Source organism: Solea senegalensis, linkage group LG3 (genome assembly GCF_019176455.1).
Source record: "Solea senegalensis isolate Sse05_10M linkage group LG3, IFAPA_SoseM_1, whole genome shotgun sequence".
In the NCBI taxonomy this organism is placed as follows: Eukaryota; Metazoa; Chordata; class Actinopteri; order Pleuronectiformes; family Soleidae; genus Solea; species Solea senegalensis.
Window position 1 is genome coordinate 19,452,521 of NC_058023.1, and position 72,089 is coordinate 19,524,609.

The 72,089-nt window shown below is 40.7% G+C and overlaps 4 protein-coding genes across 8 annotated transcripts; all 4 read left to right on the forward strand.

Annotated features, from left to right (window-relative positions):
- The first annotated feature begins 688 nt into the window (after positions 1 to 688).
- On the forward strand, positions 689 to 16,489 carry LOC122766397 (rab GDP dissociation inhibitor beta-like). Its single transcript, XM_044021220.1, has 10 exons — positions 689 to 855; positions 5,091 to 5,198; positions 5,461 to 5,557; positions 7,129 to 7,263; positions 8,177 to 8,375; positions 8,473 to 8,604; positions 9,518 to 9,617; positions 10,497 to 10,668; positions 13,534 to 13,733; positions 15,438 to 16,489. Exons 1-10 carry the CDS (start codon positions 811 to 813, stop codon positions 15,588 to 15,590), a joined length of 1,341 nt encoding a protein of 446 aa, XP_043877155.1. The 5' UTR covers positions 689 to 810; the 3' UTR covers positions 15,591 to 16,489.
- A 568-nt stretch (positions 16,490 to 17,057) lies between these two features.
- asb13a.1 (ankyrin repeat and SOCS box containing 13a, tandem duplicate 1) lies at positions 17,058 to 22,828 on the forward strand. Of its 3 annotated transcripts, none has more exons than XM_044021223.1 (6): positions 17,058 to 17,164; positions 19,509 to 19,696; positions 19,882 to 20,038; positions 20,112 to 20,246; positions 21,912 to 22,103; positions 22,184 to 22,828. In XM_044021223.1, exons 1-6 carry the CDS (start codon positions 17,098 to 17,100, stop codon positions 22,339 to 22,341), a joined length of 897 nt encoding a protein of 298 aa, XP_043877158.1. In that variant the 5' UTR covers positions 17,058 to 17,097; the 3' UTR covers positions 22,342 to 22,828. The 3 variants fall into 3 exon arrangements, with proteins under 3 accessions (XP_043877158.1, XP_043877160.1, XP_043877159.1); XM_044021225.1 differs by having other exon boundaries at positions 21,912 to 22,092; positions 22,184 to 22,288; XM_044021224.1 differs by lacking the exons at positions 21,912 to 22,103; positions 22,184 to 22,828 and adding an exon at positions 21,193 to 21,513.
- A 64-nt stretch (positions 22,829 to 22,892) lies between these two features.
- LOC122766551 (ankyrin repeat and SOCS box protein 13-like) lies at positions 22,893 to 43,686 on the forward strand. 3 transcript variants are annotated; one of them, XR_006360088.1, is made up of 7 exons: positions 22,893 to 23,055; positions 24,373 to 24,560; positions 25,179 to 25,335; positions 25,447 to 25,581; positions 26,228 to 26,419; positions 35,193 to 35,419; positions 43,340 to 43,686. XR_006360088.1 is itself a non-coding variant. In XM_044021505.1 (6 exons), the coding sequence occupies exons 1-6, from the start codon at positions 23,013 to 23,015 to the stop codon at positions 35,318 to 35,320; spliced, it is 843 nt and encodes a 280-aa protein (XP_043877440.1). In that variant the 5' UTR covers positions 22,893 to 23,012; the 3' UTR covers positions 35,321 to 36,154. The 3 variants fall into 3 exon arrangements, 1 of the variants encoding a protein (XP_043877440.1); XR_006360089.1 differs by lacking the exon at positions 43,340 to 43,686 and adding an exon at positions 37,951 to 41,899; XM_044021505.1 differs by lacking the exon at positions 43,340 to 43,686 and having other exon boundaries at positions 35,193 to 36,154.
- LOC122766550 lies at positions 29,913 to 34,430 on the forward strand. Its single transcript, XM_044021504.1, has 2 exons — positions 29,913 to 33,931; positions 34,305 to 34,430. The coding sequence occupies exon 1, from the start codon at positions 30,046 to 30,048 to the stop codon at positions 33,568 to 33,570; it is 3,525 nt and encodes a 1,174-aa protein (XP_043877439.1). The 5' UTR covers positions 29,913 to 30,045; the 3' UTR covers positions 33,571 to 33,931; positions 34,305 to 34,430.
- Positions 43,687 to 72,089: the final 28,403 nt, after the last annotated feature.

Below are 72,089 nucleotides of genomic sequence, written 5' to 3' on the forward strand. Positions count from 1 at the left end.
TTGTGTGCCATAATCATTGACTAAACAATACGGACAGCGGTTGAATTGATAGTGACTACACAATTCTACGCCCTTGGGGAACCCCCCAAATCAGATTCAGCTTAGGGCCCCATAAAGGTAAGGGCCGGCACTGCTTGTGAGTACATTCGCTGACAAACTAAGACCTAAGCATTAAACATTAGCAACATCCTGTGACAATTGCACTCTCTGTGTGTATGCATATGTAAAGGTGTGTGAAATGAAGACATGAGTGAATGCTTCGATCTTCAATCTCAGCAGGCCTGAATGTTAAAATGAGATGATAACAAAATGTCTTTTATTAAATAACAAAAGAACAACCACTCAATGTTTGAGATATTTCTCAATTGTCTACCTCCGACCATTTTGCTGCTGCAACAAGTGAATTCACCCACTGTGGCATCAATAAAGCCAAATCTAATCTAATCAGTCAGACTCACTAATACAATGGGGGAGGAAGGGACAGTTCCTGTGTTAAAGCCTGAGTGGTAATATTGATGCAGTACGAAGAATTGATTTGGATGTTAAAATGCCATTTCTTTTTAATATAACTATCATAATGAAGCTTTGAATTGTGGGGAGGCAGCATTGTACCTTTCAGTGTACAGCCTGCTGGAAATGATTAGAAGAAGAAGAAGATACTTGCACCTCCTCTCCACAGTGATTGACAGCGCAGAAGCCCCGCCCACCGAGTCGCCTGACGCTGAGCTGCAGCCCCCTCTCATTACTACTCCCGCAGATCTCCATTTTCTCTACAGACAATTTGGAGCGTAGGCTAAAAGATTTGAAAAAATGGATGAAGAATACGACGTCATCGTTCTGGGCACCGGGCTGACGGTGAGTAAGAGTCAAACGGTTACTTTTCGTAGCCCTTGAAGTGTTTCACAACCTGTTGACCATCACCGTTAGCACATGATACTTGCGCTTTGAGCTAACTGGGCCTAATTAGCCGACTAGCGCTAAGTAGCTAGCTTAGCTCCGCGTTTGAGCGGAAACAGCGAACGCAGAGAAGTAACTGTAACATTTTGCCATCTAGAGCTACTTTGAAAAATAATTAATGGTTCACCTTGAGGAATTTACATCGCACACGTTCAAGCGTCGTGTCTTTTTGTGTAAAGTTGGTATCCCATAGACTTTGTAGGCGGGCAACACAGTTACTTAACCGTTTGGAAGTTGAAACTTTTGTCTGCCAAGAAATGACTACAACGCGCAAGATAAGTCCGCTAATGTTAGCTGAGCTAAACGAAGCTAAGTAATTAGCTTGCAAACGTGTTACGGGTTCGTTGGATTCCCCCCCCTACACTTTCCACGTTAACCCAGTTGTTGACTTCATCTCTGACTGGCTGTCATTTTTAGTAAATAAGCGAATTCGTTTCGTTAAGCAGGCATTTCATGGAGATGAATCGATTTGGTTCAAAACCAAAACTTAGTGAATGTCATGGAACTTTGAAGTTGGCTTTTATCTTGTCGCCTCCCACTGAAACTCTTCTCCATTGCATGGGCTATTCGCGCTAATTTAAGGTTTGTTTATCCGGAAATGAACCGTGTCCGCATTAACAACGTCACTTACAGGTGTACGGCACAAGCCTGTCGTCGAAATCCCGTGACGGCTGTGGGAGTGGACCATTTCTAGCCAAGGAGCTTCCTGTCAACTATGAGGGTCTGCATTCCTCTGAATGTTCAATCCAGAGGAACCGCACTTGACATTTTAAAGTTAATATTGCTTGCAGTAACCCAACTCAGCGTCAACGTTTTTTTTTAAATCTATTTTCTAATAATAAGACAGCTGACACTGAAGAAAAGTGTTACGTGTCAGCTCTCTGCTCATGCAGAGGGAAACAGTACAAGCCATCATGCAGAAAAGGGGTTGGTAAAACTTGGTGGGCAGTGTGTCTATTTAGCTCACATTTGGGTGTGGCTCCACAAAGTCTCAGGAACTGAAAGTATTTCAAATGGTCTGTAAAGCAAGACCTACCCTCACTGTCAGGAGGCATGCACTGTGGAGTCTCATAAGTTCCCTATTGCAAATTCCTTACCTCATTTCCCATTTATATTTTACAGTACTACCAGCGGTGGTACGTGTAGTAATTAAACAGAGTACACAGAACTGTGGTAGGCCTGAATTAAAAACTAATAACAGTGCAGTCCTTTCATATCTCACTCCCTTCACTTTATATAGTTCACACATTTTGATTCACAATTTTAACCTGACTTGACATTCTTTGGTTAATTGGTTAATTTAAATTTGGTAAATTATTTCATCATCTGTAGAATTAATATGAGTCACTGGAAAAACATACTGCTTTGAAGGAAAAACGATTTCTCTTGTGTAGGGCTGTGACTAATGATTTTTTGATTTTTTTATAGTCAGTCAATCTGTCAATTATTTTCTTCATTCGAGTTCTTTGGCCCATAAAATGTAAGGACATGTTGATGGGCATTGAATGATCTTTGCAAATTATATTATATATTTATATTGAGCAAAGACACCAAACAACATTTAAGAAGATGAAAAATCAAAACGTGTTTAAATTATATAAAAAAAAAAACACTCAAACAATTATCAAAATAGTTGACATTTAATTAAGTACCGTAAATTTCGGCCTATTGAGCGCACCTGACTACTAGCCGCACCAGCTAAATTTTAAAAGAAAATAAAGTTTGTACATATATAGGCCGCACTTGAATATAAGCCACAGGTTTTCATGTTGTAACCAGTAGCAGCGCCAGGATTCAATCTCTTATCAAAAGAGTTTGTTAATGAATGCATCAACTTTATGAATGGCGAGTGAGTGCGCATGACTAGCACTGAATGATGCGTCGCGATCACAGACGCATCATTCAACGCAATGGTTGTAACATGAGATATTTACATAGGAAGACGCTACACGGAAGTTTTTCGTTTAAACACGGGGTGAACATGCCTGCATGTATAGAAAATAAAACAGCACCGACATGGCATCAACATGCCTGGTTAGAAAATAAACACTGCACCAACACGACAGTAACACGCCTGGTTAGAAAAGAAAACACTTTACCCTACCAAAAAAAGTCATTGGTCGCCATCTTCATCTTGCGCACTAAAGCCACTGAAGTCTTCATCTTCAGTGCATAATCTTTCTAATCACAGTTGTGGCACTGCAACGGTGTGAAGCAACAGATCTGTTGGTCCTGTCTATTTCACAATAAAAGCCTTGTTGAACAGAAAGATTAAAATGTGAAACAGAAATGTTTAACTAGAGTGAAATAGTAGTCACAGCTGAAGTGAGGTACAGAGAGAGATTTGTGTTGTGTCGCGCACCTTTTTAAAAACAGCTTATTTGGTGCAGATCAAAGATTTGAAAGATACACAAATTTGTCCTTCAACGATGGACAAACATCGGCCGCATAAAAACGAGCCGATGATTAGTGTGGCAATTGGGACAGTCAGCGGTGTGGTGCTGTGACAAACCCAGACTTGAGAGGATCCAGACCCTGGATTGAGACTCAGCTCCTGTGTGTAAAAAGAATAGATGTTCATTCACATAATGCCAGATTGCAGGTGCTTTTTGCCCTTCAGAAAGAAGAAACGATGTGGAGGACTATAACCTACTAGTAAACATATTCCTCTGAAGTTGGCACATTCCTTTCTCGTGTTACAAGCTAATCACATGCACAAGGAAAAGTTTAATCTGCTGCCTAACACCAGTTTTAGTTTTATACTACATAGCAGGGTACAATGTTAAAAAACAATTACTATTACAACACAGGTCTGTGAGTAAATTATATTCAAAATAAATTTTTGATAACACTTGATTTATAATATTATTTTGTTAAAGAACCTATTATATGGTGGCAAAAGTAGCAAATCCTCCCATTGAGGAATCTACAAATGTATATTTTATTTATTTTTAAATATTCGTGGTAGCTGTTGGATTCATTGACTTTTCCATGGATTTACCACCTGAGAGAACTCTCTGAGTGGGGGTATCAGAGAATTTCTTGCTCCAGTGAGTCCAATGGATTAAAGACCTGCTTATTCTCGTGACATTGAAACACTTGGAAAAAGTGCTGAGACACTCATCCAAACCTCTGCTGGACTTTGTCTCCTGTCATACTTTGCTCAGATTTTTTATGACCCTTAAGTGTTAATATTGAACTGCCTGGTCACCTTTTATAAGGGCTAATTTCTGCCTGACTATGCCTAATTGGTTTGTTTTCCCTTGTCAGCATGGTCACTACCATCTGTCTGAGGTGCTGTCAAAACCTGTATTGTATAAGCAGCAGGTCAACATTAATCTCATTTATGTCGACCTGCAACAGTGTTGCATTTAACTGGTTATGCCCTCCCAGTTAATCATCATTTGTATTATTTATTTCACATCGAAATACAATAGCAACAAGAAATGCTATTTTTTGATTTGCTAATAGGCTGCTAATTCAAGACAGCTGTATGAATGAACTACGCAGAGCAATCTGCCTTTGCATTATCGATTCGTAGATTACTCATTTTCACTTCTCAACGTGAAAAATGTCATGTGGAGCGTGAAATACGGCGTGATACTGTGCATGCGTTTGTTATTTCCACGCTTCGATGCTGGCATCATTAGATCACAGTAGCCACAAACATGACACGTTACAGCAAGAAAATCAACACTTATTGACACAGACGCGCAAAATTGAGGACCGCAAATGTATATAGTGCACGTTACACTAAAATGTGATACCCTGAGATTAAATAAAAACTTCTAAAACTTCTAGAAATTCTAATTTATTTCGAAAGTGGCCTTAAAAGTAGATTGGAAAGACGGACAGGGTTGTTCAACATATAGTTACTCAAGTAAAGGAATTTTTGTGTTGTCATTAAACAGTATTATTGATTAAGATGGAGGAAAAAAGGAATATTGACGACCGATATGGGCCAAAAAACTTTCCGTCTTTATATTGACTTACAAGGATTAGTAAAAGAAAATCCTCCAGTGACCAAAAACAAGATGAGCCTATGTGTTGATGCAAGTGAAGGTCAGGGGATCAACTACGGTTTCCAAGGCTGACTTTCACCTTTTTGATTGTTCTGTTTTTTTTCTCATCAGGAATGCATTTTATCAGGCATCATGTCTGTGAATGGGAAGAAGGTCCTGCACATGGACCGCAACTCCTACTATGGAGCAGAGAGTGCATCCATCACACCGTTGGATGATGTGAGCTGACCTTTAATACTCTGTGGTCTGACTTTGTGACACTGGGTGAGACCATTTAAGTTTAGAATTTAGACATGAAGAAATTGGGATGAATAAAGTAATCTAAATCTACTGTGTATGTTGTCGGTGAACTTCACTTTGAACATGCTTGTATTGATTATATTGCATGTATTATTTTTATATTATTATTATATATTCTTGTAGAAGTCGACATTCTTGGTTGTAGCCGGTTGGTCAAGTCTGGTTCTGTTTCTCCCCACAGCTCTACAAACGCTTTGGCGAGAGCTCACCTGAGGAGTCAATGGGAAGAGGCCGGGATTGGAATGTGGACCTCATTCCCAAATTCCTCATGGCCAATGGTATACTTGGATTACTCATGGTACCATATGCAGCTTTAGCTTGCAACACAAACCTCTGACCTTTTGATAACAAGGGCAAAGTGTCATCTAATTTTTGTTTTCTAAGTAGGGTAAATCAGCCCTCAGTAATGTACAGATGTGTGGGGCCGTAATGGTCAATAATCATAAGTATTGGAAGTAGGGGTTGACCAATTGTCAGCCTGACTGATTATAGAGAGCCAATATAAGGCATTTTGCTGATAATTGATATTGGCATGGTATGGCATTTTATTTGAATGCAAGTGTAAGTTCCTCAGTTGGTTATTATGACTTTGTTTTGATTTGTTTTTACTTTGACCCCAGGGAAGCTCATGTTATTTGTAGATTTAATTTTCCTTTGTAAAATTCTAAATTTCAGTTCCAAATATCAATTATTGGCATAATAACTAGTAATTATCGTTATCTGCCCTGAAAAAATATATATCAGTCGACCCATAATTGGAAGTAGGGCTGGGCAATATCTCGATACTTATGTCGATATATTTCTAAACGAGAGATAACACGGGACAATATCGCTTGTATTAATATAATTAATTTTGAGTTAAAATGACAATACATGGGCCGCAAGTTTGCGGCTATTTTTCCTCTCCTTCTCCCTGCGGGGGGAGGTGGGTGTTTTAACACCCTTACTTTTCGCGGTTAGAGGGTTAAACACCCACACTTTTTCTGCAGTTTTTCCTCAGTTTTGCACAACCGTCTCACGACAGTCTCTCCATTTCTCTGGCCGCCCTGTTTCTGCACTCGCTGAGATTGCCTCCTCTCCCCCTCACTCTCCTGTTGTTGCCTCAAACGTGACACCAGCTTTGAGTGTCACCAGCTGATGATTGGCTGTTCTGCCTTGGTGTGTTAGATTTATCGTTCAGCTCGTGCTGAGGAGGCGGGAACTAGCTGGTTCATAGTTAACATACTATAGAGATGAACAGCTCGTTATTAGGCTGCTGCAGAGCTTGATGACGAGCTGACCATTTGAACAGGGATGGGAAACACTGCTATAGCGTTATGACTTATTTTCCATTACTGTCAGTCACTTTTGGACATATGGAAGCCCAAAGTAGTCAATATTGATAATAAAATATAATACATTATTTAATTGTCATATCCACAAGCTGTGCTAAATATCTATATAATATTTTATTTCAGTGACCTCTGACATTTTGCTAATGGCTTAAACTTATAATGGACCGTTTGTTTATTTTTTTGAATGGTTTAACATTTTATCTTATATGGTATAATGCTTTGGCGGAAACCCCAATTACGTCACAGAAAAAATATTGAGATATATATCGAGTATCACCATTCGGGTAAAAAATATCGCCCAGCCCTAATTGGAAGGCACTCTAATTTATGTCAAACTACTGTCAAAGGTGGAAACATTTACAAAGACATATCTGCTTAGTAACAATAACAGACACAATTATAATAGATTAATTTAAAACTTAAAGGAATTTAATTAGTAATTGAAATGTCTTACTTAATGGAGTAATTTTGTTTTGTGTGTAACATATTATAACACTTGCATCTCCTCTTTCCAGGTCAGTTGGTCCGCATGTTGCTCATCACACAGGTGACTCGCTACCTGGATTTCAAAGTGATTGAGGGCAGCTATGTGTATAAGGGAACAAAAATCCACAAAGTCCCCTCCACTGAGTTTGAGGCACTGAATTCTAGTAAGTAACTGGAAAATAAAGATGATGACTGGATGATAAGCAGAATAAAAGCAGTGTCATGTTACTCTGCTAACTTCAGCAGCTTCGTCCTTATTAGGGGAATGATTTCATTATAATACTGATTTAATAATAGTACTCAATATCCTTATTAAGTCATTTTAGCACTAGCTCTAAACTAAGGCTGCATGATATTAGGAATTAAAGCGATTTGAGATTATTACATGATTTGTTTAATATTGTGATGACTTAGTACTTTTGATAAATTAAGAGATACAACTAAAAGAAAATGATAAACACTAAACTGAAGATGAAATCCAAATATGGACAAAAAAACAATTAAGATGATCAAGATGAAAAAATGAGGAATTTCATTAGTACTTAACTGTGATGTGTAATGTCCCTGCAAAGTGATAAAAATATCTCTTCGGAAACAAATTTAATTCTGAATGAGAGGGCTGGTGGCGAGTGGATGAGCAGACACGTGCAGAGTTTTTTTTACTATGGAAGCAGAAGTGAAGCTGCTTCTTCTGCTTCTACTTCTGTAGAATTATATTCAGGAAAACCACGATAAAACATAAACTGACCTGAAATAGGGGAAGCGTTGCTCCAAATGAATGACTGAGGAAACAGTGAGCCGGTTTGTATTAATGATCGTGTGTAAGTTTAGGAGCTAGGCACACTTTTTGCACATCAGGGCGTTGGTTTATAAACACCTGAATGTCAGGAAAACGTGTATTGCAGTTTTAGCGGTCGTTTGTGATATGTATATCTCACAAGTTGGTATTGCGATGGTAATAGATTGACATTTGCAGCCCTACTCTAAACATTCTTAACGTTTGTCTGCATGTATCATTTACTGGTGTCAATATATCACTTGGGCCAACTCAAAAGTCTACACCTTTTGTCCTTAAAGGTCTGATGGGGATTTTTGAGAAACGGCGTTTCAAAAAATTCCTTACCTTCATCAGCGGTTATGATGAGAAAGACCCCAAAACCATGGAAGGCGTCGACCCCCAAAAGACAACCATGAAGGCTGTTTTCCAGAAGTTTAACCTTGATCAGCAAGTCATGGACTTTACAGGCCACTCTCTTGCCCTCTACCGCACAGATGAGTCAGTGGATTTTGTTTGAGTTTTGTAATATACTTTTTTAATGTGATGCTTTGTTGAATTGTATTGTTGTTAGAATTTTGAACTTTTTTCCACACAGTTACCTGGATCAACCCTGCATCGACACAATTAACAGGATAAAGCTTTACAGTGAGTCTCTGGCCAGATATGGCAAAAGTCCATACCTTTATCCACTCTACGGCCTGGGAGAACTGCCCCAAGGCTTTGCCAGGTAGGGGTAATACATATAGCTTTGTAGAACACATTGTCATATTTGTCATATACTATGTATGGAATACTTCACGGGCGAGGCTATCCCAGAAGTCTTTGCGCTCCAGCGGCAGAGCATTTTCTTTATTTAATTATTTGTAAATCTCCATTTCAACAATATGACAATGGGTTTGGTGGAGCCTGGATATGTTGTAAACCAAACACAAATGTTAAAATAAAATAAAAAAAAATAGGGTCACACAGTTGGTGTAGTAGTGGTTAGCATTCTTGCCTTTGCAGCAAGAAGGTTTGCAACCCGTGTCAGAACAACTGGGTCGCAGCCATTCACAACCATGCAGTTTGGACTTCGGTTTCCTCCAACAGTCCAAAAACATGCAATATGGGGATTAGGTAAATTGAACATTCTAAATTGACTGTAGGTGATTAGTCTGAGAGTGAATCCCTGTGATGGACTGGCAAACTGTCCAGGGTGTACCTTGCCCATCGCCCTATGTCAGTAAACTATCTGCTGTGAATAATTAATAATTATAGAGTTGACTGCATTGGTTGAATAGTTGACTTGATGTTATTGGTAAACTATTGTTGTAGAAATAGTGTTTTTTGATTCTTCATTCTTAAACAATTCTTAAACATTTTATTTAAAATCCTCAAAACTGATCAAAATGAAGGAGTTTCATGTTACACATTTGCAGAACAAATTGGGCCTCTGCTACTCATCGGGTAGTGACAACAGCAACAGAGCGAAACATTTTCTTATGTGACTATAAGAAGTGAAAAACATGTAGGTAATTGAGAAACTGGCAGGACAAATTGCACAATGGTGGGCTGCAATAGTCCAGAGAGTTAATGACAAATGCTTATTAAGCTTATGTCTTTTGATAGTTGGTAGTAACATCACCTTGTTTCCTTTCCAGGCTGAGTGCCATCTATGGTGGGACCTACATGTTGAACAAGCCCATTGAAGAGATTGTGTATGAGAATGGGAAGGTGATTGGAGTCAGGTCTGAGGGAGAGGTAAGACTTTGATTCTTAGTGTACTGGAATCCTGACATTTAGTTATATGAATCGAAGACTGCAAACAAACCAATGCAATTCAGCTGAAAGTATATGACAGCAGTCACAGGTATGATTTCAAATGGTTAACAACCAAGTTGCAGTCAGTAGTGATGTCCCCCATAAGAATCTGAACACTGTTTTCACACCTCAATATTTGCAATTTGACTGTTGTCATATTGCGATTTTGCAACCGGAAATTTACAGATGTGACCAGGCATTTGTTGGACAATACCAGCAGTTAATCGCAGCCGTGCTGTGTTGTTTCTTTTCCTCTCATTGGGAACATTATTTACAAAATTGCCATTATGTGCTATTGAAAAAGACCAGCAACATAGGATTTGGACCATTAAGTGTACGACCATTTACTCCCCCTGTAGACTTCCATTCATAAATGTTAACACTTGCACAAGTGAACACCAAAACCTGCCATTCAGTTTAAAAGTATTTGACTTGAGCAAACATGGGCTTTGCTTTTGTGACACCACTGCTGAAAAAAACCCAACTAAGGAACATATCTATACTATCTTACATTGCAATAAACAGATTGAAACAAAACCAGTGACTGCTATTGTTCAGCGCAGCTTGTTTCATTGTCTGTAGAGGAAAAAAACATGTGGATTGTTGAAATTAATAATCATGTCCTCCTTTCTCTGCTGTGAGCTATGAACTGTGATTTGAATGAGATGGAATCGTATCATGCAGAAAGTAGACTCAGCCTACTGCCCCACCTGCTTTTTTCAGACTAGTTTGTTTTATCATGTATTCTTTCTCATGCCCTATTGTAATGGTAGATGTCTGCACAATCATCTGTGTGTTGGCTGTTTTTGTACGCTGCAGGTGGCCCGGTGCAAGCAACTGATCTGCGACCCCAGTTATGCCCCTGATCGCTGCCAAAAAGTGGGCCAGGTGGTCAGAGCCATCTGCCTCTTGGACCACACCATTCCAAATACTGATGATACCAACTCTTGTCAGATCATCATCCCCCAGAGTCAGGTCCACCGGAAGCACGGTGAGCACACAGGGGAAATGAACACATGCCATCACTAAGTACAGTTTCTATGTCTTTATATCAGTGTCTTAACAACGTTATTGCCTGAAGGTCATTACTATTGGCTGGTGTGTTGCCCGAGAATAACAAATGAGTAGAATATAGAAAATTACGCTTTTAATGTTGCCACAGTGTCTGACTTTCTGTCCCGCTCGTCAGCCAGCCAACAGCGTTGTTAACTTAGTGAATCTAGTCAAAGCTAGTGACGTTTTCTGGTGTTATTAGAGACTTTGGAGACGCTACGGTGTATCGCTGGTGCGATACACCAAAGTTATTATTCACTTAGTATCACGATTTTTAACTCACGAACACAGCGTTAAAAATAAACAGAACTAAACTCCATTGTGGAGATGGTTTAAGCATAAGAAACAAACTTGCTGTCTGTGCCATAAACCACAAATATGTAAACATTGACCACATAAACCACAGAATAAGTAAACAGATTAACAACTCTTTTCTTAAGAGAACCAAAAATGTTGCATTGCAGAGTTGATTCAAGGAAGATTAAAATTCTTCTTGAGAAACACCTTCATGTCCACATTGTCTGGTGAGAGGCTTTCTCTCTGTGTGATGTGGCTGTCGGGGCTCGAGCATACTAAGCAAATACTTCAACCCCCTCATTTTGACCACCGCAAATGGGCGCATATGCAGTGTGATGAGAAACCTAATCCCAATTAGCTGGTAACTTCATGTGAAATAATAATATAAATGATAAAACAGTGGTGGTAGGCGTTTCTTCTGTGCCCCACTTAAATTAATCCCGAGAAGGTGACATGTTGCCGTCACTTGAGGAAACACTTGGAACTATGAATGTCCGTAATTTCAGTGTCATTAGAGATGTGCAGTTGGCAGTTACAAATCGCAGAGACCGAGCATTGTGTGAAAAGAATAAAAAATTTGATGAATTGTGGGCAGGTCACAGTTGAAATAAATAAACAAATAAATAAATAGTTAGTAGGTAAACATATTGACAAGACCTGAAATGTGAATATTCTCAAAATAATAATTTTTCAACAGTCAACATTGGTTGACCTAGACGATCTGCGCAGCTCCTGTGTTCCATATGTTTAGCAGACTGCTACTACATGATGATCAGGTGGTGGACAGGTGCGGATATTAATGTATTAATTGTTGAAAAAAACATTGCTTCGGGTGGATGGTGGGTGGATTATTGATGTTTAGCAGTGGGTGTGGATGACATTACAGCTCATCCGCGCATCTCTATTAGCCATGTTTCCTCCTTTCCACACAGTGCTGATCTAGAGGTGGCAAAACTTTTGCTCATACGTCGTATGATTGGAAATCATATGAGATCTTAAAAAGACTTAAAGGGGACATATTATGCAAAATCAACTTTTTAATCATTTTAATACTTATCTTTGGGACTCTGGAGGCCCTACCAGTTGCAAGTGTGGAAAAAGAATACTCCTTTTTCGTGGTCCCCCTTAGGGTAAGTATAGGCGATAAAACGCACGATGTTGAATTCCCTGCGCATTTCACTGCGAATGTTGCCACCCCACCAGTAAGTTTACTTTGAGAGCTCCACCTTAGCTCCACCTTGTCCCTATAAAATGTGAGAGTGCTGACGAGGGAGGAAGAGCGGTATTATGTCAACGCGGAGGGACAAGTGTGCTGTTAATGGCTGCACAGTGGAACACAGTGTTTTACACAAACTTCCAGCCTCAGAGGATTTGCGTGTCCAGTGGATAAATTTTATATATGAAGCTGAAGCTAATGTGCCGGATAATGTCAGCAAACATGTGTTCGCACCACTTCGCATCAGACTGCGGCCAGCGGTCGCGGTATTTAGACAGCGACCGTATTTCACCGACGTACAAACACACACATTTTTAACAATAGGTAAACTAGAGCTCATAACTGACAAGTTATGAGTGTGTTAATTGGCAACATTTACCAAGGAAATGTCTAAAATCTCAATATTTAATTGTCTAGTGTATTCAATGACGACACTGCTGTGAGCGACAAGCCACATCACAACCCTTTCTACCTTATTTCAGATCAGTGACTGTGTCAGACGGAGTCTGTGCTCCGGTCATGCAGGAACCACTGAACGATTCTGTTAACTGAGTCTAATGATTCAGTACACCTAAAACAACTGCTTTACAAGTTAATAGTCACAAGTTTGTGTGTGTCGTGTATAAAACGCAGTTTCATGCAGCCGTGCTATGATGACGCCACCCTGGAAAATAGTAGAGCCGTGCCGGGATTGTAAAGTAGAAAAACGACGTAATAGAGATATCTTCATGTCATTTTGTGTCCAACTCTGGTCTTTTTGTCACAAGGCAACAACGCTAACCACCATGTGGCTGTGTGGCCCACCTCTTATGATAACCACGCATTTCAAAAACATAATTCTCAAGCTGCATGGACGAATTTTGCAGCTCACATTTCCATCATGATCACATGACAGTGGTCTTTTTTCTCTTTACAGCATGTTCCCTGTGCTTACTGAAGCCTCTTGATGTCCTATTTTGGGTTTATGGATAGTATTGGTTTTTACAATTTTCCGGTACTGGTTCTGGTGATTTTGGCCTGCACTAGACTGATATTGATACTAAATGTTTTATTGATGCATATTTCTGACTACTTATTTGATGTAGCCATGGAAATTTGTAGATATGTGGTAGCTGCTAATGTGGATAATGCGACATCATTGTTTTTAATTATTCTAAATTTAGATAAGTGAGTGTAAATAAGTTTAATCCACTGCTTGTAACTGAATTTGTTAATCTTTTCAATGTCTTTCTTGAGCTATGACTGAATAGATCTAGACACACATTTACTCTCCTCTTTTCTTCTTTCCAGACATCTACGTGTGTATGGTCTCCTTTGCTCACAATGTGGCCTCACAGGGGAAATACATCGCCATTGTCAACACCACAGTGGAAACCAAAAATCCTGAGGCTGAACTCAAGCCAGGCCTGGACCTGCTCGGGCCAATTAAGAAGAAGTTTGTCACTGTTAGTGACCTGTATGAACCCACTGACAGAGGCACTGAAAGCCAGGTATGGAGGAAACATAATGTGTCATCCATGTTGTGTTAATGATCAAATGTTATAAGATAAATTGCTTTTAAAAAGTTTTACTTATACTGATTCAAATTTACTAATTGAGTTGGAACTTTTAGTGCAGTAAGAAATTCTACACGACCGTACTACCGTGGATTACTATACTACCCCCGCCCTCCCGGCTTTTCTCTGCATGCTACTCCCTTGTAAACAAACCCACATTGCAACTACTGCAACCGAACTACACAGCTGCTGAATGATTGGTTGTTTGCCTGTTACTGGTGACGTTTGGGGGTGAAGTGGCTCAGTGGTTAAAACCGGTACCCTGGATAAAAGCGTCTGCTAAATGACATGTAATGTAATGTAATGTAATGATAGGCTGTTTCCACACGCTGGGTCCGCTGATTGGCTGTTCATGTGTTTATAACGGCAAGAGCGAACTCCATGAAGATTGAAATTCTTTTCAAAACAAACATCAAGCTAAAGTTATGTCTTGCCCAGACGTGTGCAAGGCTTAGTGTCACAAACACGTGACAACACACTCACCATGGCAGAAGCACCGGGCCCGAGCGGCGAGTCTGCCGCGTCGTCAGTGGCACCACTAACTTTGCTAAAAAAAAAATACAAAAGTCACATTTGGAACTGTTTTGGCTTTAAACGAGGCACAGACGGTAAAGCAATAGACGATGGCCATCCACTGTGCAGGCGCTGCCACCAAAAAACACATGCAGTGTTGTCACCCAGATTTATATGTCGGAATATCAGGTTAGTATTGGCTAATATTAGGCTATATGCCTAATATGTACAGGCTGAGGAATGAAGAGTTAAAGGACGTCAAAGTATAAAGCACATAGAAAAGGCATAAAAATATAGTTTTCACAGGGAATCACTTCCTGTTTATTGTATTTTGTTTGTATGGTTTATTAAGATGGAAAATAAGCATTATTGTCAAATACATTTTTTAAAAGACAGTGGATTTGTTATCCTAAGTTGATTATTTATATAAGTTAAACATAAATTAATGTACAGTATGTAGGGTAGTGACAAAGATATGTTTGAGACGGACAAACGGACATGAAACGGATGGAAATGCAGTATAAATGGGCCTTAAGATTGACCAGGGCTCTGGTTAGTGCTGCCTATGTTGTGTTCACCCCATGCAAGAACCAGCCAGACATACATTACCACAGTCAACCGCCACTTAAAAACCTTTTATTGTGAAAGGTACTTAGGTTTTAGCTGTTATGCTGCCTTCATTTGCACTCAAAAGTCTTTGTTGCTCCAGTTCTACCGTCTTCCAAGTATAATTAAACCCTAAACCACCTTTTTCAATGGTGTCTAGTAATGTTATTTGCTGATCCAGGTGCAGTTCTTTACATTGTCATGTAATGTAAAGTATTGAAGTTATACGTTTGACAAAAAACAGTATCTACTGCCTCTCTCTGGTCAAACACCAGCTACTGCTTCTGTGTCAGATATGCAGACTACCAGACCAAACTCCCTGCACTTATCTCCACTCTCCCTTAATCAGCTCTCAGTCCATTTTTCAAAATCAAGCATTGAGCTGAGTTAGCTACCAAAAGAGGGGTTAAGTTACACGTTAAGTGTGCGCTTTAAAAAAAGAAAATCCGTCTTTGTCACCTCCAGGGCTCCGTAGGTTTTAATGTAGCATGAATAACAACTTCTTTTGCTCCCCACTAGATTTTCATCTCCCGCTCATATGATGCCACGACTCACTTTGAGACCACCTGTGATGACATCAAGGACATCTACAGCAGGATGACGGGCTCAGACTTTGACTTTGGAGAGATGGAGCGCAAGAAAAACGACATCTTCGGTGACGCTGCGCAATAGAGATGAAGCAACACAGCACAACAATTCTGATTATCAAAAACGCCGCAGACAATGGAAATCCCACAGGAAATCGAAATCTTAAACAAAATGTACTCATCCATGTATTGGCTGATTATTCAAGTACATGATTAGCCCCTTTTTGAGGAAATCGATATAGAAGCGATATGAGATAGTGTTGTTGAATTAGGTCCAGGTCAAATCAAAATTTTTAACTTGACGTATTTACGGCTTCATCATGTTAAGATGATGTTTAGTCCAAAGATGCCAAATGAAATAACTTAGAATTACTAGTATATTTCAAAGTGGGTATGTATGTGGGAGGGGAAACCCAATATTTGTATCACTGTGTAAAAGGTGTTTGGAAGAACCCACACTATCTGCATTTAAGTTATTTGTTTTCCTCATCAGGGTGTGAAAGAAAGTGGCTTGGTGCGTCTGAATAAAATCCTGTATCTTACAGATACTATGATGTGAACACATCCAGGCCTCTGACGTGACACCACAGTCATTAACTTTGATGGAGAAATTTTGTAAAAATCAATTGGGTTTATGAATGTGTGAGAGCTTGGTATCGTATTGTCTTGACCCTCTATTTTGTCTCATCCACAGCACAGCCTGACATTTTACTGTAAACTACCCGAAACTTCAGTTGTTATAATGCAGAAGTGGATATGTATTAGTTATTGTATTATGCAAAAATTATGGAAGTACCCGGTGCATTGAGAGCGGAGTGATGGGCAGTGAAGTTGTTAGACTGTAATTTGCTTCAGAAGGACCAAAATGTGCACTGCAGTAGTATTGAATTGATGAGAGTCCAGTGATGTCTAACTTTTCAGCTTGTGGCTCAAATGATTTCTGTACTGCAAAGTAAAAAAAGTCAAAAAAAAAATGCTGTTTGATTTCTTTTCCTTTCACATTTGTTGGTATGTTTTGCTGGAATTTGAGAACAGGGACTTGATCTTCTTAACAATCCTCACAATGATTAATTATATGCTTAATGCAAATTCTATGGGGGTAATTGTACTCACAGTATACCTTTTTTTATATTTGTCATTGATATATATCACAATATAAGTTGTGTCAATATTTCTGTAAGGCTGTAGATTCTACCATATACCCAAGGTTTCTTATGAAATATTTATTTTAAACATTGCTTATAAATATTGTAAAATGTTGCTTAATTGTTAGGTGACTTTTAGATTTACTTTTGTCCATTCCATGTATTTCCTTTAGTCAGTATGTAATATTCAATTGATAATAGTGTATTTCAGTAATTTATTCAATATAATAAATATGAGTATCAATGCAAGAGCCTTTAAAACCAGGAAAATTCGTAAACATGCTATATTTGACACCACAGTATGACGTGTGGTTAAGTCTCTGACAAACGGCACTGACCATGTTCTCGGATTAACTACAGCTCCCACAATCCCCTACGGTCTTTCCACCGTCACACACCTAAGGCATTCAGTGCTCGTCCTCTCCGGGTCGCGCCCTCTGCCGACGTATGGTGGCATTACAGCAGTCAAACATGGAGGTGACTGCGGCTCGCCGTTCGTTTCTTTGCGACATTGGTGAGTCAGCAAAAGTTGCAGCTGCCTGCTTACAGTGCTGTTGTGTCATAATGTCACATTAGTAAACGTATTTATAAACACACTCATGCAAACCCATACGATATACGCATTTAACGCGACACAGTACACGACATTATAGCAACACTGTTTAGTTCCTATTGTAGTATTTGCACATGTTTTGCGCGTGTGTAATGTGTTGTAATTGTTTATGTGGCCACGCATGGGCAAAAATACATGTATGTTAAAATAAAATACCGAAATACCCAACCGATAATTGTATCAAAATAAACTAGAGAATACATCAAAATTCAATTCTGTATTGTTGTATTCAAAATACTAAAAATATTTTCCCACCCCAGGGCAGTTGTATAATTTAGTCTGAAACTGTGATCAGTGTGTGCTCAACCTCTATTAATGTAAGTACAATGATAGTAATACACAGATAGTTGATTAGGTGTACAAATATTTTCCTAATCAGTTAAGATACTCAGAAGCCAATAATTATGACATGATCAATAAGTTCTCATTTGAAATGTGCTACAAACACTTTGAGGAAGGAAGTGACCTTGTCAAGTTGTTGACACCAGAGCACTAAACCATTTGAAACAATAGAAAACAGACACAAATTCAAAGTCTGGACAAGATCAATTACTGTAAGTCAAAGGTGTGTTGATGAAAGCTTGTGACTTGCTCAGTGTGTTGATATGAGTGATCTTTAAGTCCAGGCAAATTGAAGTGGGCGCCAAGCACCACGTCATCCACTCTGTGTTGTTTCAAAGACAGTATTTTAAAAATAGAAAAATACACAACACATGTATTTTGATACAAAATATGAAGGCCTTTTCATCAGTGAACTACATTACAAATCTCTAAATAATAGTTTGTATGTGAAATACATATATACAAATAATGTATGGCATAATCTCTCTCTCTCTCTGTGTCACACACACAGAGGACATTACATTACACTGATTATAACACTGATACCGAAAAATATCTACAGATACTGATATTATTCCGATACAGTCATTTTAGACCATTAATGAACTATGAAGCTGTTAACACACTTGTGCTGAGTCATTTCAAAGACATACTAATTCTCCAACTGTGTAACAAATATTGTTCTCCCAAAAAGAAGAAATAAACAGCCCAAACGTGACTCAGCGAAAAGGGTTTTGCTGATTTTTGTTTACATTTTTACAGTCTGTGCATAGTGAACATATATATAGAATTTTTGGTTTGTATCTGATTCTTAATTTTTATCTATCCGATAACCGATCCATTTAATTTGACCAGTATTGGACCGATACAGATACTGGCCGATAGCGATTCCCATCCCTACTGGGGACTTGCTCTAACCTTGAGCTTCTACTGCTGTCAAAACCCGAACCCTAACCTTAACCTAACCTCATCCAACCATACAACATGTCTCCACTTAAAAATGTTACATTATGGGGACTTGATTTTTGTCCCCATATGGAAGATATGTCCTGATAATGTGACTGTGTAAACAGATTTAGGTCCCCACAACATGCATAATACCTAATACAACACACACAGGTCTGTGTGTGTTGTTCTTATTCTTATTAGTTCCTTCATTTGCACTGCCTAACCAAAGCATTATCTCTAACCTTAACCATAACAAGTGTACAACGCACAGAAACAGAGAAATGCACTGACAGAAAGACACACACATTTACAGACTCTGTATTGACTTCCATTCATTTAGACATCCTAAACACGCACGGTACTGTACACACAGAGGACTCAGCATTCCCAATTGTATTTTGTAGTGAGTTAATATAAATATAAAACTACATCACTTCTAAATTAAGAAATAGTATAATATAGCAACAACAGACTATAGGCATATTAAAGACAGTAGTAAATAAAGTCAGAATGTCCACGACAAAGACCTGGGACAGACACTGCACAAAACTTGGTGTTCATACACTCGTGTTTATATACAGTATAATATATTGTATCATAATCTTGGCTAAACCCATCAGATTTGATACAAATACAGTTGAAAATCCTTTGTATTCCTTCGCCACAGGCACATGTGCTATGTTTCCATTGAGGGGAACAGTTCATTCATGTTGTTCAATTAAGCAGTGATAGTTCTACTCACAAATGACTCTGCATCGTGTTTTTTTAATTGTATCATTTTGCATGCATGTCTGCTTATGACATAACAACATGTTCATATTTGTTTCTTTAAATTATCCAAAATGTCCAGTTAATTCTCATTAATTCCCATGGAAAGTTTCCAATTTGGAATAATTTGATACCAGGGATTTTCCACCCCTTTGCAACCCTAAACTTTAGCTTTGTTTGTGAGAAGGTTTCTGGGCAGACCACACTGCCCTGCACATGGCCGCCTCTCAGGGCAGAGTGCTACAGCTGAAGCAGCTGATTGAGGGCGGAGCCTCAGTCAACATGGTAACGGTGGACAACATCACTCCTCTCCATGAGGCCTGTCTGCGGGGTCACCTGACGTGTGCGCGGCTGCTGCTGGAGGCCGGCGCTCAGGTGGGGATTAAACCTACACCTGGTGGTAGACTGTTTCTGTTCAAGACTGCCAAATAAAGGCAGAATGATAATATCAGCACCTAATATCAGAATCTTTAGAGCTGATGCTAATTCTTATGTGGTCTCTCTGGTCTTGGTCTCAGTTAGTCTTGACTATAACACTAAATGACAGTATTTCCTTTAAGGTGGATGTACGCACCATCCACGGCAGCACCCCTCTCTGTCACGCCTGCAGCTCCGGCAGCCTGGAGTGTGCCGAGCTGCTGCTGGAACATGGAGCCAACGTTAACCCGTCCCTCACAGCTCTGACCGCCTCACCACTGCATGAAGCCTGCATCCACGGTAACACACACGTGAGCGGCAGTCCAGCCAGTTCTATATCACTGTGAATAACAACTTCTTTCACTTCCCTCAGGTAATGTCGAGGTGGCAAGGTTGATGATAGCCAGCGGTGCCCAGCTGGAGGCGTACGATGTCCACTTTGGTCCACCGCTCCACATCGCATGTGCTAAAGGACACGTGGGCTGTGTCAGGGAGCTGCTTATTGCAGGTCAGAGGATTTTCAGCAGAGCCAGCCCAACTCTGAAAAACTAAACAATTGCTGAGGAACTCTGTGTCCACAAAGGGCCCCCCAATTTTAATTCTCTCACATGAGAACATTTTATCAATGTCAATTGTACATGTATGGAATATTTCAACAGCATAAATAGAAATGCTGTCCCGTCCTTTATAAACATGAACTTGAAAAACACAAAAAACTACTATTCTACTCCATCTATTATTATAACTAATGTTGTGGGGACCTAAAACTGTTTACACAGTCACATTATGGGGACTTGTCTCCCTTGTGGGGACAAAAATCACGTCCCCGCAACGTAAATGATTAAATTTTAAGGTGAAGATATGTTTTAAGGTTATTTTCCATATTTATTGTATGCCATTATGTCAAAATGTCACTGAACTTTTGCTGTGTAATAGCAACAATTAGCACTCAACACACACCAAACCAACAATTATGAAAAACACACACAAAAACAGATTTTGCAAGGGCACCTCCCTAGTTACTCAAATCACACGATTTGGCTGCATTGCATTCTGGTCTATTAGCGTGTAGAAATGAGTCCTTGTGTGTCTTTAATTATGTATTTCTTAACTGTGGGAGTGGTGAACGTCCGCACAGACTGACGGCTGTAAAAGCAGCCCTTTGTTCTTTGTATCCAAGAGAAGAAAAGAACTACAGCACTCTAGCATGTGAGCAAAATGGCTCAAAGAATACAGACCATTAGACCAGGGGTGTCAAACTGGTGGCCCGGGGGCCACATGTGGCCCTCCAATCGATTACATGCGGCCTAAATGTGTTTTTATTGTGAAGTATATGTCATTTTATAACATAACAAACACTTTTACTTTGCAATTCTGTCTAATATTATAATGAATATCGTATATATTGCCCACCCACTACTAAATAGTTGATATTTTCCACTTTTTTTCTCTAGACCGGCCCCCTCTTGACCAGACTAGATGCTCATTGGCCCCCAGGTCATTTGAGTTTGACACCCCTGTGACCATAAGAAGATTTGTGATTTGGCTGTTGAGGTTTTGCAAACAGAAACTCACAGATGCAACCAGGCTCCTGTTGGATGATACTGTTATGTCAATGGAACTGGTGTCCATTCACATGTGTTGTACTATGTTGTCTATTTTCCTGTGAATTAAGACTCAAACTAGCAATTGAGGCCATTAAATCCTCAGGGAATGTTTACTGATGTTATAAATCAAGTGGGAAGTGGAAGTAAAAAGCTAATTTTCCAATTTTCTTCTATTCAAACAGCTTTTTGAAACCAGCTGAGTTGCCTATGTATTACATTCTTATTTCCAATTTAGCTTAAAAAAATATGTCCCCTTTTTATATATGATCTATGGAAATAACACTGTGTTAGGGTGGATCTACAAAAAACATGGAGATGCTGTCTGGGAATCTACAGTTTCACCATTAGATATCACTAATTCTTACACACTAAACCTTCCAAATTCTAAACGCAACAGGTGGCCAAGATCTGTGTTTTTCTAGTGAGGTTCTAACTCCAGGCAGCAGAGTTCTAGTCAATCCGGAGGACAGAGAACTTTATATTTGAACACGAATCTACACAGGAAGTGATGAGAGAGTGAAGAACTGCATCCAGGTAATTTCATATACTTCTTACAATTCTCGCAGGTGCAAATGTGAATTCAGTGAAGTTCCACGAGACAGCGTTACACCACGCGGCACAAATCGACAGCGTGGACATGATCGAGCTGCTGATAGAGTTTGGAGCCAACGTGCAAGCCAGCGACAACGTGGATAGAAAACCTGTGGACTACACCACGCCTGAGACCCCTTCACACTCCTGCCTTCTGTATTACCAAAGTAAATTCTCAAGTTTATGTCTGAATGACAGTTAGAGAAGACGACATTGTTCATCATCACATCCTCTGTCCACTCCTCAGGTCACCCTCTGAGTCTTCAGCAGCTGTGTAGGATCACAGTGAGGAAGACGCTGGGCACCAGAGCCTCAGAGGCCATAGGTCAGCTGACCGTATCCCGCCGCCTCCACAGCTACCTGCAGTACTGTGACCATCCCATATCACCACGGAGCAACACATGAGTGGATTCCTTCACTGGCATTAGAGACTGGTGTTATAACATTTTATTTATTTATTTTATTTTATTTTTTTAAAGCACCATGTCGGTTGATACTTTAAAGTGATAGTTCAGGTTTTTTGAAGTGTAGTCGTTTGAGGTACTTTACTGAGGTGAACTATCAAATATGGAATGTAACAATATGAAAACATGCAAACAAGCACTTATTCAAATCACAGTGTACAAAGGGGGTATAGGTGAAATGATAAATATTATGATATGGGACAAATTGAACATAAAGAAGTTTATGGCAAGGAGACGTTGGACAGACTGCTCAAAATGATTGTGGGTCAAATGTTCTAAATTTAGTCCAACAAAAAAAAACTGAACTATTCCTTTAAATTATATTAATCAAAACGATATCAGTTTAATTATATAAAGTGGTTATTCTGATATTATAATGTTAAACAATAACATGTTTTATTCTGACAAAGAATAAATGTTGCATTTCTTTCAAGGGAGTCCAGTTTCCCTTTTCATTGTAAATCCTACAAATCCCAAGATCCTCTTTGGCTGTCAGGTGTACCACGTGACTCCGGCTGCACGTGGTGTAAACGCTGTCAGGACGTGGTTGTTTACCAACGTCAGTGTGCTTTAGCACGGCTAATATACGACGTGTTTAAGACACAGCGGAGGATGGAAATTGAAAACAGTCACGCATATTTCATAGGGGACATTGGTAAGTACGTGAAATAGGAACAACATGGCAGCTTTTTCTTTTTGTTTTTAACATTTTGACCCAGTTTGCCAGCGAGCTAATGTGTCAGTGAGCGGCAGTGTAAATAGTTGTCAGTTATTATTCCGTGTGTTATTCTCAATTTTCTGCTGCTAAAGAGGATTTTCACTCATATCTTTTGTTGTAAGACTTTTCTAATAGACTGTTTTGACAACGCAGACTGTAGAAAGCAAAACGCTATTTTTGCTTTTTGAAAATTAATTCTGGTTCGCTTATTTTATTAGATATTTTTAAACCTACAACCTCTTGGCATTTATGTTGTAAACATTATACAGAGTGGCCCTCTTTTTGCACCGCAGACATTTTGACAAAAATCACAGGCGTATTTAATCAAAGGAATGATGGCCAAGTTTCAGGGTGCACGCTGTCACACTGCCCTGATATAATGTCTATATATATATGTATATATATATATATATATATATCATTAGCATTAATTTGTGGTCCACTTTTCTCTCTTTCTAAAACAATAGACATATTTTATATTACGTTTAATGAAAAAAGTGGTGAGTGGCGTGCAAGGTTTAAATGAGTTATTATACATCCACTGAACTCTTTGCCTGGTACACCTGCTTTATAATTCAAATTTCTAATATGTCAATCACATGACAGAAGCTGGAGTATTTCAGACTGCTGCTGATCTAGTGGAATGTTCACACACACAACTGTCTGTAGTGTTTACAGACAAGAGGTCAGGGGAGAATGATCGAACTGGTTTGAAATGATAGACAGGCAACAGTAACTAAAAAAAAAAAAAAAATCTTTACAACCACCAAGATATGATGAAGACTATCTTTAAATAGAAACCACACAAAGCAGCAGGAGACCACTCCTGAGTGAGTGTAGAACAATCAAAACACAAGAACAAGGTGAATATATTAAAAAAGGAAAGAGAGAAAATAATTTCTATTACCCAAAAAAACCCAAAAACTGGAGAAGGTGCAAGAAGTGCATACCTCTGCCAGGGTTGCTCATGTGTCTTGGAGTGTCATCATACTCAAAAGGTGAATCCAGATCATGACAAAAACTCATAATCATTTAATCATTGCATTATAATAACCTCTATTCATAGAAACATCTGTCAACTTAACTTTAAACCGTGTAACTATTTGGTTACGGTGTTTAAAGACGGACAAATACTGGCAAACACATAACCACCTGTTTTGATTAGGAAATGTTAAATTGTTTGTAGTTTCAGTCATATTGCTCATTTTTTGTTTTAAATACATGTATAGTATATGTATGAGTGTTCTGCTGCAGGCAGCTGGTCGGAGAGAACAGAGGTGCACAAAGCGGCCTACCTCGGCCAGGTCTCCCAGCTGCAGCACCTCATTCAAAGCGGCGCTTCAGTCAATGTGGTGGCAGTGGATTCCATCACACCCCTGCACGAGGCCTGCGTCCGTGGCCAGGCCCAGTGTGTGAGGCTGCTTCTGGAGGCGGGAGCCCAGGTAAATTTTACCTGATGTAACATTTGTCTGGAAAAAAAGATAGATTCAAGGCAGGTTTGATTAAAAATCAAACAAACCTAACACAGGAAATGCTTTTTTACACATGAGGTAGTGAAAAGTTAGTGGATCGATAAAAGATAAATGTGCAATTGAAACAAATTCAAGGATGATGTGACTGAAACATGACCCACTGCCCTGGAGAAATGGTAGAAATGGTAGACGAGAGGAGAAATGTGTGTATTATTACTATGATAATAGTTTGGAAGCAACAATGTGTCAACATTTTCAGGTGTAAAGAATCAGATGAGCGATGGCTGAGTTCCGTATTGTTGTATTGTCTGAAATTCGCTAAAATGTGCATTTTCTTTCATGGAATCTTTAAAAATTCATATAGAATTATCCCTCAAAAATCTTAAGATGCATTTATTAAAATTATCCAGCTTACATTAAGAGTCCGTGAATAGATAAATAAGAAACCTAAACAATTTGAGACAATGGAAGGACATTAAAGTGATTTTGTTTTTAGGTTTAAGTGACAAATAAAGGGAATGAGTAGTGTGTCTGTGATGTTAAATCAAGTGGCCGCAGTTCTTGTGTTTATGTGTGTGTGTGTATCAGGTGGATGCGAGGAATGTGGACGGCAGCACTCCGCTGTGTGAAGCGAGTTCAGCTGGAAGTCTGGAGTGCGTGAAAATCTTGCTGGATCACGGTGCCAAGGCCAACCCCGCTCTCACCTCACGCACAGCCTCACCTCTCCACGAGGCCTGCATGGGAGGTGAGTGTGTGCCTCAGTTCACCTCAAGAGCGTTGAAGTGTCCAATGGAATCATGTTCACTATTTCTCTTGTCTGATGTTAATTCTCATGAGCCACAAAACTTCATTCCAGGTAACTCGGACTGTGTTAAGCTCCTGGTTGCCACAGGAGCTTCTTTGGAGGCGTACGACCTTTACTATGGCACCCCGCTACATGTAGCTTGTGTGAACAAGAAGACAGACTGTGTTAAAGTGCTGCTTAATGCAGGTGAGTGAAGTTTGATCAGTCACTTGCTTGTACTCAGATGTTTTTCTAGGTTTTATTATATTTTATATATTAAAATAGTGCTGTATATTTTTTTTATTTATTTATTGATTTTTTATGATTCTGTAAAGTTTACTGCCTTTTGTTATTTGACCATCTGTAACCCTAAAAGAGATTTTTATTCTCACTGACACAGAAAAATGTAATAAACTAAAAAATGGATGTGCGACATGAAATGAACGACAGTTCCTATCTTTAAGATGTAATTGTTTCATTAGTGTATAGTGATTCATATTTTAGTACCACGCCAAAGCTATAATATAGTGAATATTTACTTACCAATCTTAAAATGACAAGTTCCTCAAATATCTTGTTCTGTCCACAAACATATTTATCCTCGAAGCTGAAATCAAAGAACTAATTTGTAATTAATAAAACACCCAAATAAATTAAGTGATCATTTAAATCGTTGATGATTAATTTAGTAGGTGGTTAATTATGAATAAATGTCTTTATTTGTTGTAGCCTTACTTACAAGGGAACCAAGACAACACTGATGGTGTTACTTTTCTTTTACCATTATACTGTGTATTAAGACTAAAACCTTTACATTTCAGCTTGAATTACTGACATATCCTTCAACATGCAGGTGCTAAAGTGAATTCTGCCAGGTTCCATGAAACTCCACTGCACCACGCTGCTAAAAACATGCAGCTGGAGATGATTGAGACGCTGGTGGTGTTCGGGGCCAACATCCACGCCAGAGATCAGCAGGACAGGAAACCAGTGGACTACACAACACCAGGATCTCCCTCCGCCACCTGCCTCAAGTTCTATGAGAGTAGGTGATTCTTAAAAGTCAGCACTGCATGTTAAACACAGGTTATTCTTCTTAAAGCAGCCAGGTTTTTTGTAGTTGGTTTTGCACTCTAGTTCAGTGCCAATATAGCACCAGCAGGTGGCAAGCAAGGCTAATGTTTCACCTCCAAAAAATATATAGAGCAGTTTCCCATTGTAATTCATGATGTAAAATGTGACCAAATGTGTGTATAATATAATTATCCTGACTATTTCTACTGCCAGTTTTGTAACACCTAATGTTTCGCCGATCTGCCGGGTATTGCCTACGAGCGGGTGCATGTGACGACGGGCTCGCAACTGCATGCGCGCAACAGCGAGCGCACGGCTCCGCAACGCATCAACAGGTGATCACAATCACAATCATTAGGAACGCACGGCAGAAACCCCGGAGACAAAAATAAGAAGTGAGCATTCAGTCAGTAGCTCGCAACGCAACAAACGGCAGCACAAACAACGAAAGCTGAATAACCACAGGAGTAAAACACGCATGGAAGCGGAAAGGATCAAGGAGGCTACCGGTAAGCTCGCAGCTCTTTTTTCGGACAGAGATGGACTGACGTTAATGCGCTGTGCGCTTATTGTTTGGACAAAAAAGAAATAATTATGTTTATATTAAAATCGCCTGGATTGTTTTAATTTCGGTTAATGGTAATTGAAGATGTCTTGATAAATATGTAAAATAATCTTGGTTAAAATATAAAATGTCAAGTTGATTAAGGGCAATGGTTCTAAAAAGTGGAACTAGTTTATTTAATTTATTTATACAGTATTTGCCTAATTTAAATGTATGAATTAAATGTGGGAATATTCATTTGAATTGTTTATTTAAATACTGTACTTAAATAGAACTTTATTTATTTAATGAAATTGTTTTATTTTGTATGTTTAAAGGTTTTTCACCTACAACGACCACCACTCTGTTACTGGTCAATAAACTCAAGAGAGAGAGTGAAATCCTGAGTCTGGTCCATTTTCTTCCCTTTTCAAGTGTGGGAAACCATGATGTTGAAATACACTTGCCAGTGAAAAACCGCCTGTGACCAGTGACCAGTGAAGACTCCACCTGCGGCCACAACCGAGAGGGAAAATACTCCACCTAGGGGCCTGGAGGATCGAGCCTGCTGTCTGTCAGCTGAAGGAAACAAAATGGCAAAGTCACTAGATGATCTGAAAGTGGAAAGGACCACAGCTAAGAGACTTTTCTCCCGTCTTGCTAACAGCATTACGAGGACCCACACAGAGATGTCCATGGAGGAGTTAAAAGAAAACTTCAAGAAGCTCACATTGGAGAGCTCCAGAGTCATGGAGGCGAATGAAGAAATGGAGGCGGCCTACATAGCAGAGTCCGATGTAACTACTGCACAGGAGCTGAGCGACCCATTGAAAGCCGACCTGAAACAAACGGAGCAGCTTTGTGAGCAGAAGACGAAGGAAGTTAAACTCCTCATTCAAAAGACACTCTGGGATGTTTATGGAGAAAAAGAACTGTCCTTAGCTCTACATATTGCTGAAGTTGAGTGCAAGAATGTCTCCTCCACCCAGCTAGATGTGACTTTGGAAGCATATGAGTTCATGCTGACTCACTTTGAAAAGTTGGTGCAGAAGGCAAAAGAAGCGCACCAAAACTGGAACCGCTGGGCTCCATCTGCAGAGCAAAGAGACTTCAATGCCCGTCTAAGAGAGCTTGAGGTGCACCTTCCCCAGCTGGTGTCACGGAAGGCTGCCTTCATCAAAGCAGCAAAGATAAAAGTGGACACTGAAGAGGAGCCCCCAGGCCGCCGTGCAGTTGCAGCAATAAAGCTAAAAGCCACAGCCCTACCAAAGTTTGCTGGCAACCAGCGAAGCTACTACAGATGGAGGCAAGAATGGGAGGCTCTACAGAAGCAAGGTGAACCGACTGGCTCCAAAGAAGTGAAGAAATTTCAACTGCTTGATAGCCTCGATGAGAAGATGACCAAAGATCTATGCCTGTCAACATACAACTCATCAGACGATATCTTCCAAATCCTGGAGAACCGGTTTGGGAATCAAGCCAACATCGCTCTCGAGATTGTTGAAGAGCTTCAAGCAACCCCGTCAGTCAGGAGTGGTCAGCCAAGGAAGGTCATAGAGCTCATCCAAACAGTGGAAAAAGCCCTTTATGATCTAAGTGAACTGGACAATGCAGATGCCATAAAGAACCCGATGGTGACCAAATCCATTGAGGGCAAGCTCCCAGAGACTTTAAAAAAAGACTGGCTCACCTATGCTGCTGATGAAGGAAATGGTGTTAACCGCCACAACCGCTTTGACAAGCTTATCACGTATCTGAAATCACAGAAGTCCATATATGAACAATTAGATCAGTTAAAAGATGTCGTCGAACCCGCCAAGGAGAAGACCAAGTTCCTAAAGCACGCCAGAACAAAAGCTACCAAGTCCAGCTATGAAACAGTAGGCTGCATCATTTGTGGTGACCCAAAGCACAGAAAGAAGTTATACTTCTGCAGAAAGTTTAGGACCAACCTCAAGCCATCGGAGAAGAGGGACGCAGCACAACAACTTGGTGCTTGCAAGCGATGCCTTGAAGTCCACAACGACGACTACTGCAAGAAAACAACTTACCTGTGTGGGAATTCTGAGTGCAAAGACCAACACCATTACCTTCTCTGTCCAGTTGCCAGATCCCAGCTCCAACGAACACCCAAATCAAGTCCAGTAAGAGCCGAGGGCAAAAGATACACAGAGACTCAAGAAAAGTTCCTCTCCAAACTTACACCAGAGCTGGCGCAGCAGTGTCAAGACGCCTTCTGCAATATAGCGTCCAGGGCATACAACTCCCCTGCAGCAGAGCGAGGCCTTCTGGAGGAGAACTTCTTAAGCGAGTACCCAGTAATCCTAATGCTCCTCAACGTCACTGCCAACGATGGACAAAAGATCGGGACCCTCATTGACCTGGCATCAGACACAAACTATATAACACACAAAGCTGCGAGCAAGCTGAACCTGAGAAACGAAGACGTGACGCTGGTGGTTTACGGTGTTGGAGGGATGAAGGTGTCGGTCGCAACAAAGCGCTACCTCCTCAGGATACGTGTCAGCACACCAAGAGGGACTCTCAAGTCACATCAACTAATCTGCTATGGACTTGATACAATTGCTGAAGTTCACAGACATGTTCCAGCTGCCAAGTTGCAGAAAATCTTCCCAGATGTTGCTCTCCAAGACCTTGCAAGACCGAGAGAAATACAACTTCTGATCAGCCACAAAGAAGGGCAGCTGGTACCCCAGAAAGTTTGGTCCGTCGGTGACCTGGTGCTCTGGGACGGCCCGCTTGGCAAGACCGTTGGAGGCACGCACCCGGACCTCTTTGAAAAAGTCACCCTAATGGCCCATACGTCAAAGACGCACTTTGCAAGATCCATGAGAACTGCAGCAGTCAAATATACTGAATTCACCTTTAAGGATCCAGTCTCCTGTCAGTCTTCCAAACATCTGACCCAGTCCAATACAGCCACTAGCAGCAGAGACTTCCTGAAGTGGTGGAAATGGGAAAGCATTGGAGCCGCTTGTGAGCCGAGATGCGGAGGATGTCGTTGCGGAAATTGCCAACCCGGAGGGAAAGAAATGACGCTGGCGGAAGAAAGAGAGATGGAGATGGTGAGAGATGGCTTGACATACGTGAACGGAGACCATCACAGCTCTGAACCACACTGGCACACTAAGTATCCATGGACTGAAGATCCAGCATCTATACCGAACAATAAGAGAGCGGTTGAAGCCACATTCTACAGAATGGAGAAGCAGCTGGCGAAGGAACCAGAATGGAAGATGGCCTACGCTTCACAAGTCCATGAAATGCTGAATCGCAAAGCAGCAGTGAAGCTGTCCCAAGAAGTTCTGCAAAGTTGGACTGGGCCAGTGTGGTACATAAGTCACCTGGTCGCACCAAATCCACATTCAGTCTCCACCCCAGTGAGGCTAGTATGGAACAGCAGCCAGAGGTACAGAGGCCTGAGCTTGAACGATATGCTGATCAAAGGTCCTGACGTCCTGAATCCGATCAGAGGTGTCCTGCTGAGGTTCCGAACTGGTATCTTTGCTGCCCTTGGTGACATCCGCAAGATGTACAACTCTGTCTGGCTGGAGGAAAGAGAGGTCCACCTGCACCGGTTTCTGTGGCGTGACACTGAAGATGCTGAGATCGAAGATTTTGCCATAACAAGAGTCAACATTGGAGACAAGCCTGCTGGTTGTATAGCCCAAGTCGCCATGCGAGAGACCGCCAACTTGCCTTCGTTCAGCCATTTCAAAGAGGAGAAACGTGTGCTGGAGGAAGACGCCTATGTCGATGATCTTCTGACTTCTCACAATGACCTCAACCACCTGAAGCGTCTCACGTCCAACATTGAGCAGATCCTTAAAGCAGGGGGATTTTTCATGAAGCCCTGGGTCTACTCGGATCAAAGTGGGAGGAAAGGGAGAAGAGGTGAGAAAATGGAGTCAAAGACCATGATTCTGCCGAACCAGCTCACCGAAGAGGACAACAAAGCCCTAGGCCTCGGTTATACCATTGAAGACGACAAGCTACATGTCATGGTTGCAGTGAACTTCTCCAAGAGGAGGAGAAAAATGCGCCTGGGCCAGGACTTACTGAGAGAAGAAGTGAGAGAACAAACCCCAGACCCACTCACTAGAAGAGAACTGTTAAGCCAAGTCTCTGGTCTTTATGATCCACTCGGCCTTGTGGCTCCAGTGAAACAGAAGGGAGCCATCCTGATCCGAAGAGCTTTTCAAGAAGCAAAAGTGCTGTACAACATAGAAGACACCTGGGATGCTGCCTTGTCCAAAGAACTCAGAGAAGATGCCATAAAGCTCCTCCAAGAGTATGCTGATCTGAGCCTACTCCGATTCACCAGAGCTCTCACGCCACCAGATCCAGGAGGAAGACCATGTGCCATCACATTCTCTGACGGCAGTGAGCATGCTTATGGCGCCGTGCTGTACCTAAGATGGAGTCGCAACCATGATGTCGTCGTGAGGCTAGTTGAGTCAAAAGCCAAGCTGACTCCTCTTGACCACAAGGGTGACGCTGTGAAGGCAGAGATGTGTGGAGCTGTCTTTGCAGCTCGGCTGAAGAACTACTTCCAGAAACACTGCCGAATCGATGTGGAGAGGTGGTACCATCTTGTCGACAGCCAAACCATCTTGGGCGCAATACAGCGAGAAAGTTATGGCTACCAGACCTTCTTCGCAAACCGAGTTGGCGAAATCCAGAGCAGCACTGACGTTCGAGATTGGTGGTGGATCCCAGGGCCGGTGAACATTGCAGACATCATCACCAGAGGGGCCAGTCCTGATGACCTAACTGAGGAATCCGACTGGCAGTCGGGTCCGAAGTTCCTTCAGCTTCCTGAGAGTGAGTGGCCGAAAAAATCAGCAAAAGATGTTGCCGCACAAGCAAGAGACAATATCACAAAAATACAGAAGAAAACTTTTGTCGCAGCACTCACCCGAAGTCAACTGAAAGCACAAGATCAAATCACAATCCAGGAGACAGAGTCCAAGTCCAGAAGACCAACGGCAGTAGCAGCAGTCCAAAAGCTATTGGATGAAAAGCGCTTCAGCAGTCTAAGGCAGCTGGTCGGGGCAATAGCGTGGACTTGGAGAGCAGTGGAGAGGTTCCTGTGTGCAAAGGTTGGAGATCAAGAAAAGTGGGAGGCAGAACATTCATCTGGCGTCATCACGGCCAAGGAAAGAGAAGATGTCTTCCGGACTCTATGCCTTGCAGCACAAGAGGGCGTACACTTTCCAAACACAACAACTGACAGACTGGTCGTTTACAAGGACCAATCAAGCGGACTCCTGATGTGTGGTGGCAGGATCCAGACATTCAAAGAGGACGATAGAGCTGTTCCTCTGTTACCTTTCCAGGCCTGGATCTCCACTCTCCTAGCCCGAGAAGCACACAGTGAGGGGCATGAAGGAGTGGCAGGAACTTTGCTGCGGATGCGAAACAAAGCATGGGTCATCAGAGGAAGAATTATTGCCCAAAAAGTCGTTGACAAGTGTATCGTTTGCAAGAAAGCTAAAGCAAGAACCTGTCAGCAAATAATGGGAGACTTACCTGAAGAGAGGACGAATCCGGCTGCACCATTTCAATTCACGTCTGTCGACCTGTTCGGACCATACCTAGTAAAAGATGATGTCAAGAGGAGAGTGAGCATGAAAGTATGGGGCGTACTCTTCTGCTGTATGTCGAGTCGAGCTATCCATGTCGAACTGGCAAACACGCTATCAACAGAGAGCTTTCTTCTTGCTTACCAGAGGTTCACTTCTGTCCGAGGGCATCCTCAAAAGATCTGGTCCGATCCAGGCACGAACTTTATTGGAGCAAAACCTGTCCTGGAAGAGATGTATACTTACCTGAGACAACAAAACAACGACTCACTTGAAGGATATGCTGGCAAGAATGGTACCGACTGGACGTGGAGAATCCTTCCAGCCGATTCACCTCACCGAAATGGCGCTGCTGAAGCTGCTGTAAAGATCACTAAACGAGCTCTCCAAAGTCTTGGTAAAGGAGAAGGCCTTACCTTCAGTGAATTCCTGACAGTGCTCAAGCTAGCTGCCAACCTTGCCAACGAAAGGCCCATCGATGCCAGAGTCCAGAGCCGTGAAGACCGTGTACGATACATCACTCCGAACACCCTGTTGCTTGGTCGAGCCACACAGAGTGGAGATTTCAAGGCATTTGACTACACCACTTACCCGTTCAAAAGGCTACAAGAAATGCAAATGCAAGTGAGCCACTTTTGGAAGTCCTGGAGCCAACTTGCAGGTCCCAACCTGTTCATCCGCAACAAGTGGCATACTGAAAAAAGGAACGTTGCCATTGGAGACATCGTCTGGCTCTGCGACCAGAATGCACTGAGAGGGCAATTCAAGCTAGCAAGAGTCATCAGTGTGAATGCAGATCCCAAAGGCATCGTCCGGGATGTCCACGTGAAGGTCTCTCCGAGTGGGTGTGTCCAGGTAAAGACTCCGAAACCTGTGTCCGGATCGAAGGAAAAGGATTGCCAGGGTACCATACTGCATCGGGACGTGCGGCGTCTCATCGTCCTCATCCCAACAGAGGATCAAGTCAACTAGCACCAGCTCGCCTGAGAAGTGCGATCTTTCCATGTCATGCCATGACGCAAAGATCGAGTGGGAGGTGTTTCGCCGATCTGCCGGGTATTGCCTACGAGCGGGTGCATGTGACGACGGGCTCGCAACTGCATGCGCGCAACAGCGAGCGCACGGCTCCGCAGCGCACGGCTCCGCAACGCATCAACAGGTGATCACAATCACAATCATTAGGAACGCACGGCAGAAACCCCGGAGACAAAAATAAGAAGTGAGCATTCAGTCAGTAGCTTGCAACGCAACAAACGGCAGCAGAAGCAACGAAAGCTGAATAACCACAGGAGTAAAACACGCATGGAAGCAGAAAGGATCAAGGAGGCTACCGGTAAGCTCGCAGCTCTTTTTTCGGACAGAGATGGACTGACGTTAATGCGCTGTGCGCTTATTGTTTGGACAAAAAAGAAATAATTATGTTTATATTAAAATCGCCTGGATTGTTTTAATTTCGGTTAATGGTAATTGAAGATGTCTTGATAAATATGTAAAATAATCTTGGTTAAAATATAAAATGTCAAGTTGATTAAGGGCAATGGTTCTAAAAAGTGGAACTAGTTTATTTAATTTATTTATACAGTATTTGCCTAATTTAAATGTATGAATTAAATGTGGGAATATTCATTTGAATTGTTTATTTAAATACTGTACTTAAATAGAACTTTATTTATTTAATGAAATTGTTTTATTTTGTATGTTTAAAGGTTTTTCACCTACAACGACCACCACTCTGTTACTGGTCAATAAACTCAAGAGAGAGAGTGAAATCCTGAGTCTGGTCCATTTTCTTCCCTTTTCAAGTGTGGGAAACCATGATGTTGAAATACACTTGCCACCTAATATTGGTTTGACTATATAAACCAGCGTTGAATTGATCATTGTTAATCTTAAATGTATGCATGTGTAAAAAGAAAATCTACAAACTTCTTAGGTAACGCAGTCTCATGATGACATGATACAGACAAAGTGATGACATACCAGTAACTGAACTTTTTATAGAAAATGGAATGTATGCGGGTCACGTGGTGGTCTAGTGGCTAGTATTGTTGCCTCACAGCAAGGAGGTGTTTGAATCAAGGGTTTGCTTGAGGGCCTTTCTGTGTGGTGTTTATATCTTTTCCCCGTGTGTGTGTGTGTATGTATGTGTGTTTCCTCCCCAAAGTCCACAAACATGCAGAGGTTAATTTGACTCTCTAAATTGATTGTATTTGTAAATGTGGGAGTGAATGGTTGTTCGTCTCTGTGTGTTTACAGAGACGAACAACATTATCATTATCTACCACTATTCTCCATGGCAGGGTTGGGGGGGGGTTTGTGCCAATCTCAGCTGACCCAGGGCGATAGGCGGGGTACACCCTGAACAGTTCCCCAGTCCATCACAGGGCCACATATAAACTTAAAGATGTGAACTGTGTCTAACATTTATATTCTCTTTTTTTTTTAAACAAGCACAGAACACTGAAAAATCGATCAATCAGCGTTTGCAATTTGCTAATTGTGTCGTATCAAATTGCAATTTTGACTATTTGTTCAGCGCTAATCAATTACTGTACTGTAATCAATATCAACAATGTGTTGTTTCCCATCTTCAGCCACTCCCATGAGTCTGCAGCAGCTCAGCAGGCTGGCAGTGAGGAAGAGGCTGGGCACCAGTGCACTGAAGGTCATAGGTCAGCTGGACATACCAAAACTCATCATCAGCTTCCTCTGCTATCAGTGAGAGCTTCCTGGAGGAGGAGGATCGACGCTCAAAGAAAGACTGCAGGTTGACAGAGCTGCCACTCCTGCTGCAAAACTCTGTCGTTACGAATAACAATAGGTTAGTGTCAAACACTGTGTTCTGACAAGCTTCTTATTTAAAACTCAGATTTTATTTGAAAGACTTGAAAGCAACATTTCAAAGACAGAGCACAAGTCATAAACTTTCTGCACTATATCTGCCTGTAAGAACTTTATACATTTGATTCACATGCACACTAACAAATGTGATACTAATTAGGTTCAAGAATCTACTTTCATGCCAACACGAAGCATTTATTAGCCTGTGCAGTTTTCAATTACCTGGACTGGAACACTTCTTCAGTTCTGTGCCCAGATCAGTCCAATAATGCACCGATTCCCACGATTCTCATTTTAAAATGATTTCTGCATGACTCACCAGAATATATTATATGTTTCCTTTGGCTCTAACAGTAACATGCTGGATGCTTTTCCCATTCTCGTAAAAAGCCACACCACATGCTTTCAGCCATTATCTCTCACAACCTGATTCTTCCTGTTTGCTGTATTGTCTGTGTGAATTGGAAAATATGATACAGGGTCTCTTCAGGTTGTAAAACCACTGAATCACTGGGTTGTTTTTTTGTTTTGTTTTTTAAAACATATAAATTGTACAGCTACAGTGCAGCTAATGACATCATCAACCTGCGCAGCTCATGCGGATTCAGAATGATGTTCACCACGAGCAGACGAGTTTTCAACATAGTCTGAGGAATCCGATGTGACCTAAGGAATGAAGTTGAATATACTTTGGCAATAAAAAGCCTTAAAGCTTTGTTGAGTGACAGAGATTACATATTTTTTAACAGATGAAAGTATTGCTTGACACTTTACTCTCTTATGGCACACCTGTACAATTTTTCTATTATTATTATTATTATAATATTAATGATAACAATAATAATAATAATAATAATAATAATGAAAATAATAATACATTTATATTTATATAGCACTTTTACAGGTTACTCAAAGACACTTTACATACTGTATGTTTAAAAGTCATAAAATCCAACACAGGAAAAAAACACAGCACAATATCACACACAGATAAAATGTCCTTAGATTACAAAGGATACAAATTGAAGGCAGTTAGGTTTTGTTGAGAGTTTTGAATGTGGGAAGGTCAGTGCAGTCCCTGATATGTGTGAGAGATCGTCAGAGAGAGAGGGTGCGGGGGCCGTAGAGAAAAAGCTTTGTCTCATGGACATACAGTATGTCATATTCTGTTGGTGGTCGTCACCATCACAGTCAGTAAGTTTAAATTAGTTTAGAAAAAGCTTGTATGCTGTCAGTCTTCCTAAAAGCAAACCTGTCAGTGAGACTGAAAATCAAAGTTGGACTAAAACACCAAAATATGATGCCAGTAAGAGTTCAAGCATGTAACGTTCAACTAGATCCAAAGTCCCAAGTAGTCAAATTCGTAGCTCAATTAAACCCTCCATCCATTTTCTACCACTTTATCCTCCACAGGAGGGTCGTGGGGGGTGCTGTGCCAATCTCAGCTGACATAGGGCAGGGTACACCCTGGACAAATCGCCAGTCCATCGCAGGGCCACATATAGAGACAAATAACCATTCACTCTCACTCCTACGGTCAATTTAGAGTCTCCAATTTATCTAGTCCCCATATTGCATGTTTTTGGACTGTGAGAGGAAGCCGGAGAACTTGGAGAAAACCTGCGCACACATGGGGAGAACATTCAAACTCCACGCAGTTCCGACCAGCTCTCAACTAAACCAATGAAAGTAAATTCAAAAACTCTTCTTTAATCATATCCAGAGAAAGAGAGAGAGAGAGAGAGATATAATAGTTAAAAATCAAGCAAGAAGATGTGGTGTGAGTGGCTACAATAGAGATGGCTGAAAAGCCTTCAACAGAGCATAAATTGTTATATTGCGTGACTCTGTTAAGCAAAAGACTGTGCAATAATAGAAGATAACTGACTGTTAACTGTTTGCTCTCACCACTGCTCCGGTTCGTCAGCAGCAGTCTTTTTTTTTGGGCTAACCTGATTTTGTTGGCAAACAATCAACCAGCGTATAATGTTAACTAATAAATTACATCTGTAAAAGTCTTAAAACAGTATTTATTAATGTCTGACATTCAGATGAATATAAACAGGAGAGAACAGCGTGCTTCTAATATTAGAGTGCGTGAGCTCAGTTTGAGAAATCGCAGAGCTTTTTTGGGCACTTTGGAACGCAAACAAAGAGAGACACTTAAAAAAAGCATAGTTAACCGGAGTCATGTCATTGTTTAAAGGAGTGGTCATATTCCACGCTGCTGTAGTGTACACACTGAAGAACAAGCTGTAGATGTGGATTGACATGATATAGATGACGTATGATGAGGTCAGTGGAACCAACTCATGATGTTCAAATAAAAAAAGAAAACAAAAAAGACTGTGTGTGCGCATGTGCCTGTGTCCTTATACGGTGCTGAGGACAGATTTTGGCTCAAAATCATGGTGAGGACATTTTAGTAGGTCCACAGCAAGAAGATCACAGATTAGAATCCCTTTTCAACTGTGGAACTTTGTGTGAAATTTACATGCTCTTCTTCTACAGGTAAAGCAGCTTCCTCCCACTGTCCAAACACATCCTGGTTGGTGTTCGATAAATTGAAGGCTTTAACTTGACCGTCGGGGTGAATGTGGGTGTGTAAGTTGTATCCCACCTCTCTCACTCAATATCAGCTCCTTATGCACCATGTAAAAATGGATCCTCTTGTTGCAAAAGCATCTCCTGTTTTAAAGCAATATGAAATATGGTCAACATACTGCCCTGGGGCCAAATCCGGCCCGCAAAACCATTTTTTTCAACCCGTAACATCTTCATAGTTAACCTCAAGTAATAGAAGTAACAAGATCAACGATTGTCTTGTGAACGGCCCATTTGAACGCAGCATATTAATATACAGGGTCCAGCGGTTTCGGAGTCTACTCAAATCAACCACACACAGAGAAGGGGTGTTACCAGTACTCGTCTGTATATACCTGCTGAATGTATTAATTGTTTTCTGACATCTTATGAAGCAGAATGTTGTACCTTTTTTAAATACCAAGAGCAATGCCAGTCAGTGAAGTTGTCACAGCATCACTGGGGGGTGAAGTTCTCCAGATGCTACTTGGCTTCATGTCACATTCCTGCCTGGTGTTTTTATACAGACACTGAAGCTCAGAGCAGACAGTTTCCTGGCTATTTATACCTTTTGTCTTCTTTAAATCTGATTACATTGTCGCTGCTGCCCAGGGAGTTTAGTGAGCTACTGGTGTTTGCAGGAAGATATGCACGAAGTAATTTACAGTATGGGTAGTTCATACAGGGTTCCCACGGGTCCTTGAAATCCTTGAGAGGATGGAATAAAAAAATCCAAGGCCCTTGAACGTTTTTGAATATCACCCTAAATAGACATGGGTCATTGAAAGTGCTTGAATGTTGTGCAAGAAAAAAGTTAAGATTATATTTAGGTAAATGTGTCCCGCCACTGATGTGCCCTTGTTTGTTACGACGCCACCTACTGTTTCATGCGCCCTGCATTGTTTGATGTATGTATGAACCAACAGGGTTGTGGGCACTGTGCATTGTCTCTCTCTCTCTCTCTCTCTCTCTCTCTGCTGTTGAAATGTATCTGTCAGCACATTAGCTTCTTTAAATTTGAGGGAATTTGTTCTGGAAAGTCCATGAAAAATCCACCAAGGTGTGGGAACCCTGTTCAAAGTTATTCCTTAGCTCCTACTCATTTTAAGGTTTCATAACTTTAATATACCCATGGATGTTCAATAAGGCCAACTCAGGATTGCACTTTTCCAAGAAGTCTTTCCCTGTTTCTCCTCAGACCAAACACATACAGTAAATTTAAGCCGTTTTAGCCCAGTGATCTTCAACAATAATACATCATCTTTCCTTCACCGCAAAGTTTAATTTCAGCTGTGCTCCATTTGGCCTGGATGGTATGTGAAGTAATAATATTCTTTGTAGGCCACTGTTGGTCAAGATAGACCATGAATAATGTGCCCTAGTTTGTGTCTGGAGCAGGGTCATGTGTAGCTGAAGGCCAGTGCAGGGCGGACCTCCTCTGTCCCTGTTGCAGTGGTCGTAGTGGTGTCCTGTCTCTGGCCGACTGGTGGAGGCCTCTCTTTCCTCAATGATGTATATCATCAGAAAACCTCAGTGTCTTGTATCTTGTGTTGCGCTTCGATCCCAAGAATGTGATGAAGACAGCTTCTTCTATTTGGCATATTTTATCAATGCCTTATAACAGCAGAAAGGAGTGTCTAAGCATTGTTCACTGCAGCCTTCATCTTTTTAATAAGCCTGGCTAAGGTTGATGTAGTCTTCCTGCTGTGTAGTTGATTTCATCATCCAGATGAATATGTCAGTGATGATAGAGTGGGCATCACCAAATCGTTTACCATGATTATAGCGTCACTCTAATGAGCCCATCGAATCGATTGTTCACCGGAAGAGAGAGGTGGGAATGAGAAGACATGGCTTAATTCAAAGTAAGGAAAGTTGATACGGAAAACGTAGCGTGTAAAAGTGAATGGACGGACCAATACCATCGCCCTTCCAATGAGCTTTTCTTTGTGCAAAGTATGCTGGATTGTGGAACGATGAACAACTACACCATCAGTAGCCAGATGTTCTTTTGGCCTTCCATTTCTGCACTACATTTCTGACTCCTAACTGTTTTGATAGTTTCTTGTACCCCTAATTCATGATAATGAATTATCTTAGTTTTCCCCATGTTGCCACACTCTAAAAAAGAACCTAGGACAAGCACAGTCAGCAATTACCTCTGTTAAACTGCCTTTTTCATGATTGGTTCCACCTGCCTTTGTAACTGAAGGTCTCACGAGCTAATCAAAGTAATTTTGTGCTGCAACCTGTCAGCTATAAATCCCTACAGGTCTTGAGATTAATGTGATTAAAAGGGTGCCCAAACTGATGCACATACTATTTTTTACATTTAATTTTATCATAATAAAACTATGTAATGTTACTCTAAGAATTTTTATTCACTCAAATGTCTACATCTCTGTAGGAAATCAAATCTTGCTGCTGTGATCTTCCCTAAATTTAGAGCTGAGAGCACAGTATAACAGATATACCCGACTCCTCACACGCCCCAACAACGTGCACATTTTTTATATTGTTAATAACTGTTTATTTTGCCGTGATGTTGCAAATGTCATTGATTATTATTTGTGCTTGTGTTTTATTCAATGTCAGTATATAGAATAATCTAACATGCACTTAAATTCAAATAATAAATTAAAATCACTTGTACAAAAATGAGGTCTGTTGTATACCAGCAAATCAGTCAGTTATGGTCAAATACAATGATTATGCATGTTTATTGCAGTATTGTGAGGGTTATAAGCACAGACAACCGGTCACTGATGCCTATCAGTAGGACAGGAAGAGGATTTCAACAAAGATAACTTGAGAAAACTTTTTCATGCCTGACACCGAGGCCTATATCACAAATTTAAACATCCGCCAATATGACACATGTCCTGCTCCAGTGATACAGATGATACTGTAGGCAGGGCGACATATACAGCTTTAACATGGCAGGGATTATGAGAGCTCAGCATCAGCATCTTAAGCCTCTGGCAACAGGCACTTTGGAAAATAAAAAATTACCAAACGTTGTAGCACCTCATCAAAATGATGTGCAAGAAAGAGACTGTTGTGTTTTAGACATGTGCAAAATCTAATTTGGTCGTTTCAGAGCACACTGTAAACTGTAGATTGAGATTAGAGGTGAGTGTGTCCTGGACTTAAACCCTTGTCCATGTGCAGTTTACTGACGTCAGGCTCCAGGATTCTTATCTAACTTGTCTCTTGCCTGAATGTGCAGCTGCCAGCAGGCAGTCACAGTCTGTAGCCTCCTGTCAGCTCTGTGTTTACTGACAAATCCTAACAAAGCCTTCAAAAGCATTGTTTCCTCCACATCTCTCTCCTCACTCCCCACATCTGGCTCTCTCTCCCTCTTCTCTGAGATGAACGTGCTCAGGCTGCTCCTCCACCGCACGCTCTAATCATGCCAGTACATTCTTATCAACAAACATCCATCAATACACGTTTGATGTTTTTTAGACCAGTTTTAAGACCAAACAAAAATGCTGTGTAGTTAATTTTAGTCCGTAAACAACAAGCTTGGAGCACGGGTTTGACCTCTTTCCTTTTACGACCTTTTTTAAATAAAACGTTTGACCCTGATACAGTCGGTGTGGCTGAAAATAACCTCTGCCAAACATGACTGGTTTCAAGAGAGTGGAAAAAAGCAGCGAGGAGGGCAAGCATGCAGGGTATGTCCACTTATCTAAGATGAAAAATGGCTTGTGCTGCAAGAAAAAGGGATGCTGAGCTTCAGAGTGGCTGCTGTGTTGGCAGTGTTTTTCTGAAAGTGAATAAAGTCAGGGTTAATGCACTGATTTATCTGTTGTTAATATTTATCTGTACAGAAATGTTGATTTATTGAATAAAATGTAACTGTTACTACTGAGCTACTAGAGTGGCGAAAGCCAATGTGTGCTTCTTTTAGGGATATAGCTAACGATATCTTTTGCATTACTTATCCCAACTTATCCGAGCACTTACTCGTGCCCATAGCAAGACACCTGTCAAGTTTCAAATCGAGAGCTGTGCGAATAACACACAGGCACAGAGACACACAGACAGACAGACAGACGTTGCTTGAATGAATCATGAATGTTAATCCAAAGATCTGTCCTTGAAAATACTTGTTTATATTGTGTTTTCAATGTTTGAAAATGAATTACTGTAGACAATAAGAAAGAAACAAACAAACAAAGAAAGAGAACTGTTATAAAATATGATTTTGGTTGTTTACAGCCAAATTCCATCTCTTTTAATGTGATAGAAAGTGTGAAATAACCTTTTTAAATATGTGTATATTCATATTAATTCATAGTAAGGTGCTGGAAAAGCATGAAAATAACCTTGTCTTGGAAAAGCTACTAGGCTACTACCATACCATCGTGTGTTAGTTTCATCACAGGGACATTTGTGTGAAATAAAATGTGGATTTTATCAATGGCATCGTAAATTCAGGCTGAGGAAACTGTAAAATCAGTTGCTCCTATGAGCCACTAGGCTGTGCCGTAGATAAAGGAATGACTTGCTTGTAGCATCAGTGTTTTCACTCTCAGCTGCTCTTATGTGTTCAGACTCAGAGGACAAAGAGAAAAGCAGCTCCTGTCACTGTGGTCACTCTCCAGTCGTGGCTCATACATTTGTCCACGCTGATTTACTCTCATGTGTCGTGAGAAACATCTCCATCATAACAACAACTATGAATCTAAAGAGGGTGAGAGGAAAAGAGGAGAGTAGATTGAGAGAGTGGATTTGAAGGGAACCCTCAGAACACTGAGCACATTGACGTACTGCATGTGTTATTGTAAAAATGAGTGACTGTGATGTGTCATTGACTCACACTGTTATTATCCTGTATAATAATGTAAAGTAAGTGAATTATATAACCACTAAAAGTTCATCAATTGTCTCTATTAATGCAGTCTGTTAGTTTACTATGCAGTGTATCGGACCCAGGGTTTTAAAATAGATTACTGTCAATGGTTTTACAAGTTTATGTACTGAAGGAAGTAGTTTTAATCTTTAAGTCATCATCTTTACAATAAAATATGCTGTTGAGTGGTTGCAGGTTTGATGGTATCTCATGTAATACTGTCGCATCATGTCATTGTCTTTTGATTTAAGTACTTAAGTAATCGCAATAAGTTTTTTAACCATAACAATACATCTTTGTTCTGGTGTTGCCATGGCCACGCAGTGGCGTGGTGGTTGGCACAGTCACCAAATAGCAGGAAGGTGCACTGTTTTAATCCCAGTTGGACCAGACATTTCTGTGTGTTTATCTCTGTATTAGGACTTGATTACAGAATTTGTTGCCTTTTCTTCTCAGGTGTGAATCCTGGCTGAACCTGTACGCCAGGAGTTAGTTTTGCAGAGTGAATGAAGTGATACTTTGAACACGGAAAGCTGATTTCCACAGACGTTAAGTGCCTGACACGACAGCTGTTCCGCTCCCGTCATAAAGTCATGGCAGAAGTGAAACCATGTGGAGAAGGAAAAGATGAAAGCCATTTGCTGCCTCTGGCGTTTCACTGGAGCTTGAGAATAGAAATTCACCTGTGAAGCAGACATCGCTGTTTTTTTTTATTGTGTGTGTTCAAGTTCTTGTTAGTTTTCAGAACATTAAACGTGCAGGAGGCGAGAATTCGGAACAAGGGCCTTTCTTCATGGAGTTTGCATGTTCTCCCCGTATGAGCGTGGGGTTCCTCCAACAGTCCAAAAACATGCAGATTTGGGGATTGTTTGTCTCTCTGTGGCCCTGTGGTTGTCCTGCGCGTACCCTGCCTTTCACCCTATGTTAGCAGGGATTGGCACCATCATCCCCTGTGAACCTCATGTGGAGGATCACATCACTGAGTAATATCAACGTCCATTGTTGTGGACCTCCTCCAGTGATACAATTTTTTTGTGGTCAATATTATTTATTGGTTCAATCACATTGCACTTGGTGTAAATAGAGATGGTGCATCAAAATTATTTGCATTATTTGCACTTACTGTGCCATTTATTCACATTTCACTTGAAGCGTAACTGTGCATGTCCTTTATGACATGCACAGTAAACATCCATTCATCTACCGCTTTATTCTCAGTGTTGTAAAAACTCACTGCTGACCTCCTGCAATGCTGTTTTTTTCCACCAACAGACAGTAGTGACTGTGGAAACAGCTCGCAATCTCCCCACAACAAGACCTTCAACCATCACAATGACTGAAGCTGTTAAATTAGGGTAAAAATCCTGCATAGTTCTGCTTCAGTGTAAAAAAAAACAACAAAAAACCTGTAGTGTAACAGGCTTCCTCACCCTGCTGCTATCTTAAACTGTGTGTTATGCTAGTGTGTGGTCATAAACTTATGTTTATGGATGACCTGTTTGTATTATGCTTATTTAGTGGCTGCAAATGCACATATTTTGTGGCCACAACATGTCTAGAGGGGACTACGCGATGGCATGTGGAGAATAAATTGGTAGACAATGAATGATTGAACATGTCTGGGGCTCTGGATAACAAAGTGGCCCTCTAAGGGATAACATCTAGACACATCATTTCCCTCTACATTCAGTTATGGGGGCCTCAAGAGAAAGAAAACAATCCCTTAGGCTACAGGACAGGCGAGGACATGGAGTTCCCTGCTCAAGGATACGGGACAAGCTTATTATTCATTCAGTTTTACCATAATGGTAATCCCACAGAAGAGCAGAATGGACGTCCAAACTGTCTCGGACGGACGTCCCTGAAAAACAAGAGCAAGCGGTCCAGTGGGCGACCACTGAGGAGACGTGCGTCACTGCAGCAGAGACAAAGACAGGGGAAAGGGAGAGCGTCTGGGAAGGAGCGTCTGCTGAGTTCATTCACACTGGAGCGACTGCAGCTCTGCGACAGGGGAATCCCTTCACTAAATACAACCAGATGTCTCCATTATCGAGCTACCTTTGAAGTGTCCGTGCACTCTCTCTGTGTGTGTGTGTGTAACTCTGGGTGCTGCCCTGAGACACGTGAATAAAACTCTCTCAGAGCAGCACAGCAGTTTGACTGTAAGCGTGGGAGCAGACATGAGGGTGGATACCAGACAGACTGACTGGGATCCTCGAGCTGGACTCCTGCTGTAAACAATTAAGAAACCGCACACAGAAGTCTTTAATTTACTGCAGTAATCAATACATTATTACAGTTACAGTGTTTATCGTCCACATCTGTCTTTCACCATCATCTCCGATGTGTTTTCTGCAAGTTACCATTCACAAAATGTGCCTTTTGTGGGTTCACAGACGTCTGTTTTCCTCATTTCTTTAACTTCTCCCTTCATATTGTAAGAAAGCGGCAATAATACACCGTCTTTCACATGTTATGATTATCAGTTGTATTTTAATGTCAGTGGAATATCCAGTGCCATTATTTAGATATTTTGAGATATGACATTGAACAAAGTACTTTATTTTCTAGCGTACTTATTTTTACAGTATGTCAATCAAATGATGCCGTATTTGTGTTAAAGCTGCAGTAGGCAGGATTGCAGGAAAATGAGTTGCATTTATAACTGTTAGACCCAAAGCAAAGCTGAAACCCTCTGCTGACACTGTCACATGCTTTGTTTCATTGATTGTGGGACTTTATTTTACAGTGTGGGCAAGTAGTGACTTGTCCACCAAATGGATTTTAATGCAGTGCAGTGAAAGTCAAATGTGTGTAAACAGAGTGTGTGGAGGTGCAGAAGTGTTGTTCTATCTCACGTCAAACGAGAACGAGAACAGTGAAGTGATTTATAACGCCAAAAAAATCCTGCATACTGTACCTTTAAGATGCAAAATGGTCCCAAGTCTCCTTAAATACAAAGTTCCATTACTGTATACAATGTTTTTGATGTTAGGATAATAAAACATTTCATGTCATTATTTTCACATCTGGTGGATGAAATTGTACCTCTTGTTGGGCCACCTGTGGCCTGCAGCTCACAGTTTGTGCCGCTCGGGTCTAGAACGTGTTCAGACCTTGCTCTTATGCTAAGTCTCATTAATGCTTTAATGACGTCACATACTGTGTGTTTGATTATAATGGCAGATGTGAATAGCTCTACTTAGAATATATATACAAATGCAAACAATAAAAAAAAACAATACTACAATAAATAATACTATGGACACTGGAACAGGGATGATCAGGTTAAGTCTAAGGTACTAAGTTAAGGGGTTTCCGCATGTGATCAGATGACTGAGGACAGAAGTTAATACCAGGTCTGAACAGGGCCATAGACATTGCATTTAGATGTTTCATCATTGCCTTGCTTTTAAACAGTGAGGCTGATATTCTCCTCAACTTCCAACTGTTTTTTTTACTGATGATAAGAAAAGTTGTTTCAATGACTGTTGCTGCTTCCTGCAACTGGCAATAAAAAAACCCTAGTTTAAGGCAAATGAAGGCTTGGTTCTGGGTCTGGTGACACAGACCAACAGAGCAATTTAGGTACTAAAGTCTCAAAGTCTAACTCTAACCCTTAGTGATGCATCAATGACGTAATTATTCCTTTCCAGGACTTCCATCCACATTTACCCTGCCATTTTTCTCAATCTGATTAAATAAATCTGATCAGATATTACAACATCCCTTTTTACGTGCATGTAAAAAAAACAAGTATGAAAAAAACATGTTATGATGTAAATACATGCATAAAGCATTTCACTAATGTAAAACGTTTTAGTAACATTCTTGTGAAGCTTCACTTCTGCCTGTCTTGTAAACAAACGCTGTTGTTGCTGCTTAACCTCATATATTTCTCCTCTGCTCGTCCTGTCACTGTCACTTCATTGTGTAGGCTTATGGTAAACAACACCAGGGGACATCATGTCCTGTCATTCTGTCAAACCAGCCATGACAGATCACATTCAACAGTGAAGGACCTGAAGCATCTGAACACTGCAGAACGCCTGTCTGCTCGCACTTTACGTTCTCCTGTGCATTTGTAGAATATCACATACCAAATAGTTAAGTGGCAGTTCAAAGTGTAGTTGTATAACTTAAGTGTTATACAACCTATGGAGTATAAAAGATAAGTCTCTGGGAGTCAAAAATGCACACACTATAAATAAAACATTCTCGTTTATTGTGAGACTTTTACAAATCCAGCAGTGACGAGCATGAACAGCTTGTACTCGTCTATTTTGAAGCCAGACGCACAAATCAACATCAGTTCACAATGTTGTTTCTCCATCGAATCCTTCAGCCCACGCAGATGAATGTCAGGTTCCAAATATGCTGCTTAATAACATTTATTAATAGGGCTTCATGGGAATGTGGGCCAATGCGTGCAAAGAACAGAACAGCTCCCAGAACAGATTTTTATAAAGAAATCATTATATTTATTATTATCATCATACTTTCAGCTTAGGGCATGGAGTTTGCAAGTTCTCCCCGTGTGTGCGTGGGTTCTCTCCGGGTTCTCCGGCTTCCTCCCACAGTCCAAAAACATGCAATGTGGGGATTAGGTAAATAGGACACTCTAAATTGACCATAGGAGTGAGTGTGAGAGTGAATGGTTGTTTGTCTCCAGCTGTGTGTGGCCCTGCGATGGACTGGCGAACTGTCCAGGGTGTACCCCGCCTATCGCCCGATGTAGCTGAGATTGGCACAGCACCCCCCGCGACCCTCTGGTGGAGGATAAAGCGGTTAGATGATGACTGACTGACTTTCAGTTTAACTCTGTCACAGCCTTTCTGTGTTTTTGAGTGATTTTGGCATTAATCCCATGAGCACCCTATACAGTTAGTTAAATGTAGAAGGTCCCCCAGTTCAAAACCAGGTGGAAACATTATTGTGAGGTAGCCCATTGTCAAGAGGAAAGGAACTGGACTTGTAACCAGAAAGTCCCTGGTTCAAATCCAATGGCGGGTTGAGGCCTTAAGCAAGGCACCCAATCCCCATTGCTGTCCACACACAGATGAGTGCTGCTCCTGCGCTTGGCTTGTGTGTGTTTTGTCCACTAATGTGTTAACAATGGGTTCCATGCAGCAGTCACTATCACTAATTGGCGTGTGTGCAAAAATAACTAATTCATTCTAAAAGCGTTATTACATTACTTTTACCGAACTGAATTTAACTATTCAACAATTTGACATTGGTCTGAATATAAACCTTTTTTCCCCAATATTTAGGTTGCTCATACCTTTGGCTAACTAGCTTATTTACTATCAGTTTATGAGTTTTGACTGAATATTTGAACTAACCATTACTTTCTTTTATGATAACCATTTATCAATTTTAGCTAAATATTTATACTAGGCTATTTGTAAAGCTTATTAGTTAACTAACTAACAATAAGCAATTTATTCATTGAATTTTAGCTATAGAGAACCGAGTGAAATACATTTAATTATCTAATTATAGCTAATTATAGCCTAAATATTCACACCATTTGCTAATTTAGCTTAAAATTTAAGCTAGGCTCTTTATCCATTGTGAGCTAAGAAAACTGTAAACCAATTTCACAATTCACTGTTAGTTAAATGTTTAGAAATGACTTGAAATGAACTGAAATTGAAATTGACTTAATCCCTAATATTTTTAGTCACGAGTGTGTCAACAGCAGCATTGTACTCCCTGTCTATGCTAAAGTTCAGAACAGCAGGTAGCATTATGTTTTTAACCAGTTTCTGTCTTTAAGTATTATTCAGATATTTATAACCTGAGCAAAGACATGCAGTTACTGTCGGAGACAAAGTAGTATGTTGTCACTTTGCACTATATCACAGGAGAGAAGTATGTAAGTCCTGTGAGAGTCCGGGAGGAGGAAGAATGTTCCAATTGTAAATGCCTTGGTTGAGTCAGAATGTGCTCTTTAACTTGCATAAGGCCTGAGTTGCTGAACTGCATTCCATACATCAAACATGATACCTCATTATTTTTACATAACTGAGACTAAGATTGTTTTTGGCAAACACAAGGTAAGGATTTCTAGATTATTTGTGCCCATACAAAGCCTCCTTTTTCAAAGGTCCAGTGTGTAAAATTGAACTGAAATGATTGTAAATTGGCAGAAATTGAAGGTAAAGTAATTGTGCTTCATCACCTGATTTTAATGATTTGTTTTTCATTTCATTACCCCAGATCAAACCTTTTATATTTATATTTATATTCATATCAGGAGCAGGGTCGGCTCTACGAAGGTGGACATTTTGCACCATGTTTTTTACAGTAACCCATAAAGGACAAATTAAACATGCAAACTGAAGGCTACACACAGGTGGGGGATATTTAGCTGCAACATAAAACTTAACCAATGAATGTTGCTAAATTGTACCCACTGCACCTTTAAGTCTGCATGCACCACAAATATGGTTCTATTTCAATGTAAATACTAGAAAAGAAAGTGGAAAATGATATGATACTTGCATTGTCTGTGAACTGACTCTTCATATCCAGTGTGGTTTCTGCATGAATTGTGAGCACAACAAAGAATCCAAAGCATGGATAAAACCACACGACATAATACAGTATATGTGTTGTGTTGTCCTCTGTTTTGTAATAAGTTGCAAAAACCATCATTGTCAGTGAAGCAGAATGTGAGTGAATAATCATGGATTTGAATAATATTGCATTCAGGACATTGTTATAAATGGTAAACATGTAAGAGTGTGTGTGTGTGTGTGCGTGGACACAGACCTTGTCGGGGTCAGTAGTCCTTATGGAGACCAGAACCTCATTTCTGAGGAACAGGTTAAGTTTAGCGCTAACATTTTACATGATGAAGAAATTCTCAAAAGAGGCTCATGTTTCCATGAAAATGTCTGAAAAGTGGGTTCAACCAAACAACAACACAGTGCAACACATTTGCTAGGATCCTGTATTATTATTAAGTGGCACATAGCGGATCCTAATCCTAACCAAACCCGGTTTGAACACAGATGAGCAGATCATCTTTTGTGTAGTAAACGTTGGCTGGTTTGTCGATCTGTAGATACAAAGGGGCGGCATCCTCAAAGCATGACCCTTACCTACACTACATATAAAAGGCTTATTCTAACAAATACGTTTTATTTTAAAGCAGTTATACACTTGCGTATATATCATATATATGTATGTATTTATGTTATACGGTATATGTACATGTATAATATGTCATTATCTATTTTCTTTGTCGTATTTTCTTATTATTTCTATTTATATATAGATTTATATATTTATATGAATTTTATGGAACATATAAAAGTAAACAAATTTAATATTCACTTTGGCTCGCCCCCAAAATTTAAAATGCAGCATTTACACCAGGAGTGTTTGCATGTGTGTGTGTGTGTGTGTGTGTGTGTGTGTAGGAATATGAGATAAAAAGCAGATACCCCCCACAGACACACACACTGCTGATGTCAGGACCAGCTGCTAACCCACTTACTGTGTCCACCTCACACTACTGACCTCATGTACCTCAGAAGAATTGTACATTAAATGGACTTGTGAAGGGAAGCACTGGTGATGGTGATGGTGTGGACAGTCTCCAGGACCCACACTTGTCCCCTTCCCTGCCCTCTTCTCCCTCACTGATTATTCCAGTTTTCACAGCCAGCCTGGAAAAGTGTGAGTAAGCGTTTCCTGTGGAAAGTTGTATTTTTGGCTCCACTGTTAACAGACAGAGGAAGAAGACAAGGACAGAGGGGAGAGATGGTGTCAACTGTGAGATGACAGATCTGAATTGAACCCTCCTCAGTGTGTTCAAATATAGAGGGGCAGAGGAAGATGGACGGTTGAGGGTCAAATTCCAATCAGCTCAGGGTCAGGGGTTAAAGGTCAATGTTTGGGGGACCCTGCACAATGCTTGAGCTGTAAAACAGATAATTATACAGCTATTCATCAGAGTAAGGCATTAGCTTACAGCTCAAAGACACAATTAGCACAAATTGATATGTACGTGTGTGAGCAGCAGTGTTGCTCCATGTTTGCTCACACCTGTGTCTGAAGCATGTGTGAGGAAGAGGAGGGTAAGGGAGCACCTGCACACTCTCATTACAGACCACACCCATTCTTTCCTTTATTTGTTTCTTATTAACACATGATTTTTTTTTTTGAATGGTTAAAATCTTATTTCATGTGATCACCCTAACCTTAACGTAATCATACAACAACTTTAAATCAGCTTAAAGTGTAATCATTTACATAATGGGGACTTTTTTGTTCCCATAAGGGAGACAAGTCCCCATAATGGGACTGTGTAAACACATTTAGGTCCCCACAACAAGATTAATTGTGATTAATTAATAAATTGGACACTCTAAATTGACCCTGAGTGTGAGAGTGAATGGTTGTTTGTCTCTAAGTATGTGGTACTGTGATGCCCAAGGTGTACCCCACCTGTCGCCCTATGTCAGCTGAGATTGGCACAGCACCCCCCCTGCGACCCTCATGTGGAGGATAAAGCGGTAGAAGATGGATGGATGATTACCTAACCCAAAGCAAACTATTGGGGATGATCATTAAAAGGTTAATTGCCATTAAGAAGATGCCAGAAATGACCCGCCGCACTGTTAATGAACACTTGAAATGAAAATAAGAAAAGAAATAAAAATAAATGAAAACTGGCCATGTCTGGAACAGTGTTACTATGACACTGTGTGGCCCAGTTTTACAAATTAAATAATATATTTTTTTAAAAAACAACCTATTTTCTATTTCTAATCTATTTTTGAGTGAATCTAATCTGACAACTGGGTGAACTTGATGACAGTGACATCATTTTTCTTTTACTTACTCCAGCTGAAAATGTGTATAACCTGTCAGGAGTAATCCTGCCCATGGAAGATGCATGAAGGAGCCTAACCAGATTACATATGATGTCAACCTCAACCTTTAACACTTGCCCTTTACCCTAAGGCTGAACCATTTGTCTACCCTAACTAATATGAGTTTTTCTTGTTCAGTACTGATATCACAACCTTGGGTATCAACCAATGCCAATATTATTCTGTTACAATCGTTCTTACATATGTTTTAACAAATAAATGAGTTTAAACCACATTTTTGCTGATGCAGTTACCACCTAAACATAACCAGATGTTTTAAAGATATTAAATTCCAACAATTACTAGATACTTTATAGGCCCACCACATTCAGAAGAGACAATCCTGAAAAACACTTTTTTACAGGTATTTTCATCACTTAAATTATAAAAAAATTTTTTTACCTTTGAATATCTCCAATCCTGTACATTTTTTGTCTCCTGTTAAGATTTTTAATTAATATTTTACTGTGGGAAATTGTGGACATTTTATTGAACACTGAGCAGAATCACTGAGCTTTCATTTTCTCCACATGTCGACAGTAAAAACAAAATGACAGCGGGGGAAGCCACTTTGAGAGTTTGTTTTGTCACAAATAAGGATTTCTTTAAAGGAACATTCTACAGTGGGAACGTTATGTTTACCATTATTGACGGAGTTCATGAGGTCAGGATCAAGAATCCATCGTATGAATTTCCTCTCACGCTGGATCAAACCTTTTCTTAGATTGTTTTTGTCCAAGATATTCCACTCCTGCATGAGACGGGCCCTCGCTGTCTTATAAAGTCACATTCTCGTTCTGGCTGGAGTAAGTTTGTCGCCCCTGAAAACTAAATTCTAACCACAAAAAACAAGCTCCAGACATGCAGTGACTTCCACAGACAAACATATGTGACCGTGTAAACGTCTGCCAGTGGATTTTTCCCCTTTAAATTACTCCTACAGAGCATAAAGTGGTGTGTTCCAAATGTGTCATTCATAACTGTCTTAATGAATCTCCCATGTGACCTCCAACCGCAGACCTGCCGACCGGTCACACGGTGGATTTGGGATGTGTGTAAATGAGCGGCATGTACCCCCCTTGAGCCCTCTCAGGATATTGGGTAATGTCTGGATTGTGCATTGAGACCCTGCAGCGTGTTAGTGCATGGCCGTCTGCTAAGGTAATCGACGCAGTGGTGAAAGATATTGGGATCGTTGCAGCCAAACTATAAAAGAAATAAGAGGAAAGTACGGTGGGAATGGACTACATTTTCCATCAGAGGGGCTGAAGGCTCAGAAAACAGACACAACAAATGAGATGGAGTGAGAGCGGGTGGGCGTGTTTTACTATATTCATAGTGTCCAACGTCTAGGAATTCAGTGTAGTTGTGGGGTTCAACAGCGTTGAGGATCAAACTGGACAGAGGATGTTACACTCTGTTAAGCTCTATATGAGGCATGTTGTGGTTTGTGAGTGTTGGACAAAAATAATAAAACTGGTCCAATTTGCTGGACTTTACTAGAGTAACCAAGGAAAATTGGAGCCGGATTAGGAAACCTACACCAGCCAGCATGTCCACATGGGCCCCATAAGGGTTACATTTGGGCTGATAATCACTCATATTATCCATGTCCATAGTTTCCAACCATGTTTGCCCACTTCAACCCCATGCCCACTTAATACCGTTTCCAGGCTACCTGGGTGACAAAGTAATAAACAAGCAAAACAGCACTGGCTATGAGAAAAAAAAAACAAATAGCCCACATTTGTTCCAAACAAATATTTATAGCAAAAGATGCAATACCTGGCAACCCAGGTTTAGCTCTACTAATAGTAGTAGCTCTATAGATAGGTAGAAACTGAGTGATTGCCCTAATGTTTCTGTTTAGAACTGGGGTTTGTTATTATTACAGGACATTGAACGCAACAAAATCAAAGGCATCCGTGATGGATGTTCATCCTTTTCCTCCACAACAACTCAAAATAAATCACGATGCTTGGATTATGGGAATAATTATCGGCGGTTACATTTCAACAAGAGTTAATTAAGGAAGAACCGATGGTCGTTGATGGTGAGTCTGACATTTTATTGCCCTCATTAGTGCTGCTGATAACTCATAAAGGGTGTGGCTTGTGTGTATCTGTGTGTGCTCATGGGTCTAGTAGTTGCTTCCTCTTGGATGTAATGATAACGTTTGTTATCGACAGTAAAATGCAGCCCAAGCCACACTCCAGTCTGAATGTGTTAAATCGGCATTGGATACTCCACGATCAAATTTCTCCTTCATCTGCTTCATGAGTATTATTTTTGCCATATGCGAAATAACTGTGTGTTTGTAGTGAATTGTGGGTTCTTTCTGGCAGGTTCATGACATCGCAAACCACCACAGGGCAGAACAAACAACCTTTAAATGACCTTTTTAGCAGGTTCACCTGAGCTCAAAAATCTTGGTTATACACACCCAAGTCCATTTTCCTTGCACCTGGTTTATACACATTTTCGTGAGAGTTTAATGTACAGTTGAAGGACATTTCATCAGCTGGAAGCATTAAACATTGCTCAGCTCTCTATGAATATTTTACAAGACTGTTAAAGTTCTTCAGGCTCCTTCAAGCAGATCGCTTTCCGCAGAAATACGTTTGCACGCCATGGAACTGCTGAGCGACTTATATTCTGGCGGTGGCGCGAGTTTGTCTCCTGTGAGTGGAGCTGAGTGTCACAGGTGGCGGGGCAGGTCTGCTGTCCTCAGGCTGTGCAGCAAAAGGGTCAAAGGACAAATTCTTAAAAAGGCAAGCCAGGATTGAGGCGGGGAGGTTTGGGGGAGGAAGGTCACAGTGTCAACAGCTTGTCAGAAAGTTGCAAACGTGGTGCAGCTGACATCCGCTGCCAACCTAAATAGACTGAGGATGTCAAGTGAAGGGGGGGCGGGGGGGTGTGTGATCTACCTGGAAACACTTCAAAAGCAGTGGGAGGAAAATAGCTCATGACCTATGTGGCTCCTTTTCTGTTGTTTTTGTACAAATGTAGACCATAAGGTCTGAAGTACATGTCAATATAAGATACTATTATTGAATGAAGCTGAGAGAGTATATGAGGAGTGTATAGAGGGGTGTTACGTACAGTATTCCTTAGGGTACCAGAGTAAAATGGTACGGTACAGTAGGATGATTGGGCAACAGACACATTTAACTCACTTGTGACCCGCGTTTCTTCAATGCTCGCTGTCTCTTCTCATACAGAGCTTGACATCTTAAATTTAAAATCAATAATAGAATGCGCTGTATATCCTATAGACTGTATAGGTTTAAGCTTAAGACGTCCTGCATGCTGGAAGTGACGTGGACACTATAACTCATGTTCTGTGGTATCCACCCAATGTGAAGGACTTTTGAAGGTCAGTTCATAACTAAATTTAAATAATGACTTACATTTGTTTTAGGCCTGTTGGCATTAATGATTTAATCACAATAAATTCAGAGCCAATCTGTTTTTTCTTTCTTTTGTTTTAATCACATTTTGATGAACAGCTCATGCTCATTGTGTGACTGAATACTGCATGTATAGTAAATAGATGTGGACTATAATCTGACTTCAGGAAAACATTGTGGGGCACAGAATCACTCTGCCTGTTATCAGTTAAGACTGTTTGCATAAGTTAAAGCTGCAGCCTGGTTTATTAATACACAGCCTGTATATAAACAGAGAATGCAAATGCTGTTGCGTTTTCTAAAGCAAACATTGTGTTATGTTCATAACTTCCTTTTTCTATTATTAGGGCATCACTTTCTGTTACAAGCAAACAGCAACTGAAAAATATTATAACCCAACCATCCCTGCACCCCATGTTGGTCCACCCTTATCAATCAATTTATGTTTTTTTTCCCTGTAAGTAATAGGAGTTGTAGCTACTTTATCAAAACATATCTTCATGAGAATTTGATGTTTTCTGGCTTAAGAAATGACTTTAGACCTGATAAGAACGATGTGCTTGGGGTATGGGTGACATACAATTTAACTTTCTTTGCATTCATTTGACATAGAATCACCAGAATCAAGATACACGGGTAAGAGTTGCTTTCCTTTGTTACTTAAACACTTTAATGAATCCAGATTTCCCACTGAACTTCAGCAATCGCAGTTCATTTGTTTATTTCTGTTGGGAGACCCATCTTCCCTTAAGATTCCCTCTATTTACATTGAATTCTGTCTTCTCATAACAGCTATTCACTGACAACACTGACAGCCCATGACTGTTTCTATTCTGAAGTCACGTTAAATCATGCCAGTGCCTGGAATCTCCGCCCTGAAATAGTTTAAATAAAAGTGTTTGGTCCTGCGTCTGACTGGATCGTCTTGTCTCTGTTTTAAAACACTGAAAATCGGTTACAAAGTCCGTGGTCTGCCCCGTTTTTAAAATCAAGTCAGATTGGAAAGTAGGGAGGAGAAAAGGCTGGATTACACCTCTCTTCTGAAATGTTTTTTATCATCCACCTTTGGTTGCTCTTGTTGTTATATAATCCCTCTGCAGAACAAAGGTCTGCTCGCCTGGCTCACACTGCTGTGTTTGTCCATATGCGTTACGTAAACACATATGTGAATTCACCTTCACAGACCAACGGCTTTGTGTTAAATCACCATGAATGCTGTATGTTGATGTGATCAAAGTTTACACTTGAGACATAAACCAACCTGTATGATAACCTTACCAGATTAAATAGAATTAAAGCAAAACATGGATAATTATAAAACAATTTGACACCTTAATCCAAGTGTCCTAGTGTAGATACATGTACTGTCTCTGTTGTACCTGTGTTTGAACCTGTGCTTAAAGTTGCAAAATTCAAAATTATGCCCCAGCATGTCAAACCAAAACAAAGGCCAAAAAATACTCAAATACTGACATGACATTACATAATAAGCTTTGAACTACTTTCTGCCAATATTGAGCTGTTTGTTACTTGCGTTATTATTGCTGCATACATTTGGAACTCGGGGGAACTATTTGCGAAGTAACTGCAAAGTTGTTTACAGGACATCCTAAACTTAGAGATTACAGGTCGTGAATATGACGAGGGATTTTGTCTTGTAAACATTATTAACAACACCATTTGAACGTAGCAGTATATACAGGGTCCAGTTAAAAAAATGCCTAAATACCTCTGCTTCTGCTCCAGACTTACACCCACTCTACAAAAATATTGACTATATTTACATTTTTAATATTAGTTTCTTAGAATTTAGAGGCCACATGGTTGGTGCAGTGGTTGGCACTCTTGCCTGGGTTTGAGCCCCAGTTAGAATAAGAGCCTTTCTGCATGGAGTTTGCATGTTCTCCCCATCTGTGCGTGGGTTTTCTTCGGGTTCTCTGGCTTCCTCCCACAGACCAAAAACATGCATTATGGAGATTAACGTAAAATACCTAGGTTGTCCATTGTGGGCTATTGTAAAGACATGGCAACCTCTGTCGAGCTGCTGATAAAAAGAAGAAGTACACTTACATACATTATCTTACGTACATTATTAAGTATAATTCATTTAGCTTTAATTTCTGCCAAATAAAACTAATACAATTTAAACAAAAATGTAAGTAGGTCTAGTTTTCATTAGTGTTGAGCACCATCATTTCTAGCCACATGTCTGGGTGTGACCAGCCCTGAAAATGATGGTGATATGATTTTGGCTGCATTTGTTTGTCTGTGTGTTGTGACCAGCATGGGAGGGGCGGATGTCGGTTATGGCCCAAGGAAGGAATAATTAGATTTTGGTGATGGACTTTAACTTTGTGAAATAGGGGAGTGTGTTGACACTGTGAGAAACTGAGGAGGTTTTAATATGTGTTTTTTTCCCAACTATAACTAGTAAAATTATGCACCCAAGGTCCCATGCTGCTTATTTCATGAGCCAGCTCTGAGTTTGTGGTGCAAATGAATGTAATAATCACAGCCCACTGATATGGTGAGTGAAGTTCCACCATGAATATGCCACTGCACATCATAACTTGTCACTTAGTAACCATTAGAGGTATTAATCAGTACACATATTCTCTATAAATTAGTCCTCATCATTAATGGAAGCCATGCAAATCTTCATGCACAGTGTGGCTGTACACATAATTACTTTTTGATTTATGAAGCAGCGGCTCGGCTCAGTTTCACAGCATCTATCTTTCTTTGACCATGTTGACGTTTTATGCTCCTCAGGATGACGAACATCCCTCCAGATTTTTGAGCACCATGCAAATCGCATATAATCTCTGGTCGCACCATCTGTGTAACAACCAAAATGTTCCACATGCACATTTGCGTCACTAAATAGTCACTAAAACCTTCACTATCGACTATACACACACTGAAGTTAAAGAAAGTTGCCTGGCATACAAAATAGTGCTAGAGATTAAACAATAACTGCCACACCTCACAATTTGTATTACTCTCACGTTATGTTTTCTCAAAGATCAACGACTCTCCACAGTTCTCCACATTCAAACACACTTATTTTATTCCCCCTTAATTCTCGTGGTCACATGTTGCACCTTCGTGTGAGTCGTGTTGTTATAACTCTGCTGTTAACCTGAGGTCAGAGGTCAGAAGCTGGAGATGTGAAAGGGCCCAGTCGTGCTGTGAAAAGCCTCCTTTGTCTCACTGCCTCGGTCCATGTCCTGCATCAGGTTTCAAATGGCTCCTCCTGGAAGTCAGAGTGTGGGGCTGATGTAACCAGTGACATTTAACATCTCGCCAAATCACATGGTTGGATTTTCTTTTCTACAATTATTCAATTATGGAGTTCTAAAATGACCCACTCAAGTGCAGGTGAGTTAGTAATTGTATGGTGCATTGTCACCTTATGGCATTGTATTTTTAGTGTTTTGAATCAAAGTATATTGTTGTACATTTTTAACTAATTTGAATAAGTTTGTCCAATAATAATATGTGTGGATAAAAATGTATATATAGCACATGGGTATATTATTTAAGCCAATTTATGTAGGTTGTGATACGTTTTTTGATTATTATAACCTTAATGTCTTTATTGTTGCATTACTCTTACTTTCTCTCTTATTTTCTTACCAATACTTCAGTTTTTCTTTGCGACTTAACACCAACACTAATGAAGAAGAATTGGAGAAGAGAGAGGAAAGACAAGAAGTAATGAATTATTAAATACAGAGGAGAGCAACTGTCAACCACCAACCTGCTACTTCCCACGGGTGTCAAAGGAAAGAACAAAAATAAGTAATTCATAAACATACAGTGTTTATAATGTTTTTATTTGTAAAAGATTGGCCTTAAAGCTTATAGTAATCTAAACTAAATCAAATAAAAGTGTTCTCGGAGGCTGGTATCTACTGCAGTACAGTAGTCGTACCTCTGAGTTAGCACTGTTGCCTTTACAGCAAAAAGACCTGGTTTCAAGGAACAAGGGTCTTTCTGCAAGGAGATTGCATGTTCTCCCCGTGTGTGCTTGGGTTTCATCAAAGTTCAGGATCCCAAGATGGCAGCTATTTTTACTGTTCTCCAGGTTCTCCGGCTTCCTTCCCCAGTCCAAAGACATGCAGAAGTTAAATTGACCATAGGTGTGAATGTGAGAGTAAATTTAGTTTTTTTAAAGGTAAATTTTAAAGGTTGTTTGTCTCTGTGTGGCCCTGCGATGGACTGGCGACCTGTCCAGGGTGTACTCTGCTTTTCGCCCTATGTCAGCTGGGATTGGCTCCAGTGACTCACGACCCTCATACGGAGGATAAAGCGGTAGATGATGAATGAATAGACCTTTCACGGCCCATCTGCAGTACTGGCACCGTTCGTGAGGGGGGGCCACAGCCCACACTTTGGCAATCGCTGAGGTAGAGTGCAATTATCGACTGGTATTGCTAACAAGTATCACCATTTTGTAGTGTGAGAAAACATTTTGGAGTGAACATAATCCAGCCAGCTAGTTTGACGTTTTTTAAATAGTCTGGATACTACTGCCTTGCACTCACTTAATCAAATTATGCAACAAGTCCCTGGAAACACTACGCCGCTGTGCAACAAGTCCCTGGAAACACAGTGGTCTTTTCAGAGCTTTATGTGAACCTATTGATGTTGGTGCATCATCTAAGAGAAATGAGGCCAGACCTTCTCAGTCACTGAAACAGTCATCTTACTTCTCAGTCATCTTACTGTAACAAATGAGACTCATAAAAGGCATTAGTATGTATGCGTATGTGTGTGTGTGTCAGGCATTAGGTGCTAAACCTCAGATCAAAGGCTCTGGTCAGCAGTGGATCTGTCTGCGTTCTGTCATTGTTTCCTCCCATACGGCAAAGTGTGTAAATCTGCAGGTGAGGCCTGTCAGACAGTGGAGTCTTCCAAAAGAAAGGAGAAAAAAACTTGGAATGCTGGGAAATCCAAGCAGTCGGCAGCTGTTTTCCATCTTTAACATTTGAACAGTTGGGGCAGACGGAGGGAAAAAAGAAGTGTGAGGGCAGGAAGGAAATTTAGACAAGTTTCCTAACTTTGATGGAAAGTGATGGATTTATCGTACACAAGCACAAGGGACATTAAGAAAGAATTGAATTGCTACAAGTCCAATGTTAGCCTAAACAGCAGAGAAAACATTGTGAGTTCAGCCTAAGACTTTATTTCTTCACTCACCAAGTATAGACTTTCCAAACTAAAAGGGCTCTACATTCATTTTAAAAAATTGCTCAACAACAGAACTTCACTTACTACTGTCTCTCCCCTACCTAAAGCAAGTGTGCTTCATGTTTCAAAGATTCCCATGTAGAAACTATAACGCTTTTACCAACAAGCTAGTAGTATGGAGTGTTAGTCACACTCATGGTTTTCCTATCACAGTTATGCTGACGATACCCAACTCATTCTCTCTTTTCCCCGGTCCGAAACACACGTAGCAGAACGGATCTCTCAATGGACCATCAGGTCTGACCACCACCTGAAACTCAATCTCGACAAGACCAAGTTTATTTTTATTCCTCTTATACTGCAAGGAACCTGGGTGTGACACTTGATGACCATCTCTCCCTCACTGCCAACATTACTGCAACATCTCGATCTTGCAGATACATGTTGCACAACATCAGTAGGATACAACCTCTTCTACCCCAGAAGGCGGCACAGGTTCTGGTCCAGGCTCTTGTTATCTCACACTTGGACTATTGGAACTCCCTCCTGGCCGGTCTCCCTGCGTGTGCCATATGACCACTGCAGCTCATCCAGAATGCAGGAGCTCGACTGGTCTTCAACTTACCAAGATTCTCTCACACTTCACCGCTCCTCCGTTCCCTTCACTGGCTTAATGTAGCTGCTCGCATCCGCTTCAAGACTCTAGTGCTTGCGTTCCATGCAACAAATGGATCCGGTCCAGCCTACATCCAGGACATGATCAAAACCTACACCCAGCCCGCTCACTCCGCTCTGCATCGGCAAACCGGCTTGCTGACCCCTCACTGAGAGGATCGCTGAGGCATTCGCAGAACTCGAGACCGCTCACTGTCCTCGCTCCCAAATGGTGGAACAAGAACCCCATCGACATCTGGACAGCAGAAAGCCTCCACATCTTCTGCCGCCAACTAAAAACACATCTCTTTCGACTCTACCTCGACTAAGACGATGACGACGAGACACACACACACAAAAAAAGCACTTGCTTGTACATTGCACATATGAGTAGCACTTTATAGTTTGGCTTACTTGAAGCACTTACTGTAAGTCGCTTTGGATAAAAGTGTCAGCTAATGACATGTAATGAGAAGAACAAAGCATAAACTGGGCCCTGTTACAAATACATGTTTTTATAGATGCTCCACAAGAACTGTTACCAAAAGGCCATGATAACATATGAAAAACACAAAAAAAGACAAGCTATGTTCTCTTGATATTGGATGCATTATCTACTTCAACATTTTTTTAAAAAAGTACCTTACAAATAATAAAACCTTAGCTTGAACTCTTCTTTCCACAACCCTTCTCTGTTCTTTCCTCTTCACACTCCTTCTCTTGCGCCTCCTCCTTCGTGTTGTGCAACCCAGTTGCCTTATTCATCTCAGTAATAAACAAAACACAAATTCTCATTTGGAGAGATGAGCTCAACTACTCTCCCACTGTTAAGGCATCCAGATGGTTATTTTTTGCCTCGAATACTGGACAGAGCAGTCAAAAGAAGTACCATTAAATCAAGTAGGTCAAAAAATTACCTACTTCACTGAAACATGACGCAAAACATTCTCACGTCTCTTCTTCCCCTCATCTGTTTTTTACTAATATGCTGTGTTGGTGTTACCTTTCTCTGCTCTTGCACTGAGTGTCAGTTTTTCTGTCAGAGCTGTTAGGAGCTGCTGGGAGTCTTTTCATTCCAGATTAGGAATAATGCATCACAAACAGAGTAGGACATTTAAAAAGAATACATTTTCTGATATTTTGATATTTATAGTATTCAATATAGTGGGTGCAGTGGGAAATGCTTGGTGTTTAGCAGACACTCTCTACTCCTCGTGAACATCCAAGCTTTCATATCAGAATCAGAATCAGAATCATCCCTCTTAAACTTAGTTTGTATTTGCACACGGAACTGTGGTGCAGAGCCTCCTCACATGTGGGCATTATGATGTTGTGGCCACTATACTCCAAACCACTATGCAGTGTACAAATTAACTCATACACTGTCTAGAGAAGCAGCAAGTGATTGAAATCATGGCTGCAGATGTATATACAGTATGTAGGGTTACATTAAAACTGCATCACTGAACAACTTTTCATTTACACACTTCAGTTCTGTTTTCACACCTCCTCTACATTAAAGCATTTATACAGATCTTTGATGGATGTGAGAAGTTTCTGTGACTTAAACAATATTTGATACAGTTTACATTTAACTTGTACAAGCAACCTTGTGTTGCTTTGTTAATTATGCCAAAAACCTCCTCACAAAGTCTTCCCCTGCAGGATTAGCTTTGCATCAAGGTATGTATACAGAGGGAGCGCAGGGGTGGTTGGAGGCAAGAAGCATTTATCCCATAAGATCGCTGAATGACACACAGTTGAATTTTTTGGTGTTTTTAGTGATACTCCAACCTGCTTGCAACCATCTCACTTAACTAGTACCATGTTGTTGTCGCCTCTGCCTGAGGCAAATCATTTCCAGTGTGCGGCGTGGGAATGTCACCGGGTGACACAAGATTTAGACACCACTATTCTGAGAATTGCGTGAACTCATTTGACACCTAAAAGTATCTAAAAGTATCTTGTATCTAAAAGTTAGACAATTGCATTCAAGAACATTGTTGTTCTCTATACTCATGAGTTAGATGACAATCATGGTAAATGGTCACTTTTTTACTCTACTTTACACATCTATGTGCAGAGAATTTATTGCTACCACACATCTTTCATACCCACTCAACATTCGTAAGGCGCAAACCCACAACCTTCTTGTTGAAAGACGATCCGCTCTACCACTGAACCACCGCAGCCCAATGAGATCACGGTAATGACAAATTTAATACTCGCTCGATCCAAATACAGTTCATTGCCAACAGGAACCTGTCTGTAGAGCAGCTAGAGCAAAATAAATTGAACTCCCCTGGTGAGGCTTTTGAAGGATTTGTGAAACATGTTGCTTATCCACAACCAGAGCGCCGGCTGTCTGCCCTCCACCCCGGGCCACCAGGGATCACTTTAACAAACTATCAGCTGGAGATTTCAGTTTGCTGTTATTGCTGGCTACTGTGAGACGGAGCCACGAGCTGCAGGGGGAAAATATAACAACATGGGATGGAGTTAAAACACGTGTTAGCGCGCACACAGTAGCCTAAAAGCAGCTGCTTATGCACACACACACAGAATGCCTGTTGGGATCACTCTTTTCCGTGATTACAGCTCCACAGCCTGTCGGACGCCAGTCATTGTTCAGTGTTGCATGAGCCCCGTCTGTCAGAGTGCCAAGCTACACTAACTAAGGACCTGATGGAAGGGGAGGGTGAGGGTGTGTGTTGGGTGGAGTATGATAGGGTGTAGTAGTTCTGTCTCATGTGAGTGGAAATCAAACCAATAGCCCTTTTCCACTATGGCCCCGGCTCGCCTCGGCACGGCATGGTTTAGGTTGCGTTTCCACTACTAAAAAAGTACCTACTCAGTGTGGCTGGAGTAATCACTGCACGACTACATGAAACTGCGGTGACTTTGTTTTACATGTGACACACGCACACACTAGTGACTTGTAAAGCAGTTGTTTTCAGTGCAACTGAATCATTAGAATCAGTTAATTCAAACTATTTGTTCAGTAATTCCTCCATGACCGGAGCACAGACTCCGCCTGACACAGTCACTGGAAACTAGAGATTATGAACATTAACTCCTCAGGAAAATGTTTATTGATGTTATAAATGAAGAAGAACATTCCCATAGACTTCCACTCAAGTAGAGTTCTTTATGCAACCATCAGTCACCTCCTGGAGGCTAATTACTACTTCTTATAGGCTTAATTTCTCAAACCAGAAAGTTAAATGGTCTGTATTTATATGGCACTTTTGTAGTCTTGCACATCACCCCAAAGTTATTTCCAGTTTTTTTGGATACATACGTATACTGTGGTCATTTTAAGGGTAAATAAGTAGTTACCATGGTAACAGTTAAGTGCCAGGGACAGGTAACAGAAACTCAGTGAAGCAGGTTGCATCAGGCTCAGGTTGGTTTTGGACAAACTCTGTCTTGCCCGGACAGAAAAATGCAAAAGCCATTCATTAAAATAATGTTTTGCTTGATTACAGTTATGTTCTTATGCAACATTTAAAAATAGTCCAAAAGACATGATGCGAAAACAAAGGAAGCTGTACCTTCCACGAAGAGGTTTGCATGACCTGACCTGTAGAAGGTAAAAAAAAAAGAAAAGGAAAAAACATGCAGCTTTCCTAGGAGTGCAACAAAAACATAAAATGAAAGCTGTAATGCCATAGAAGTTAAGTAGCCTTCATTTTGGTAAAAAAAAAAACAGAAAGAAAAAGGCTCTTTCAGCCAAAATGTGCTTGTTTAAAACACACAGCTTTGTCCAGAGTTGAGCTGTAACCTGCCTTCTCTCCTCACCTCTCCAAGCTTCCTGTGAAGGAGGCCATTGTTGCCCAGGCATTTTTGACAGATTGCAATCTGAGCAACGACAGACAAATGGTACCACTGGCTCACCTGCATCAGCTGCTCACAAAGGGAGGATTTAGTGTGAGGAGTTAAGCTCCCTGCATGGTTCTCAGTTTCCAGTGGGAGTGAGGAGAGTGTAGCAAGAGAGGGAGACACGTGGTACCAGGTAATGAAGCTCATCAGATAAAGCAGTGTTTTTACCCCCCTGGCATGTGACATCATCTCTCTCTCTCTCCCACACACACACACACACACACACACACACACACACACAGACACACACAGTGTTTTGTTTCTATGACTTGAGAAGACACTACGTTAGTCAATGTAATGTCAATGTAGACATTCATATCCTAGAGACTTGCCAAACCTTAACCATCACTATACTGGTCTAATCCTAACACGCTATGGAAACTATAGATTTGATTGACTTGTTTGAAGTCCCCATAATGTGACTGTGTAAACAGATTTGTGTCCCCACAACATGAGTAATACCTGAAACACGTCTTTCTATAGACGTGAGGACTTACCCTTACCTAACACAACTACACTAACTAAAATCTCATTCTAATACCAAGCCTTAAACCTGCAGTGTGTACATTTTAGTGGGTTTTGTTGTTGTTGCTGATGATGTTATTATTCCTCCTCAAGAAACAGTGTAACATTATTAGTATGATGCGTCCTTTATCTGCCTTTGAGTGTGAGATGCAGGTGTGCATGCTTGAGTGAATAACGTGTGTGAGAGTCTAGGTGGATCCTGGCAGGTTCCAGTACAAGAGGCCTGATCCTCCCAGCTGCAGAGGACTTCCTTCCACATTCACTTTAGGCAAGGGTCTTACTTTATGGAGGCTGTCATCTTGTGCAGCCATGTTTATATGAACACTCTGAGCAGTCAAACCAAAGACTTTGGCTTTCTTCCTGCTATGCAAACCAAAATCAACAACTTTCTTTCCGGTATGTGAAGGCCACCATATTTCCCTGTTGTAATAGGGAAGGGGCGTGGTAAGCAATCTGCACTCTCACCATTCGATGTCACTAATTCTTAAACACTGGACCTTTAAGTACAAATTTAATTTTAATTTTAATTTAAGGCAAATTTTAATGTACTTTCAACTTCAAACCATCACAGTTGAAAGCTCCGTCAAGATGAGATGGCAAAGTGTTATGTGTTTACCATGTCAGGTTCTTGTCGTCCTGGTGACACCACACAACAACATGAAATAACAAAACACACTTTGGAAAATTCTCTTTGACTTTTCCCAAACACTTATGACAACAAACACGTGCCAAACTAGGCCCGACATGTAATTTTATTGTTTCATTTGGAACACTACCAGTAAAATAAAAGTACTTTGAGCCCTGCCTCTGCCGTATCTTGTTATTATCCTCAAGTCTCATTTGGCAGGTGTTACCCTTTCATGTTAAGGCTACATCAGAAGTAATTGGCCTTCATTATATTCCTGTGAATCAGTGGAGCAAATGCAGGCAGACGGGGAGAGGGTTAAATTTGGGGCAAAGGCCTCTCCTGAACCCTGGCTGGATAAAAGGAGCAGCCAGATCCAAAAATACCTGCACATTTATGTGTGTGGTCACTGAGGAGAGGGGGAGGCCACGTGTCCAGGTCGGAGCAGAGGTCACATTGACCTACTGATCTCACAGCAAGGACGCTCACACTTACTGCAAGCTGCAGAGGAAAGGAACCTCACCCCCACCCCTTGCTCCTGCTGCGATGCAAGAAAGGACACAGAGAGAGAATCCCAGAAAACACACATCTCATGCTGAGCTTAGCCAGATTAGAACTGCCAAACACATGACAGGCAGCAACAAAGTAGAGATCAAAACAACACAGAGCGTGAGGATCTGGAGAAGCTCACTGCAGACAGGAGAGCAACACACCGTTCTGCAAAGAGCAGGCGTTGAGAGTGTAAACATGTCACTGGGGTTTCAGCAAAACTTCGTCTTTGATGAATAATTTGGTTATAACATAGTTACATCCCTTGCCTAATTGTAGAGGTCAACCACTCATTGAAAAACAATGACCAATCAAGGTAACATTATCATCCCTGATAATAATGATAATAGGACACGCCCATGGACGAGTGAAAGGTTCTTATAATCAGAGGGTTGCCCAAATCCCTGCCAGGTCAATGGCTGGGGTACCCTTGAGCAAGATACCCTTTCATTCCCCATTGTGGGGACTCCAAGAGAGAGACAAGCCAAAAGCAATAAAAGAGAAGAATAATAGAATGATTAAATAAATATTTCTTTATCAACATTATTGCTCTGCCATTTCAATCGGCATTTTGTGTCAGCACTGCAGTGCACTTTCAAATAAATAATGCATAAACTAAATATTAAAAATATACATGACATTGTGTCCAATAAACTTCTGGTGTTTGTTTATAAGAACAAATCATTAAATTCCTTCCAAAAATGGAAATCAGTCGTCCATACCAATTAATCAGTCTGGCTCTAGTTTATAGCAACAGTCCTTTCCCTTTTTTTATAAACAGGATATAAGGTCTTATAAAGCTGCCAGGTTTTCATCTGAAACCACAGTTTCTGATAAAAAAACAAACACAAAACCAGTGCCCTTGTCCCTAATTCTTTCTTCTGCGATCCTGCTTGGGAAAACGTATCCAGCTTCAGGAAACATTTGACGACCTCATGCTGTGTAATAACCCTGTCAGTGAATAGTCTTTGTTGGACACTGACAAGCTCCCAACTGACTTTATTTTGTTTGTGTAATATTAATTTACACATCAGCCTTTATATCCCTTTACTATGTGGATGCAAAACCATGTGCTGGGCATTTGCTGTTGACCGCTGTGCCCCCACTCTGCCAGTCAAACTGTCAAATAAAGTATGTTATACTGCTCCTACAAATTATATAGGGATTGCAGTGCTGGTAATGGGTCAGCCAGATGGTGTCACTTTTCAGATACATGATACTGATGCTTTTTGATGTGAATTTACTGAGCGTGATTAAAATTGGAGTCTCTAGTAAGACTGAAAGACAGCTTTCGACTGGCAGGCACCACCGTAATTGACTGATGACGGGAACTTAAACCATTAACCTCGGTAATATTTCCTATTACAACCCTGTATTCCCAAAGCTTTATGTGTCAATATACAAATGGTCCGCTCACAATTGCATTTTATCACCAACAAACTGCTGACCCTACAATAAATGACCATACAGTGTGCTGACGACACACAAATCTTGTCAACACCATCATACCCTACATCATTAACACTACATACCTCACTTATTACTTTTTCATGCTGGAGTTCTACCTGTTCCCAGATTTACTGAACGGAAATTTGAACACAGTTTTTTTATTTGTATTCTTTATATATATTATATATATTGTATAATTTTTTGTTGTTTGTCGGACAACACATTCTGCACGTTCCACAAAATATTTTTCAATTCAATGAACATAAAATAACACAAAAATAATACACAACATTGTTCTCAATCCATTCAACAGAACAAATAACCAGATTAGATTATACCAATTAAACATGAATCTTCAAAAACAGAAACAAGTCTTGTAATAAAAAATCTCTTCTCACATTCTTCCCTCTCTTCAAGTGGAATGTCCTCATTCCAAAAATTAAAAATGATTTTCTTTCTTTTGGTCTTTAGGGGTGTCCACAGCACGGTTTTTTAGTTACTGACGAAACGCTCCCATTTATCCTGAGTTGGGACAGGCAATAGGAGTACACTGGATGTGGTACCCGTGTCTGGGGCCAATTTAGATTGTCCCGTTAACAATGGGCATTGGGGATTGGGTACCTTGCTCAAAGCTACCTCAACGAGGACTTGGGCCATGGAGGACTTCCAAGAACCATTCATCTGTAGTAGTGTCTGTCCTGGCTACTTCTTACCAAGAATTACTAATGATGCTAACGTGATGATGATGTCCATGTTTTGTGCGGCAACATTGGCAGCAGGGAGAACAGTTTGAGCTTAAATGGGTAAATGGGGGCGGAGTGGCTCAGTGGTTAAGACCGGTACCCTGTGTGCGAAAGACATCATGGTCGCAATGGTCACAAGTTCGACTCCACCCCTGGCGTATTGTGCTCAATTCCATTGTAAGTCGCTTTGGATAAAAGTGTCTACTAAATGACATGTAATGTAATGTAATGTAAATGTGATTTGATGGTGGACTAGTGGCTAGCACTCTTCCTTGTTACACAGCCAGAAGGTCACCAGTTTGAATCCCAGTTTGACCGAGGGCCTTTCTGTGTGGAGTTAGCATGTTCTCCCCTTGTGCGCGGGTTCTACAGTTTCCTCCCACAAGTCCAAAACCTGCAGAGGTTGACTGGACCGTGATAGTGAATGGTTGTTGTCAACCTTTCAACAACTTGTTGAAAGGTTGAATTGGCGACCTGTCCAGGGTGTACTGGGTCACAAGTGGATCTGCTGAGGCTGCCATACACTACATGCAGAAAGGTTTACTTTACTATACAAAGAAACAGACTGACAACGCAGTTCAGCTATAATTGACACTGCGAAATCATTGACAGTGTGAAAAGTGAGAAGTAAGAAGAAATGTCGACCTCACACTGTATGTGGGAGTTTCCTTTAAGGTTTAGACTTCTCAGGGTAAAGACAAAACCCAGCGAATGTCAGACATAAGGGATAAAGAACATAAAAGTCAGGCTGCACAGTCATCACCTGAGTGGAGCTTACACACGTGGAACATTTGGCAGTGGAGACAAAAGTTCAGCACCTCAGTCAGCCAAATGTGGACTATTTCCAGGACAACACGTGGGAAATTGGAGCACACGTGAGTGAGACTGGAGGACAAGCAGTGAAGACAACTGTCTGAAGACTTGAAAGCCAGGAACCAAAAGGCAGCAGCTGACATCAAAATTGTCTGAGATCTATTGAAGAGAAGTGGGTTGAGAGGAGAGGGCCCAGACCACTGCAGTGTAGAGTCAACTCAATTCAGCTTTTCCTCAGGAAACTGTGGAACGGAGGGAGCCACACATTGACCCATGCACTCCCCTCTCCAAAGTGCTAATTGAGTCCTGTGGCGGACTTTCAAAAACAGGCTTTCCTTTGTTTTAAAATCCCGATCAAAGGCTTCCTCGGCACATGGATCAACACAGAGAGCGTGTGTGTACGTGTGAAGTGTAAAGGTTAAAATGAAAGCTTTGCAAGTGCAAAAGCCAGGGTCGTTTCCGGCGAGACAAAACAAGTCATTGTTTTAACCTACTACTCCATTAGTGTCAGTGCTCTTGGGACCCCAGGTCATATAAACCTGAAAGTGACTTATGCATTAGATTGTTATGACTCCCAAGGATTGACAGTTATTAATAAACACTTGATGATGTTAAAATGAGTGCATGGGCCCGGTTTGTCTATATTTTTAGAGCAAAGTAAGTGTGATTTGCTTCATGTGCTCCATTAGTGGATTTTCTCGAGGATGAAACAATTGTTTTTTTATATATGAGAGAGTAGGGAGCTGGTGAGTTAGCTGCTCAGTAATAGTAGTTTGGTTTGCAGTTGTGAGGTGAGGTAATGGTACCCGTATGTCTGTTGAAGAAACAAATATGAATAAAAAAATGTATATACTGTAAAATAAAATAATCATCTGGGTTCGCAAAGTGAAGCCAATTCGGAAGTGTCTGAAACCTGTATTTTCTTAAATGCCATCAGAGGGTGACTTTGCTAGTTGCAGAAAGAACTCCGTTTATATGCAATTCTATAACTTTTCACTTAATATAAAACATCAGAAAACATTTAAGTATGTATGGTCTTAAGCACTAGTTTTGGGTCCAATACAGCCAAACATCCATTTTTGAAGGCAGTCCAATTTAACGGTTGCAGGTGTAAGTGGATGTGCAGGGGACAAGCTCTCATGCTCCACCCCTGTACTTCCAAATATGGTTACTTCTGGTTACACCAATCAATATGGTGCTTGAGTAATAAACCGTATCTTATCTTTGTTCTCTGTGTTGTAAAATCTGACAACACTGTACTTCCTCACATTACCTCTCAGGCGGTTTGGTGCTACATGCACGTGGGTTTAAATTACACAGTGAAACAGCATATAAGAATGCATGAACGATTCATGTTGTAGAACAACGTGTTACCCTTTTACTTTTAAATGTGACCACGTCCATTTTTGACAATACCATAAAACCCTTCCCCCAACAATGCTCTCCAGTTCCCTTTTCTATTTCAGAAGTGTTCCCGGCCCTGATTGGACATGTAATCCACCAGGTTTGCGGTCTACCCCAAGGTTTCTCCTAGTTTGTTGTACCAGTAAAACCTTGTGTGGAGAGGAATCCTGATGTGATGCCTGAGTACCTCAGCTGGCACCCTGTGACTTGAAAGAGCAACAGCTCTACCCTAAGCTCTGTCAGCATGCCAAAACTCCTCATGCTGACAACGAGATTATTTCACAAGATTTAATGTTTTCTTTAATGAAATAAGAGAAGGAGGATTGTTTGAATTGGGTAAGCAACTGAAGTACATATACATATACACAAGGATATATTTCTAAAATACTGCAAAATGCATAAGCTCTCTGTTTTCTGTGCCTTGAGATCTGAAGCAACAATGCTGGTATGGTGTCTGGGCCACTCTAGTACAGGGTGTCTGTTCATGGTCTGTGTTTCGGAGTGAACCTCCGCTAAAGTTTACAGTGTTTTCACGTGAGCTCCTTGTATTACAGGCTTTGAAAGATTTTCAAGAGCTCATATCTCTCTCTGCTGGCTTTGTTTACAGCAGTGACATCTGTGTGGATCGAAGAGAACTCCAGGCTCGCTGCTGCTTGGGTGGCTTGTAGTTGGCGTTTGTATGACAAGGGCCCCCCACTCCTCTTTGGGATGAGCAGTTGAGTGGGGAGATCACATTTCAGCAATAAAATCTCTGTTACCCTTCAAGTTTTTTCTTTTTGTGGTGTTTTACAGAGGAAGAATGGACCTTTTTTGTGTGTATTCATGTAGCTGCTTCAGTTCCATGGTCCTGGTCTTTCTCATGCGGAGTCTGTCACACTATCATTACTTACTGGGAGCCTTAATAGACAAGAGTCATCACTAATGTCGTCTCAGTGAATGAGGGCGTCCTTCAACTAGATTAGAAATGTACAAAACATTACACATATTGGGCTGCAACCTGTAGGTATTTTAATAGGATACAGTATAGTTGAATTTAAGTCACAAGGTTCAGTCTTTAACTGCGTC

Coding starts and splice junctions, on each gene's coding strand:
- LOC122766397 (XM_044021220.1), top strand. CDS start 811: ATGGATGAAGAATACGACGTCATCGTTCTGGGCACCGGGCTGACG. Junction 9,618..10,496: donor GAGTCAGGTCTGAGGGAGAG/GTAAGACTTTGA, acceptor TGTACGCTGCAG/GTGGCCCGGTGCAAGCAACT. Junction 13,734..15,437: donor ACAGAGGCACTGAAAGCCAG/GTATGGAGGAAA, acceptor GCTCCCCACTAG/ATTTTCATCTCCCGCTCATA.
- LOC122766550 (XM_044021504.1), top strand. CDS start 30,046: ATGACGCTGGCGGAAGAAAGAGAGATGGAGATGGTGAGAGATGGCTTG.
- LOC122766551 (XM_044021505.1), top strand. CDS start 23,013: ATGGAAATTGAAAACAGTCACGCATATTTCATAGGGGACATTG. Junction 24,561..25,178: donor TTCTGGAGGCGGGAGCCCAG/GTAAATTTTACC, acceptor TGTGTGTATCAG/GTGGATGCGAGGAATGTGGA. Junction 25,582..26,227: donor TAAAGTGCTGCTTAATGCAG/GTGAGTGAAGTT, acceptor TTCAACATGCAG/GTGCTAAAGTGAATTCTGCC.
- asb13a.1 (XM_044021223.1), top strand. CDS start 17,098: ATGGTGGCATTACAGCAGTCAAACATGGAGGTGACTGCGGCTCGCCGT. Junction 17,165..19,508: donor TTCGTTTCTTTGCGACATTG/GTGAGTCAGCAA, acceptor GTTTGTGAGAAG/GTTTCTGGGCAGACCACACT. Junction 20,247..21,911: donor CAGGGAGCTGCTTATTGCAG/GTCAGAGGATTT, acceptor CAATTCTCGCAG/GTGCAAATGTGAATTCAGTG.